This window comes from Astatotilapia calliptera, chromosome 18 (genome assembly GCF_900246225.1).
Source record: "Astatotilapia calliptera chromosome 18, fAstCal1.2, whole genome shotgun sequence".
Taxonomy (NCBI): domain Eukaryota; kingdom Metazoa; phylum Chordata; class Actinopteri; order Cichliformes; family Cichlidae; genus Astatotilapia; species Astatotilapia calliptera.
This window is the reverse complement of record NC_039319.1, coordinates 901202-971880: the sequence shown is the minus strand read 5'-3', so window position 1 is coordinate 971880 and position 70679 is coordinate 901202. Positions and strand designations below refer to the sequence as shown.

Genomic DNA, 70679 nt, shown 5'->3' with positions numbered 1-70679 from the left:
TTCTTTCTTACACTTCCTGTTAGTGAACCAATAGAAGCACTTTAGCTTTCAGGCTGGAGGCTGGATTCACTAGGATGGATCACAAATGCATGAACAAAGTAAATGAAATGTGATGGGTCTGTGTAGCACAGCCCTTCGCTGGAATGAGACAATTTTACTACAACAGCAAAAAGCAAGACGCAAGTCACCAAAGTTCTTTGTGTTACTCATGCATGAGGGAGACCCAACTGGAGCCACCTGACCTCCGTCAGACTCTCAGCCAGGTTCCCTGTAGCACTCCTTTCATTGTGGTTACATGAATATGCATAAGTTCATTAATATATAACGTCATACACAGGCACACATGTATACAAAGCAGAAACGGCCCTAACCAATCTGGCGCCCTAGGCAAGATTTATGTCAGTTTTCTTCTGATCTCCTTTTGTCCCTGCAGTCCAGGAGGAACTCTGCAGCAGTCACAAGAGAGAGCAGCTTTCTCTAAAGGACGATACTGATTTTGCATCAGGAAGAGCATCAAATGTAAAAATTGGACTAAGCAAACCTACTGTGACAAAACTCCTGTGGTTAAGAGAGCAGCTGAAACTAGCTTTACAAGGATTTGTGAGCACCTTCAAGCCTACATCTATGTAAAATATTATGAAGATAATATTTATTCATTATCTGACAAATCTGAGCTTGTTTCATTACTTATTGTCCCATCGTGTTTTTTAAGTGAGGGTGGGGCAACAATAGACTGGAAAAGTGTGATTCAAAGGAAGAAGAGGCTGAACACGTGACATTAATGAGCTGCTTTATTAACGTGTGGATAAAAAGATCGTCCCAGAGAGGCTGAGAGTGTCAGAGTTAGAGCGATCCACTCTCTGCGAAAGGAATCAAACAATTATGTTTCTCAGATTCATCATCTACAGTTCAACCTGCAGGTTGTTGCTCTCTGCCAGGTGATTGGCTGAAAAGCTGTGAAAGGGTAGTGGGTGTGTGGGGTGAAGTCAGCGCTCTTCTGTGGAAAAAACCCAGAGGCGATTAATTCACTCGGGTGCGAGTGGTTCTACTACCGGTAAGAGACTTTTGCCATTTTGTTTGGATCATATTGTAGGTGCCGATTTTTAATGTGTCGTTGGACTTTTTTAATGGAAGAATTGATCAAGCCCCAGATCGACTGCGCGCAGGGAGACTGATCAATATTGTAGGCATATTGAGTGTTTGTTTTAGCTTTGACTTTGAATGGTTTCATAATATTGATATTTTATTGGGTAATATTTTAATCGATAATGTTGTTTGTGTTTTTCAGCTGTGCTGTCTCTGCTGTCCTTCGTTCTTTTGATTGTTTTGGTTAGTCCGTCCAGCTGTAAAGACGGTTATTGATTGGCAGTGAGTTGTGTAAGGGCGGACTAACCTCCTTAGTTTTTTTATTTGTTTGTGTCACTTCCCTTTATATTACAGGCCATGCATAGCGCTGCTTCCCAGCTGTGCTGAGACCCGAATTGTTTGCAGTGCGTGCCGCAGGTGAATCGGTTGCAGTGTTGCTAAACGGGGTGTAACGGTTTGCAGCGTTGTGTAATTTGCACACCATTTGTGTGGTAAGTCTCATGTGCAGCTGGGATATCAGCAGGATGTTGTAAGTGTCTGGAAATAACTGGGACTTTGTATGTTTAACTAATGTAATAAATAAATTATCATTTTATTTCTGTGCCCCGTTTACTCTTCCCTTGTCCTCGGTTACAATTACAACATTAAAAGATTCAGAGAATCCGAAGAACAATATTAATGTTGGTGATCCACAGGGTGGAGTTTTAAATGTCTGCAGCTATATGATTGGCTGTTTAATGTATTTAAGCTGATGGACATTTACAGCTGTAACTCTGATGAGCTGCATCACAAATATCTGATTATTTGACTTTTATTTGGACGTGAACTTTATTTACAGATGAATCTGTTCATACGGGAGCAGAAATAATATCCAAACTAAAACTGTACGATAGATCTTATGTGCTGTTCTGGCGGAACTTTACTGTGCGACACTAGACGGAAGTGAACAAGGAAAAAGCGGAAGTAGTGTTAGCTGTCTGTGTGACTGAGCTGGAGGTCGGTTATGTTGGTGTGTGAGCTGAGTGTGTGAGCTGCGGCAGCAACGATGCCTTCAGTTCAGTATCTGAGAGAGTTCATCAACGAGCGACTAACTGCTGCTGCTGAACAAATATTCTTGGAGTTTGAAAAAACGATCGTCCAGTACGAGGAAGAGATCGACCGTCAGCGCAGACTGCTGGATATCACCTGGAAACCCCAAATCAAGCTGCACAGGACAGGTGAGTGTCCCTCTGTAGTGGCAATTCCTTTTGTTTGACCAACGAGAAATGATTGTCCTGGCAGCAGAATTTGCATTTAGTATCCAGTATTTTTGTCTCAGTTTTGACAGCATGTCGCTCTTCCTGCGAGTCCCAACCTTTGATCGATATGGCGTAAAATCAGTGACTCATGCGTATGCTTTGTCAAAATTGCAGGATGCTTTACTTCCATAGTCGTGGCTGCTTTAGTCATTCGGCCACCCCCTCAGAGGATTCCTGCATCCAACACTGGATCAAGTTTGTAGAGACTACTTCCCTTGGAGACTCCTTTCAGGCCATTGCTGATTAAAGCCATTTCAGTTTTAAATTTCTGTTGTTGTGCATATTGAATAATAGCTCGTTCTGTCTTTGCTACATATTCTGGAGTCATATTTCCTTTCTTCAAAGTGGTCTTAAACCTTTCCATTCTTATCTCCACTTCTTTCTGACTTTCCAGATCATTCTTATTCAAACCTGCAGCAAGCAACTCTGTCCTCTTCTGCACCAGCAGCACCAAGGCCTCTTTCAGCTTTAAAAGCCAGGCTACAGAGATTTTAAGTCTTGCCCAAGACGAGAAGTAATGGATAAGATAGTTGGTAGGATTTTGTAATTCCTTCACAACGACATTCATTGTCAGGTCCTTTTTGACCTCTGGGTCATCTGCAGAAATTACACTGTACTCCACATCCAGTTTAGGCCATTCCTTTTCTGACTTATAGAGAAATTCTGTCCCTTTAATTCATCTCCTACATTTGAGGAAATCCCCAGCTCTCATGCCTCTGGATGCATCATCTGCAGGATTCTCCTTAGAAGAAACGTATCTCCACTGATTCACATCTGTTGCTTCTCGATTGACAGCAATTCTGTTTGCAACAAAAGTATTAAATCCTCAGGTTTCATTGGAGATGTATTTCAGTACTGTTGTACTATCAGTCCGAAAAACTGATTCTTCCAACCTTACCTGCAGCTCCTTTTGCAGAAGCATATTCACTCGAACTGCAAGAACTGCAGCCGTCACTTCCAGCCTGGGAATTGTAGTTTGCTTGAGAGGAGCAACTCTAGCTTCTCCCAGGATAAAAGCAACATGTGAGGTTTTTCTTTTCCAACTTTAAATATGACACCGTTCCATAACCATCTTGACTTGCATCAGAAAATGATGAAGTTGTGCCTTATCTGGTCTTCCAAAGCAACTTGGTTTAATGCAACGTTCCACTTTGAACTTTGAAATCAGCTGGAGATCCTCCAGCCAATCACGCCACCGCTGGGAAAGAGAGTGGGGAATAACTTCATCCCACTTAAATTTTGTCAGCAAAGCTCTTGTAGCAACAGTTTAGCTGGCAAACTGAAGGGAGACAAGATTCCCAAAGGATCATACAGTGAGCTGACCACAGACAAAATGCCCCTTCTGGTTGTTGGACGGTCCTGCAGGGAGGTTCTGAACTGGAACTTGTCTGTTGCTATGCACCACTGTAAACCCAGTGCTCTCTCAACTGGAAGCTGATCTGTGTCCAAATCCAGAGCCTTAATTTCCTTTGCTCTTCTTTCCTCTGGGATGGACATGAGCACTGTGCGACTGTTGCTGATCCATTTTGAAAGCTTAAATCCTCCTTTAGCGCAGATATCTGTCAGCCTCTTCACCATGTGCACTGCCTCCTCTTCTGAAGCAACAGATTTCAAACAATCATCCACGCAAAAGTTTATTTTGACTGTATCAACCACTTCAGCTGGAAACTGTTGTGCATTATCATCTGCAGTTCTCTGTAGAGCATAATTTGCACAGCTTGGCGAAGATACTGCTCCAAACAAATGCACCTTCATCCTGTTTTCCTGCGCCAACCTTGTAGTGTCGCCATGTTGCCACCACAGGAAACGGAGAAAGTTGACGTGTTTTTCTGAGACGTGCACTTGGTGAAACATGGAATCAATGTCCGCCATTAATGCAACAGGCTCTTGTCTAAATCTGATCAGAACCCCAACCAGCGAGTTTGTGAGATCAGGTCCCTGTAGAAGCTGACTGTTCAATGATGCTCCTTTATAAGTTGTTCCACAGTCCAATACAACTCTTAACTTGCCCTTTGTGGGATGATACACTCCGTGATGAGGGATGTACCACACCTTTCCATCATCTTTGTGCAACTCCTCTGCAGGCACAAGCTCGGCATATCCTTGTTCAAGCATGTTGTTTACACATTCAGTGCATTCATCTTTATAACGAGCATCCTTTTCAAATCTCCGTCTGAGACTCTGGAGACGCTGCTCCGCGACACAGAGGTTATTTGGCAAGCTGGGACCTTCTCTCCTGAAAGGCAAATCCATGTGATAATGATTTCCAATACGTTTTATTGAGCTACTAACAATATCCATGAAACACAGATCCTCTCTGGACTTCAGTCTGCTCCTCTGAGGAGCTTTCATTAAAATCATGATTGTACTGTTTAATCAACATTTCTTCAAGACGCTCAACAGAAATCCTATTGGCTGTTACAGCAGTGCAGTTTTTATTTCCGCTGTTACTTCCAGTGCACAGGGGACCATTTATGACCCAGCCAACTTTGGTTTTTACAGCATAAGGTCCACCCTCCACACTGTTTATCACCTTCCATGGCTCTCAAACGTTGGAAGCATCAGTGCCTATCAGTAGCTCCACGTCTGCATCAATGTTGTGAAGTTTAACAGGTTTAAGATGAGGCCACTGATCGATGTCGCCTTACTGGGGAATATTTACCGTAGAAACTGGCATAGTCTTTTGAGTCAAAACATCTGGCAACGCCATGAAATCATTTGCTTCCATACCAGACACTTCCAGACCAGACAGAACTTGTGCACCAACAATCCTATTTTGACTCATTGTTCTCAAAAGGATATTGGTCTTTTTACCTTTTAGATTCAGTCTTTTTGCCAGAGTTTCTGTACAGAATGTACCTGAACTTCCAGGATCCAAAAATGCAAAGGTTTGCACAGTTTTATTGCTCTTTTGGCTCTTAACTTGAACTGGAAAAATAGAAAAGAAAATGCATCAACTTCATGACCTGAGGATGCACATGGAACTCTCCGCTCTATATGAAGAACCCCTGGTGACACACGTTGCAATCCAAACGACTCCTACAGTCTTTGCTTGTGTGACCAACTTTCAAACAACAAAAACAAATTCCCCTTTCCTTGATAAAAGTCAACTCATCCCGATGCATTTTAGCTTTGAACTGCTTGCAATTCTCTAGTAAATGATTGCTGTGTGAACAAAACAAACGGTGGGATTTGTTCTGCTTCCAGTGGATTGAGTTTTGACTCCTGGAACTGAACTGACATTAGTGGCAAAATTACTTCCCTTTTTTCTTTGCTTGGTGGAACTTGAAACTTTAAAGCTGCGGCTGACAACATACCCTTCGTAAATACTAATGTATAGAAACCCTTACCAGCAATCATTCATTTTTGTGTGGCTTTTTTCATGGACTTTTTTTCATGCTGTGTAGGTGTGTACTTGACTAGCTGATATCGACATAACGGGGAAACATCTGGTTTGACTGTCTGTGAAGGTTCTCAGTCATCCAGGTCATCGTAGTCAAAGGAGCTTGCAAAGAAAAGCGTCTGGACTTCTTTAAGTTGCTTGAAGACGTTTCACCTCTCATCCGAGAAGCTTCTTCAGTTCTAAGGTCAAATGGTGGAGAGATATATATCTGGGACTCTCCACCATTTATTTTATAAATATTAACCTACAAATAAACTTGTAAATAAACCCCAAAATATAAGTAAACTAACAACAAACTTTAACAAATTTCAAAATATAATAAAAATAAAGAACAAATGGCTCCAACACACTCTGATCGATGGATGAACACATGATGTAGTCTACGTGTAAGTAATTTTACATGGTTATGTGCTGTTCAATATGCGGCTGCATTTGATGCATTTACATGCAGCTCGAAAGTTCACAATCTGTATTCCAAAAGGTTGTTTCCTCTTCCTGTTGGGATGATCTGTTAGTACGTCGCCGTTCCTTTTGTTGCAGTGTGTAATATAATTCAGTGGCAATTTTTGATCATCAAATTCCACAAGATTTTACACGTGATAACGTTTTTGTTTTACCAAAACTAAAAGGGAAATACAAAATACACACCGGCACAATTATGCATTTCTAAGAATATAACAACCAACCTGTTATCAATGATAACCCTACATTCTTGTTCAAGTCGTCCTCGGGTGAATCAAGGATCATTTTCAAGTTTAATATCTGTCGAAATCTGAAATTATTACATCATAGAAATCACAAGATTTTCCCTGTTCTCTGCTGCAATCAGCACGTATTCAACCATTTATAAAAAATGAAAATCAGCATGTTTTCTGATTAAACGTGTTCTCGGGTTCATCTATGATCATTTTCAAGTCTTATTATGAGAGAATAATAAAAGCACCATGAATGACTATATTTCAGTGTCTTTAACTAGCAGCAATAAAACTCTTTAGAATAGAGGAAAATACTGTATTATTATTATTATTATTATTATTATTGTAAGTATAAGAAAGATAAAGATGTCGATGAATTTCAAATGCATGTCAATGTCACTATCGTCTCCTTGGCAACACACTGTGCTGATTATAAAAATCATAAATACTGCCTTGTTGACTCTGTTAGCTCGTAAGGGGGCTGCAGGTGTGGTGGAGTAAGCACAGGTGGAGGCAGGCATTCTCTTCACCTGACGTGCAATTTCCTTACAAAAACCCACAGTGATGGCCGCACAGGCCGGTGGCATGAACGACCAAAAACAAACTTGTACAAACAAATTAAGAACTGTAAAAAAACAAAAACAAAGGAAACTTAAATGAATGAATAAATCAACTAAACAAAATCCCACAGGCTAGCCCTGTGGCTGTTGGGCTACTGTCCAGCCTTTACTCTTGCGCTCCACCTTGAGCTCCTCTTCAGGAGCAAAACTCAGGCTTACAAAGCTTAAGCTCCTTCCCCAGAACAAACCACGCAAGTGGTGATGATATGTCTGGCACTGAGGCCTGTGTTGATTAAAAGGGGCGTGTCCAAATGAAACCAGTGTCGAGGTCTGTTAATATCACATGACCAAAGATAAACGAGGCCCCGTTTCTCTGAAATGTGCGACTGCCTCGTTATGTGATTCGAGCTGATGAAAAGACCTGGGAATTAGTTTTATGCATGAACGGGATCTAAGTGATTCTGAGGATCATCACGAGCGTGCACGGAGACTGTTAGCACATTATGGAGCCACCAAAACGAATAAATATCAGCAGTTAGGAAGCATTTTGACATGCTATCGACCAATAATGACATCATCTTCAATCAGTCTCAGAGAGGAGGTTATTTAGGTAGGTGTGTGAGAATGGGTGAATGACTGAATGTGTAAAGCGCTATACAAATACAGGCCATTTACATTCCAGACAACTCAACAGAGCTACAATTTAGTCAGTCTACAAAGAGCTGAAGCTAAGACTTTATGTTCTAGAGCTCAAACTTTAACTAAGGACCTGCCTCAGACACAATCATTCCACAATTTTAAATGCAGTAAGAGTCCAGAGTTTATCGTCATCACTTTCTTTTGGCATGTGTCCCTGTCTTTCTCCAGAACTCCCACAGCATTATGTCTGTAAGAAGAGGAGCTCCAGTGTGGACCAGGAGGAACCAGAAGCTCCACAGATTAAAGAGGAACAGGAGGAACTGTGCAGCAGTCAGGAGGGAGAGCAGCTGGGACTGAAGGAGGAGACGGATACCTTCATGGTGACTGCTGCTGAGGAAGGAGAGCACAGTGAACCAGAACCACACAGGAAGCAGCTCCTCTCTCAGGATCCTGATACATTTATTCCGTCCAAATCTAAAGAAATATTAGCAGATATGAATGAATCTGTCCAGTACGAGGAAGAGATCGACCGTCAGCGCAGACTGCTGGATATCACCTGGAAACCCCAAATCAAGCTGCACAGGACAGGTGAGTGTCCCTCTGAGGGAGGATCCTGATCACAGCTCTGCGGGACGTTTCTGATTGTGAGGACTTTTTGGAGATGTGAGCTAACAAAGAGCAAACAGAGGACAGGACTGCGCTGCGCTGCATTTATTCTCCAACTGCTCCCTAAGTGAAAGCCAGGCATTCATGTATCTGAGCAGCTGAGACACTGTTCAGATACAGGAGGGGGCCTGAGAGTGTGATCCAAAATTTCCATCTCTGCTCCTTGCTCATCCAAATACGATTTTCTGTTGTAATCATTTCTTCAGGATGGTACATCAGTTCTTTCTGAATCACAGCCCCTCACTGGTCTACAAATGTCTCACCCCTCCCTCCCTCTCCATACTGTAAATGATCTTTTCTTAATGCTATGTGAGTCAGGTTCATACTTGTGTATTTCTTAGTTCATTCTTTACAAGTTCACCAATTAGTCCAGACTTTCAAGTACTCGAGGACTCACTGTGGTTATTTTATGATTGAAACAGTGTTGTACTCGATGACATCACAGCTCAGCTCCACTCTACCTTTCTCTTTTCCCCTGAATATTTACAATGGAAATTGCCCAAAATACATCTAATTGATAGTTCTTTAAAAATTATTATCACTTCTTTTCCTATTTTAAAAAAAAAAAAAAAAAAAAAAAGAGAGAGAAAAAAAAATTTGGGAAGGTTGGAATAAAGACTAGACTGACATCAGTGATCATTGACCAGAAATGGAAGCTTTTTGTGTATTTCTGAACAACATGTTCATGTTGTAGAAAATTATTTTGCTAGTATATTTACTGAGATGATTTTCTACCACACCACTTTCCTTTTTGTTTTCTCCTTTCGTCCCTCCAGATGTCCCACAGCAGCCTGTCTTTAAAGAGGAGGAGGAGGAGGTTCTCCCTGAGCAGCAGCTCTGGAACCAGGAGAGGAGCTCCAGTGTGGAGCAGGAGGAACCGGAACCTCCACAGATTAAAGAGGAACAGGAGGAACTGTGCAGCAGTCAGGAGGAGACTGATACCTCTATGGTGACTGCTGTTTATGAGGAAAGTGAGCAAAATGAACCAGAATCAAACGGCAATCATCTCCTCTCTCATAGCTCTGCTGTTGCTGAGAGCCAAAATCAGGAAGGAAGCATGGATGTAGATTCAGGGTCAAATACAAATAGAACCAAAAGTCACAACCATGCAGTAGATTCCCCTACGTCGAAGAATCAGTGTAACTCTGACAAATGTAAAAAGTCTTTAGAATGTGAGATTTGTGGAAAAGTTTTTAAGCAGAATTATGAAATGAAAAGACATTACACAGTTCACACAGGTGAGAAACCGTATTTTTGCAAAACTTGTGGGAAAGGTTTTACTCAGAGGGGTGCTTTGACTTACCACATGAGAATTCACACAGGTGAGAAACCATATTCTTGTAAAACATGTGGAAAAATGTTTGCATACAGTAGCGATTCACTGAAGCACAGGCGAATTCACACAGGTGAGAAACCATATCCTTGTAAAACTTGTTTGAAAATGTTTGCCTGTAGCAGTTCTTTATCTATCCACATGAGGACTCACACAGGCGAGAAACCTTATCATTGTAAAACATGTGGTAAAATGTTTGCATCTAGAAATTATTTGTTAAAGCACACGAGAACTCATACAGGTGAGAAACCTTATCTGTGTAACAGCTGTGGGAAAATGTTTGCATGTAATAGTTCATTATTGAAGCACATGAGAACTCACACAGGTGAGAAACCTTATACTTGTAAAACATGTGGGAAAATGTTCAGATGTAGTAGTCATTTATTGGTGCATATAAGAACTCACACAGGCGAGAGGCCGTATCATTGTAAAACTTGTGGGAAGATGTTCATATCTAGTAGTCATTTGTTGCGCCACATGAAAACTCACACGGGCCAGAAATTGTAGTCTTTGTACAGAAAAAATATTATCATGGAAGCCAAGCTTGGAAAAAAAAAAAAAACCACTTGAAAATGTGTTGGTTTGTTACATGTGAGATAGGTTTAACCTTTTCCTGAACTTTCAGACGTAACATTGTTGAAGTTCAGATTTTTGCTTTTTGGATTATTTTGTTTTTCTTTTACTTGCCGCATATTTGATAGCTGACAATTTCTGTTTTGTGGAATTAAAAGTTTATATTGTGTGAAAATTATATAAAATAATATATAGGAGCTATTTTTTTTGTGTGCGCATCAATTAATTTTCTTCTGCTCTCCAACCCCACCAGAAGCTTGGCTTACCTGACTTATCTTGCAGGTGAAACATGTTCTCGACTCTGTTCAGTTTGCTTACCAGCCTGTTGTGGTTGTGGTCAAAAATTCTTGAAAGAGTAGTTATAAAAAAGCTAACAGCTCATCTGCAGAGGTTTATTTGAAGAGTTTCAGTCAGGTTTCAGAGCTCATCACAGCACAGAAACGGCTTTAGTGAAGGTTACAAATGATCTTCTTATGGCCTCTGACAGTGGACTCATCTCTGTGCTTGTCCTGCTAGACCTCAGTGCAGCGTTCGATACTGTCGACCATAATATCCTATCCGGTTGTTCAGTCTGACGTCACTAGCCGTGTCTGGGCCTAAACTCCGCTACAGGTCCATATATCAAACGATCACTATGGCATTACTGAGAGTTGAAAAACTGTCAAAAGTCTTTCATCTTTTTTTTTTTTTTTTTTTTTTTTTTTAAATGACATCAGAAACAGCAGTATGCGACATTACGTGATGGCAGAGCTTCAGTTCATCCTTTGTCTTTTTTTTTTTTTTTTTTTTTTTAATAAATAGGGGGAATGAATGAGAGAAAGAGGGGGAGAGAAAGAAAGAAAACCAAAGGGGAGAAGAGACGGTGAGAAGGGGGGGGAAGAGAGAGAAAAAAAAAAAAGAACTCCTGGGTCACCTGTATGGAGAGGAAAAAAAAAAACAAACAAACAAAAAAAACAAACAGAGGAGACAGCAAACAACAAAGAGTAACATAATAATAGAGAAAACAAAGCACCATCACAATAAACTAGCTAGTCATAGATATCAATATTTACTAAATAATAAACGATATTGTGCAGCACGCAAGATAGACAGCGCACAGTGTGCTTTGAGGCAGCAGCCAAGAAAGCTTTAGTCCGCGTCTGTGAATACCCATGTGTGCATACCTGTGTGGATCAGCATGCTTGCATTCCAAAGGTTTCTCCATGTAATGATCTGCTAGGGAGTGTGGGGGGGCCACAGCCCCGTCCTCCAGGGTATGAAGCAGGTATGGAGGAGATCAAAACTCCAGACATCCAGAGGCCCCCAGAACACAAGAGACCATGGAAGACCAACAGAGGGGCAGCCGCGCCACTGTTCCAGTAAGAGCTGAGGAGAGTCCCAGATGAGGGCTCACTCAGCAGCCGCGGAGCAGAAGTCAGGGGGAGTTGCAGTGACGCGCCCGTGAGCTCCGCCGGCTCCCAGCTGTGCCTGAGTGACCGAGCCCCAAGTCTTTCATCTTTAATAAAATGATCAGCGTTCTGCTCTACCAGGTGTAACAATTGAGTTTAACATCCAGGCATCCATGAAAACAGAATTTATGACATTTAACGGAGTTAGAAGTTAGCAGGGAGTTAGCTCGCTAGCTTCTATCTAAATACAATAAAGCATGTCCTGACTGCGCGGTTTTGGAAACAAATTCAAACGTACAGCTCTGTTATCACTTCCAACATAAATGAAGACAGAAAACTAAACAGCAGTGACGTTTGTAGGCTTACTGAAGTTGGGCTAGCTGTATATAATGATGTGCTACGTGACCGCTAGCGACACAGCTATGTTAGCATAATATAAACAAGCGAACTTTTTTTCCACTCGATAAAAGTTAACGTGAGTGTTCTCGGTGGTCAGGAACAAATGTAATCGCATGGCAGGATGCTGTAAAAGGACCAAACTTCAGCCAGGAGAACAACTGAGATAATCCATCCACAATACGAGGTTAGTCATTCATATACTGCTGCATGGGCTGGGCTGTAGTTACATCCTAAGGTTTTAAAAACTGAGCTTAAATAAATGATTAGCGGTAATAAAAGCCGAGGGAGGTCAACAGTGATCACTGACTGTTTTAGGAGCTTTTTGAGATCAAATAGAAGAAAATACAAAACATTAAACATGTTAACAACACAAAAGCCATATTAAACGCAGACTACTTTAGACCCGGAAGTAGGATTCATCACGTCATCACTTAACAATCGGATTAGAGCGATTAGAACATGCTGTAGGTATTACAGGTACTGTGCTGCAGTGGTTTGTATCATATCTATCTAATAGACTCCAGTTTGTGCATGTAAATGGAGAGTCCTCTTCACACACTGAGGTTAATTATGGAGTTCCACAGGGTTCAGTGCTACGACCAATTCTATTTACACCATACATGCTTCCCTTAGGCAGCATCATTAGAAGACATAATATACATGTTCATTGCTATATAGACAAAACCCAACTTTATATATCCATAAAGCCAGATAACACACACCAATCAATTTGAAGGAATGTCTTAAAAACATAAGATACCTGGATGATATCTAATTTTATGCTTCTTAATTCAGATCAAACTGAGATTATTGTACTCAGCCCTGAAAATCTAAGAAATATGGTATCTAGCCAGTTTCTTACTCTGGATGGCATTACCTTGGCCTCCAGTAACACTGTGAAGAACCTTGGAGTAATGTTTTACCAGTATATGCTCTTCAATGCACACACAATCATGATCAAAAGTTCAAGACCTCTTAAAAAATGGCAAAAAAAAAATCATATTTTGCATGGTTGGATCTTTGTATTAAACAAACATGTAGGACTGCTTCTTTTCATTTGTGCAACATCTCTAAAATTAGAAATATCCCGTCTCAGATGTCTGTGAAGGTTCTCAGTCATCCAGGTCATCGTAGTCTAAGGAGCTTGGAAAGAAAAGTGTCTGGACTTCTTTAAGTTGCTTGAGAAGCTTCTTCAGTTAGTTTAACTGAAGAAGCTTCTCGGATGAGAGGTGAAACGTCTTCAAGCAGACTCTTTTCTTTCCAAGCTCGTTAGACATCCTGTCTCAGAGTGACGCTGAAAAACTAGTTCATGCATTTATTACTTCCAGGCTGGACGACTGTAATTCATTATTATCAGGAAGTCCTAAAAACTCCCTAAAAAGCCTTCAGTTAATCCAAAAATGCTGCAGCAAGAGTCCTGACAGGGACTAGAAAGAGAGAGCAGATTTATCTTGTACTGGTGTCTCTTCTAGATAAATGGACTGGTATAGCTTGCCTCAATCACACAAGCACTTCTATGATCTTTCTATCTAACATTCACACACAGATGGATGCATTGGAGAGCACCATGGGGTTAGTATCTTGACTAAAGATATTTAGACTTGCAGACGGGGAAAAAGTCCTGCTCCTTACATACAAGGTCTTAAATAATCAGGCCCCATCTTATCTTAATGACCTTGTAGTACCATATCACCCTATTAGAGCACTTCGCTCTCGCTCTGCAGGCCTACTTGTTGTTCCTAGAGTATTTAAAAGTAGAATGGGAGGCAGAGCCTTCAGTTTTCAGGCCCCTCTTCTGTGGACCAGCTTCCAGTTTGGATTCATGCGACACTCAACTGTTGTTATGATTTGGCATTGTATAAATAAAATTGAATTGAGTCATGGTGTTTTCTGCCTATTGCAGCATGCTGACTCTCACCTGGATGGTACTGGTGGAACTGTGAGAATCCTTTTGTTTTTGAGTGGCTTTGATTCAATAAAACAACTTCTGCTGAGTGAGAAGCTGCTCAGGATAGGCGTCACCACGTCTACTGTCTCCTGGATTGCTGACTCTCTCTCAGAGAGGCCTCAGTTTGTATGGCTGAGCGGCTCTTTGTCTGGGGTGATCAGTAATACTGGGGCACCATAAGGCATGGTCCTATCTCCATTCCTGTTTACCGTGTACACCTCAGATTTCCAGTACAACAGTGAAACGTGCCACTTGCAGAAGTCTTAGTGACTCTGCAGTTGGATGTGTTTAGTATGGGCAGGAGTCGGAGTACAGGGAGCTGGTGGAGAACTTTGTGGACCTGTCCGGAATAAATCATGTCAGCTCTGTTTCACTGTCACTTTCCCCATAAGTAAGAGTCACCATTAAGGTATCATCATCCTTCACTATAAGATGCTCTGCCTTGTCAACAAGACAAAAGAGATGGTGGTTGATTTTTGGAGGATAAAAACTGCAAATAGACCCATCAGCATCATGTGTGAAGAAGCAGAAACAGTGGATAGCTGCAGGTACCTGGGTTTTCACCTGAATGACAGACTGGGCTGAAGGACCAACAGTGATGCTGTACAAGAGGAAGCTCAGGGCAGCAGCAGTGCCAGCGATACATCAGGATCAACAACCTTCACAAGGCTGGAAACATGATTGGTCAGAATTTGGATGTATTTAAGTCAGTGAGGGTCAGCGGTTACTGAACTGCTCTCCATCATGGACAACCCATCACACCTGATCCACTCAACCTTAGAGGCAGCAGAACTCCTTCTCCCTCAGGCTGATTCAACCTCACTGACATAAAGAAGAAAATCAGGAAATGATTCCTACTCTCCTCTGTACAGAAACTCTTCTTTCTGTGACGGGAGAGCACACCTGTCAGGACATAAGACTCCACTCATATATTTGTGTATTATACCTTGCTGCACCTGTTTCTCAAGATTCAAGAAAGCCTTTATTTGTCACATGCAAGTCGCCCTGCAGCAAAATACTAATGTTTTAGAGTGAAAGAACATCCAAGCCCTCCTGGGTTTTAATTGCACCTTAGAACACACATGCATCAACACTACAATGAGCGGGTGGAGGGAGGTTTGGAGTCTTCTCCCACCCCCATTCTCTGCGGCCTGCTGGAGCGGGAGGGCTAGGAGGAGTTGGCCGTCCGACTGCGGTCTGGAGTGTGGGGCCTCCCTGCTGCTACGGAGTCGGGGCGGTCTGCCTCTCCCCACCGCAGGGAAAAGGGTAACACCACCTGGGTCTGGGTGCAGTTCCCCCCTCCAGGGGCAAGGGTACCTAGACCCGGTTTGTAGAGTACGCTTGGGGAGTGTGATCGTGTGTACAGCGTCTCTTTATGTCTGTCTCCACGTTGGTTGAGTGTGGAGTGAGTGCATATGAGAGCATGAGGGTGGGAATAGATGTTTGTGTCTGTGTGTGCCTGTATGTCTGTGTCTATATGTCAGGTTGGGTATCAGACACCACCTCTCTGGGGACACCTCAGGCCCTCCAAGGTTTGGAGGCCTATCTCCACCCCTCCACCACTTCCCCTGCCGGTGGCGGACTCCCTCAGGTGTCGGTGCGTTGGTGGTTCTTTGTGTCTGGGGGTGGGCGTCCAGGTACACACCGGCTCACTCCTTGGCGGCCGCTTATCGGGGCCTGGAACCTGGGGCTCGCTCGGACCACTTCGGAGGTGGGGTGCCCCCGGCCTCTCGGCCTGGGGCTCGGTCACTCAGGCACAGCTGGCTGCCGGCGGAGCTCACGGGCGCGTCACTGCAACCCCCCCTGGCTTCTGCTCCGCGGCAGCTGAGTGAGCCCTCATCTGGGACTGCCCCTCTGTTGGTCTTCCATGGTCTCTTGTGTTCTGGGGGCCTCTGGATGTCTGGAGTTTTGATCTCCTCCATACCTGCTTCATACCCTGGAGGACGGGGCTGTGGCCCCCCCACACTCCCTAGCAGATCATTACATGGAGAAACCTTTGGAATACAAGCACGCTGATCCACACAGGTGTGCACACGGGTGTTCACTGCTCGTAGACTTAAATTACACCTTTCTTGGCTGCTACTTCGAAGCACATCTGTCCTGCGTACTGCACAACAACATTGAATATTTAGTATTTACTGCTGTTTACACTTAGCTAGATTAATGCGATGGTGTTGTGTTTAGTATGTTGCTTTGTTTTTTTTTGTTTTTTTGCTTGTTTTCTATTCTTCTCTCAACAGGTGATCCAGGAGATTTTTTTTTCTCCCCCCCTTTCTCACTGTCCCTCTCCCCTTCTGTTTTTCCTTTCCTTCCTCTTTCTTTCTCCCTTTCCTATCCCTCACTCATGTCTGTCCCGTCTGTAACATCTGAAAATAAAATATAATAAATAATAAAAACAAAGATCGACCAAATGGACCAATAAAGGAATGCCACGATGATCCATTTGGCAAAGTAAATCCATTGGGTATCCTTGTTGGTCTTCAGACAACAATTCTGACGGCTAAAGAACCAAATGGGACAGGCAAAAAAAAAAAAAAAAAAATAGAGTGAAAGAACATCCAGATAATTCAGTTTTAGTTCAATCAGTGAGAAACTGAAGCTTATTTTAAAGAAACAGAAAACTTCATGTCTGAACATTCCTGCAGTTGGTTTGTGGTTGATGTGGATTTGCTGCTCATGTGAATCCTCCCACAGTGTTTCATTAGCAGCTGTAACCACAGTGACTCTGATAAAACAGGAATTAGCAGAATCCATCTGATATGAAGCTGTGCTTTGAATACCACTTCCCTCCTCTTTGAAGAGTAGTCAGATATCTGTGTTCAGGTTTTTGTACAGCCTCTTCTACACTTTGTATCACTGTGTTTGTAGAGCACAGTAGTAGAGAGCTGTGTCTGCCAGGGTTAGGGCTGCTATGGTCAGATTAGTTGATCGATCTGATGTTTCTGAGTTATAACGTTTATCAGGAATATATTGAGAACCACTGTAGTCTTTGGCTCCTTTCCAGAGTATAAACTGAGGAGGTTGAAGGTCAGAATGATGTTTGTACCAATAAAGCTCTGGATGTGTATAACTTGTCTCATAGCTACATGTGAGTTTGACAGATTCTCCTTCTGTTTTAGTGACTTCAGGTTGTTGAGGAGTGATTGAGTCTCCAGCTGTTAGTCCTGGAAAAAGAAAGAAGAAAAGTAGTGAAATGCAGTCTGTATATCTGCTTAATGCAGCAGCTTCAACTAAACTTTAATCCCTGTTCTTAAACTCACCTATAATGTGAGATAGAAGCAAAAAGAGGTGCAGCAACATGTCTTTGGAGTTATTAAAGCCAGACAGACAGCACATGAACAATGTTCTTCCACTGCAGCACAATGACCAACAAATAATGTCATTGGATGAGCTCAACTTCAGTGGGCGGGGCCAGTTTAATAGCTCAGCCAATCAAACGGTTTTGTGCTTCCACAGCAGCTCTGTCTCTGTCTCTGATCTTTACTGCTTCATTTCTCTGTTGTCTTTGTCATCAGTCCAATGACACAAGAATCAGAGGTTTAACAGTGTGTGGCTCCCTCTAGTGGATGTTGTGGAGTATTCTGTTGTCTTTGCTCCAAAGGTTTTTGTACAGAGTTTTGCTGTTTCCTGTCACTGTGGGCTGCAGAGCACAGTAGTACACAGCAGAGTCAGACAGCTGAAGCTTCTGGATCTTCAGAGGAACTGATCTGATGCTGGAATCCAGTGTGGATGAAAATCTCTCCTTGAACTCGTCTGCTGTGTTTCCATCATCCCCACTAACACGACTCAGAATGAATTTGGGGCTGTTGTTTCCATCCTGTTTGTACCAGAAGAGATAATTATTTGTTACACTGCTCTCATACTGACATCCAAGTGTAACTGTGTCTCCTTCAGCAGCAATGACATCTCCTTGTTCCTGGATCACTTTGTCTTCTCCTTTACACTCTGAGGAAGAACAGAACATGCAGAGGAAGAGATGGATCAATAAACATGATTAAAAATTCACCATTAATCAGACTCACACATTTATTTAAGCAGAGGAAACATGTTGATGTTTGTATCTCACCAAAGAAAAGAGCAGCAAGAATAATCCACAGCCAATGTTCCATCTGTACAACAAGGTTTAAATCAACAGGAGAAACTAGCTGATGTTCAACATTCAGTCTGAGAATTGTTCTCTTCACAGCAGCACTTATTATTGACACAATGGTTGAACACAGTGCAGAAGGAGAGCCCCGCCTACTGGATGATGTCGCCCTCCAGTGGAGCATCTCTGTGGGTTTGCTCTGTTGGTGTTCCAGGATATTGTTAATATCAGAAGATCATTTATACTCATTGAAGCTTTTTTTCTGAGGTATTCATAAACTTTTTCACGTTGCCCCTTCATGTGGCAGCCCTGATATCACACCATCATCTTCACACAGGAAATATTCATATTAATTTCTCTCCACTACGATAAATACAGTGGTTCCCAAACTGTTTTTACTGGGCCCCCCTCTGTTTTACAAGAAAAATGTTCGCGCCCCCCCCCCACCCCTTCTCGCGCGCACACGTACAAACACTTCCTCCAACCACACACGCCCATATTTTGCTCCATTGCGGTTTCTTTCACACCTCAAACATTTAGTAAACAATTAAGCAAATACAAGTACTCTGCAATAAATTACAGGCAGTAATAAAATAAACTACTAACTCTGTTACGCTACGTCCGCACCTACTGCGTCCTATTTTTGAAAACGCATCTGTTTCGTCCACGTAAACGGCGTTTCGAATCACCGAAAACTGAGATTTTTTTTTAAAGGTATGAGCCTTTTTCCACGTCACGCTGTGGCCACGTTATTGTTTACATGAGATGAATTGCAGAATGATAGAGACACAATGCTGTTAATCTGACTGTCTGCAGGTTTTACAGCAGTTACTGTCCCTCTGTTTACAAAGGCAGAGGCGTCACGGTGTCATTATTTTACATGTAGTTGGTTTTTCCTGTGTAATAATGTTCAACATTGCATCAATACACTTTTCAAAAAATGCAAAATGGGTTTAAAAACATAAACAGCTGTGGGATCCTGTCTGTGATTTGGAGAGCCCAGCGCTGCTCTCGATGCAGGGAAACTAATCCTGCAGGGAGACCTACCTCAGCACCTGTGCAGGTGAAACCAAAGGGAAGATTTGCTTCACCATATTTTCTAGTCTTTGAATGAAGTTGGTTTAGAAACATATTCAGCGATGCTTCATCTCCTGCTTTGCGTTTCTGTGGGCGCCCCCTGCTAGCAGTGTCCAAGCGTTTTGTTCCCCCCCCCCCCTTTTTCATACCGCCCCCCCCCTGCAATGGCTATGTGCGCCCCCCCCCCCCCCCCCCCCCCCCAGGGGGCGGGCCTCACACTTTGGGAGGGTCTGGATTAATACATGATTTAAATCCCTGGAGCAACCTCTCAGTGTCATGATTACAGGAATGCATCGACTCTAACGCAGCCCACATGAGGCTAAAGCTTTACATGCTTTTATTTTGAGAAGGTTCAAAGACAGGGGGGCAGGTAAGTAGGTTTCCTGCAGAGGGACAGAGCAGGGAGACACCAGAGAACTGCCCGAGAGAACAACTGCTGAGTATCAGTGCAGTCAGAATTGCTTATATAGTATTTATTAGAGTCCTTTCTTGTGTTTCACTTTTAGAGTTTCTGTGTCAGGGAGGTAAGTGAAGGCTTCAGAAGGCTGAGTGGGTGGAGAGTGGATGGGCAGGTGAGTTTTCCAGCTCTGTTACAAGTCAGTCCTTTCCAAACAGCAGACAATGAGAGAATCCTTCAGGTTTCAGGTAACTCAAGTCCACAGAGCTATGAGCAGACACAAGAGAACATGGTGAGGTAACAGAAGCTACAAGCACAAACTCATAAGTCATAAATTAAAGCTGAATTACCACCAGAATGAAGACAACAATCTGACAAAGAGTGGATGTTTCAGCTGGACCTTTCATTCCCCAAAACACGAGGAGTTAATGAGATCTGGTTAGGAGGTTAGCAACACTACAAGCACCAACCAGCTTGCAGCCAAAGCTCTGCACAGCCCCATCAGCAATGAGTCCCCAGCCTCACTCAGACTGCTGCCAAAGCTCTGCTGGAGGTGGGAGTTGAAGATCACCTGAACCACTTTGATACGCCAGGCCTGTCCAGCATTCTCCCCCACCACCTGACTCAACTCACCCCCAGATGGTGATCAGATGACAGCTCAGCTCCTCTCTTCACCAGAGTGTCCAGAACACACTGCTGCAGACCTGATGATGCAATTACAGAGTCAAGCATCAACCTATACTGTGGTTAGCACACAAGTCCAGTAAAACAGAAACCACCATTGTGTCACTCGGACACATAAAGTCCTCAGAAGCACAATAGAGTTACCAGATGATGCAGCGTCCAGGATCCTGCTCAGAGATCTCAAGAAGGCCAGGCACTCTGAAATGTTGTTCAGAGCAGAAGCACAGAGGAGAGTCTGGACCTGCCAGAGGGGGAACATCACAAAGTACCAGAGCAGGACAATGATGAAGGAGAGCATCATCATCTGATGTGATGAGTTCAAAGAGAATAAATGGAACAAGCATGAGATGGTCTTCCTGGTTGGACTTTTAGCTTCATGTGAGAGATTTTACCTTAAAGAGATAAACCTCTGTTACTCTGTTTATTTTGCTTCTGCTGCATTTCTGCATGTCCTCATCCACTAAATATAAAATAGTGTAAATGAGCAGCTTTTGATGTTTGACAGTTTTTATTGTGTCTGAACGTTCCTGCAGTTGGTTTGTGGTTGATGTGGATTTGCTGCTCATGTGAATCCTCCCACAGTGTTTCATTAGCAGCTGTAACCACAGTGACTCTGATAAAACAGGAATTAGCAGAATCCATCTGATATGAAGCTGTGCTTTGAATACCACTTCCCTCCTCTTTGAAGAGTAGTCAGATATCTGTGTTCAGGTTTTTGTACAGCCTCTTCTACACTTTGTATCACTGTGTTTGTAGAGCACAGTAGTAGAGAGCTGTGTCTGCCAGGGTTAGGGCTGCTATGCTCAGATTAGTTGATGTAGAAGATGTTTCTGAGTCATAACGTTTATCAGGAATATATTCATTGCCACTCCATGATCTTGCTCCTTTCCAGAGTATAAACTGAGGAGCCTGAAGGTCAGAATGATGTTTGTACCAGTGAAGCTCAACACCATCTGCATCTGTCTCATAGCTACATGTGAGTTTGACAGATTCTCCTTCTGTTTCAGTGACTTCAGGTTGTTGAGGAGTGATTGAGTCTCCAGCTGTTAGTCCTGGAAAAAGAAAGAAGAAAAGTAGTGAAATGCAGTCTGTATATCTGCTTAATGCAGCAGCTTCAACTAAACTTTAATCCCTGTTCTTAAACTCACCTATAATGTGAGATAGAAGCAAAAAGAGGTGCAGCAACATGTCTTTGGAGTTATTAAAGCCAGACAGACAGCACATGAACAATGTTCTTCCACTGCAGCACAATGACCAACAAATAATGTCATTGGATGAGCTCAGCTTCAGTGGGTTGGGCCAGTTTAATCGCTGAGCCAATCAAATAGTTTTGTGCTTCCACAGCAGCTCTGTCTCTGTCTCTGATCTTTACTGCTTCATTTCTCTGTTGTCTTTGTCATCAGTCCAATGACACAAGAATCAGAGGTTTAACAGTGTGTGGCTCCCTCTAGTGGATGTTGTGGAGTATTCTGTTGTCTTTGCTCCAAAGGTTTTTGTACAGAGTTTTGCTGTTTCCTGTCACTGTGGGCTGCAGAGCACAGTAGTACACAGCAGAGTCAGACAGCTGAAGCTTCTGGATCTTCAGAGGAACTGATCTGATGCTGGAATCCAGTGTGGATGAAAATCTGTCTCCAGCCTCGTTTTTCTCCTCACCAACTTTAAAGCGACTCAGGATGAATTTGGGGCTGTTGTTTCCATCCTGTTTGTACCAGTAGAGATAATAATTTGATAAACTGCTGGTGTTATAGAGACAGTGAAGTGTCACTGTGCCTCCTGCAGCAGCAGTCTCTTCTCCTTTTGCTTGCAGCACGTTGTCTTGTTGTGCTCTGCATTCTGTAAAACACCAACAAACAGTATCAGTGTGCTGTTAAAGAATCACGTCAATGTTGATATCAAAGAAACAGAGTTGTGTTCATACCGAGGCACATAGCAGCCAGCAGCACTGAGATGAACAGAGGCGTCATATCTGCAGTGTAGAGTAACTGTGAGCTACAGCAAGTATAAAGAAGCTGTGATCTCTCTGTTTAGTCTTCATCAACACTAAGTTGGTGGATTAGAAGGAGGAGCCTGATCACAGTGACAGGACTCATTCACAGCGCTGTGTTATTCCCCCTGCTGACAGCTTCACACTCAGCACGTCTTTCTGCTGCTTTCAGTGGAGATCTTGTCTTGGATGAAATCACCTTCAGAAGATCTGGTAGAGGAGTTTTCTTCTTTTAGAAGTTGTGAAGATTTTCCCCTCACAAGACCCCAAATAGTAAAACTTCTCTATTTCTGGCAGCCACTTGTCTGCGACCTGCAGAGGTGACATCAACATTTTATCTGAGAACGTCAGCTCAGGCGGGGAGGTGATTCACTTGTTTGTGGAAGGTTGGTGGTTCAGTTCCTGGCTGCTCCAGTTTGAATGCCAAATATTCCTGAGTATGATACTAACCCCAGGTTGCTCCCTGATGCCTCCGTTGTAGTATGAATGCTTGGTAGAAAACACTATATTCAGTATAATTTATATGGCACCATGTGGGAGGACTTGACTCAAGCGACCAAAGAAGTGCAGGAGACTGATGCTGTCCAGTGTAGCAACTGATTTATTCACCATTTTGTGACCCAAACAATATTTACATAAACAAATAAGAAACTCAACTTCATAATTAACTCAGTTCAAATAAACTTAACTCAACAGAATATTAAGGTCAAAGTGCACACAGCTACACTGACCTGGTCCTTTCTCCTCAAACGCCCGAGTTTTCTGCTTAAATCGTCCACTTAACCAAACTATTTCTTCTCTGGACTATTTCACTCAGTAGATGAACATCATATTCAAACCTGTACTGCTACTCTTTACTGGTGTAATCAATGCATATTACAACAATAAATCTATTTCTCCATAAACCCTCTAAAATCAACTTGATTAAATTACACAAATTCTTCCCCTTCTGCACTTGGTCTCATCCTGTGACCTCAGATGAACCCAGAAGCTATAAAGCAGGAAGTAAAACTACGTTTCCTCCTTTTGTTTCTGGAAGAGAGGTAGGTAAGGTAAGTTTAAACAATACAAATAGTTTTTTTTGATTTTGGCAGTTTCATGGCCAAAGTGAGTCTGAATGTCTACAGAAAGGCAGTTAATCAGTTAATCTATTCAACAGTTTTGTTGGACCATAACACTATCAAAGGTTTCTTACTGATCCTCATTGTTACATTTTCAAACAGTATTGATCAACATGTGTTCATATAACAAATGGCACAAATTCTTATGAAGACTCTAGAGCGGCTCTTCCTCAACCTCCTCCGACCACAGGTACAACATGCCCAGGACCCACTACAGTTTGCATACAAGGCGGGTGTCGGAGTGGAGGATGCCATCCTGTACCTCCTGCACAGAGCCCACTCACACCTGGATGGGGGAAAAGGCACGGTCAGGATACTGTTTCTTGACTTTTCCAGTGCCTTTAATACCATCCGGCCCTGTATGCTTCAAGAAAAACTGAACAGGATGGAGGTGGACCCCTGCCTGGTGGCTTGGATCTCCGACTACCTCACCGACAGACCACAGTACGTCAGGCTGAAGGACATCACGTCTGACACAGTGGTCAGCAGCACAGGAGCACCACAGGGAACTGTGCTGTCCCCTCTTCTCTTCACCCTGTACACCTCTGACTTCTGCTACAACTCTGAATTATGCCATATTCAGAAGTTTGCAGATGACACGGCCATCATGGGGTGTATCTGGGATGATCAGGAAGAGGTGTACAGAAGTCTGGTGAGGAACTTTGTCGCATGGAGTCACACAAACCACCTGCAACTCAACACCTCAAAGACTAAGGAACTGGTTGTGGACTTCGGGAGGTCCAGAGAAGGTCCACTGCCGGTTCAGATAGAGGGGGAGGAGGTGGAGGTGGTCAACAAGTACAAGTACCTCGGGCTGTGGGTGGACAATAAACTGGACTGGTCATGCAACACAGAGCACCTGTATAAAAAAGCCCAAAGCCGACTGTACTTCCTCAGGAGGCTGAGGTCTTTTAACATCTGCAGGAAGCTCCTGAGGATGTTTTGCCAGTCAGTGGTTGCTGGAGTACTTTTCTATGCTGTGGTGTGCTGGGGGAGCAGCACAGCAAAGAAGGACTCATCCAGGCTGGAGAAACTGATCAGGAGGGCTAGCTCTGTGGTCGGCATGAAGCTGGACACTCTGGTGACAGTGGCAGAGAAAAGGACATTAAAGAAACTGATGGACATTATGGACAATGCCAGGCATCCTCTGCACACGGCCATTAACAACCAGAAGAGTCTGTTCAGTGACAGGTTGCTTCTCCCAAAGACAAGAACTAACAGACTTAAAAACTCCTTTGTCCCACACGCCATCAGACTGTTTAACTCCTCTCTGGAGGGGAGAGGGAGGGGAAACAGGAGGACAAAGGAGGGGGGAACAACTAAGCTGTAGTGCCTCTTCACCTCACTGTGCAATACCTTTGTTAATAGTCAACAGTGCAATAGACTCCATACTCGAAATTTGCAATTCACTTGTATTTTTATTTTTATTTTTTATTTTTATTCCTATTTATTCTATTTATCCCCTTTGTATATTTTATTTATATTTGTCTCTGTATTTATATATGTGTATATATATATAATATTCTGTAACTCTGTAACTTCTGTCGGTGCTGTGCTTTTGGAAACCAAATTTCCCAGAGGAACCCACCCGAGGGATTAATAAAGTTCTATCTTATCTTAGTTCTTCACTAATAAATGGTAGATATATTTACCCTTAATATATGGGTCATGTGATTTGAACATGCAGGTTAAATGCTTCATGCAGTCACTCCCCCATATAAACACTTCATTGGGAGCAAGCATATATATATGAGTATATATCATTACACACAATTTATCCAAGTAACTACGATTACGTCTCTAGTGTATACAGGTGTATATGTCAGGATGAAATCCACATCAGTTTACTGCGAGTTTGCTGTGATTGGTCTGATGTTCACAGCTGGAGTCAGACAGGTTTCTGCAGTCAGGAGGAGGAGGCTCACATCTCATTCACTTCCCCTGAAGCTCTTCATCACAGCTGTGTTATGATTCTGTATCCTAACAAAGGTGTGTGGCTCCCTCTAGTGGATGTTGTGGAGTATTCTGTTGTCTTTGCTCCAAAGGTTTTTGTACAGAGTTTTGCTGTTTCCTGTCACTGTGGGCTGCAGAGCACAGTAGTACACAGCAGAGTCAGACACTGCAGCAGAGGAGATGTTCATCTTGATTTCTTCTCCCTCCACTTGAATCTTCAGTCCAGGAGTTTTTTCTTCTCCTACTGATCCTGAAGGTGAGTGTGAGATCAGGAGCTCAGGTGCTTTTCCTGGATGTTGTCGATACCAGAAGAAATAATTAGCAGCACCTTTAGAGTAAGTGTAGGTCAGAGTAACTGTGCTGCCTTCTACACTGGACTCTTCATCTTTGGATGGAGTGAGGTCTTCACAGCCCACACCTGAAAGATGAGATGACAGTATTATATGTGGGGACGTTAATGAATCATTTGAGTTGAACATAGTTTCCTGTGTAGGTGAGCAGACCTGTGAGAGTGAGAAGAATCAGAGGAAACACACAGTGATGTAATGACAGCATGTTGAGGAACATAAAGTTTGTTTTGTGTTGAACTCTGTTGAATGTGGAGGTTTTTCTCTCTTCTATAGTTCAGTAACAGCTCAGCTCCTCCCTGAATCTCTGCTCCTCCTCTCTGCTCTCAGTCACTCCTCCTCCTGTGGTTTGCAAACTTGAAACCCTGTGAGGTGGGAGGGTCACTGGAATTAAAAATACAGGGATCTCTCCCCCCCCCCATTTGTCTTCCACTTTGGGCCAAAAAGTATTCCCAGATTATGTCACCTTCGAGCTGAGCTTCTTCAGAAATATTTAATATATTAAAAAAAACAGCTGCGGTAGAATATAAAGTATGATGTTGTCAGGTAAACAATGGAAATAGATCCCAATAAATTTCAGCATCAGACAATATGTCAATAAAAAATATCTATTTATGCCATGAAGTTGTTGTGCAGATGCTAATCATGGACGAGGTTTGGACCTAGCAGAGCTGTGACGTCATTTCATCCAGCATCCCTCTCTGCAGTTATGAGCTGCTTAAAACTGTTCAGCTTTTAAGCAGGTCTGGGCTGCTTCACTCACTATGAGTTTAGATAACTGTCTCCATTTTAATCATTAGTTATTATTATTCTCCAGCTCTATTCAACAGCATTTCTTTATTGTGTCTTCCTCCCCTCACCAACTTGTTGCATTGGTTGTCTCAGGTGGACTCAGACGATAACTTTTCACTCAGTATGTAAGGATGCGTCTCAAAGTGTGTTTAAAAGAGAAGAACGGGTTTATAAGAGGGGAAGGTTTTTATGGCTGAAAATATATAAAAATATCAGAATAAACATGTCGATTCTTCTTTTTGGATTTTAACCTATTGTTGGGGTTCCCAGAACTTAACCTCCACAATAATGGAGGGAATACTGCATAGATTTAGACAAAGATATATAGATATATATAATATAGATATAGATAACAATGAATTAAACTGACAAACACAAGCTTAAACATCTCACCCCAACAAGTTGATGAAGGCCAGATATTGACTGTGGTATCATTTTAACATCTCAGACACGGAATAACAATTATGAAAGGACGGCAGCAAAATGATTTGCTGCTTCTGAAGGAGTTTCCACAAAAGCTTCAACTTTTGCAGCCACTGCTTATCTGACTCTGATTTTACTCCAATAACTTTCTTTCTGATTAAGATTTGCACACCATTAAGCACAAAATTAGGCACATTTTAAATATGCTAAATCTGATACATTTGTTTATCAAATATAGCTTTTGCTGTTTGACTGTATTCCTTAATGTCTTTGTCCTTGAACGTTCCTGCAGTTGATTTGTGGTTGATGTGGATTTGCTGCTCATGTGAATCCTCCCACAGTGTTTCATTAGCAGCTGTAACCACAGTGACTCTGATAAAACAGGAATTAGCAGAATCCATCTGATATGAAGCTGTGCTTTGAATACCACTTCCCTCCTCTTTGAAGAGTAGTCAGATATCTGTGTTCAGGTTTTTGTACAGCCTCTTCTACACTTTGTATCACTGTGTTTGTAGAGCACAGTAGTAGAGAGCTGTGTCTGCCAGGGTTAGGGCTGCTATGGTCAGATTAGTTGTTGTAGGTGATGTTTCTGATTTATAACGTTTATCAGGAATATATTCAGCACTGCCTCCTTTTCCTTGTTTCCAGAGTATAAACTGAGGAGCTTGAAGGTCAGAATGATGTCTGTACCAGTGAAGTAGAGGATAACTTGAAGTTGTCTCATAGCTACATGTGAGTGTGACAGATTCTCCTTCTGTTTCAGTGACTTCAGGTTGTTGAGGAGTGATTGAGTCTCCAGCTGTTAGTCCTGGAAAAAGAAAGAAGAAAATGAAGCCATCAGACTAACATTGTCCATGAGGCTGAGAGGAGAAGACAGTGGAAATGAGGAAAAGTAGGACAGAAGTAAAAATCTACAATCCTCCAGACCAATGATTCATTTCTAGCAGAGTTCAGAGCAGAGAAAGAAATGTTGCGTTCTGAGAAAGAGACAAAAGTTCACCTATGAAGTGAGATGAAAACAAAAAGAGGTGCAGCAACATGTCTTTGGAGCTGCTGAAGACAGACAGACAGCACATGAACAATGTTCTTCCACTGCAGCAGATTCACCAGGTTGTGCTTTTATTTCCTCAAACTTTTTGCTCTCCAGACAGAAATCATCTCATTGGTTGAGCTGGACGTATGTGGGCGGGGCCTGTGGATGATTTTGAACCTCCAACATCGAAGTGAGTGAAACAGTAAAATATACAGTGATGTTAAGTATTAAACATTACTGACAGGCTGGATTCAGTAGGATTGATCACTCTTTCTGTTAGCAAATACATGAATAAACCCTTTTTCTATTTTACGCTGCTCGTGTACGCCGACACTAACACAAAAACTGATTTCCATCCACGATTAGATGAGACATGAGTTGAATATCATGAGACAGTTTGCAAGATGAAATTCACAGTGTTTTATTCATGAACGATCTTTTTCGTCACTGTTTCATGTTTAGAATCTGTTCGGATGTATTTTTGTTATTAAGAAATCCAGAAAAAATATCCCAACTAAAACCTCAACGATAAGAACTTTTTTAAAGGCGGAACAACGAGTAAAATGTCCTGTTTTGGCGGAACTTCCCTTGTGCAACAGTAGACGGAAGTGAACTGCACAAATGCGGAAGTAGCATTAGCTTTGTTCCTATGTGACCGAGCCGAGTGTTGTTGTGTTGTTGTGTGAGCTGAGTGTGTGAGCCGCGGCAGCAACGATGCCTTCAGTTCAGTATCTGAGAGAGTTCATCAACGAGCGACTAACTGCTGCTGCTGAACAAATATTCTTGGAGTTTGAAAAAACGATCGTCCAGTACGAGGAAGAGATCGACCGTCAGCGCAGACTGCTGGATATCACCTGGAAACCCCAAATCAAGCTGCACAGGACAGGTGAGTGTCCCTCTGAGGGAGGATCCTGATCACAGCTCTGCGGGACGTTTCTGATTGTGAGGACTTTTTGGAGATGTGAGCTAACAAAGAGCAAACAGAGGACAGGCGAGTTTCGCTCTGATGGGGTGAACTCACTTCAACTCAAATTCAAATTGCAATGTGCAGAGGGTGGACTATAAAATACATCTTTATTCACCACAGACAGTTATAACCCTGTTGTTTCACACAGCTCATATAAACAACAACAAAATATGAAAACTATTCATTACAAAGGTCTGTGAAGGTTCTCAGTCCTCCAGGTCATCGTAGTCTAAGGAGCTTGGAAAGAAAAGTGTCTGGATTTCTTTAAGTGGCCAGGATGTGAGTGGGCGTTAAGGCATCTGGGAAGGATCTCAGAACTGGAGGCGGTGGCTTACAACACCAACTGTCTGCCACCTATAATCCAGTTTTTCAGATCCCAACTCTTCATCAGTTCTCACATTGAGTGTTTAGAGTCGAGCCCTCGCGTTGCTCCTCAGTGATGCTTTAATGGTTTTACTGAAGCAGAGAACAAGTTTAACTCCATTTTCTCAGCCGTGTGTAAACGGCAAGCAAATTCTCTCAGCTGAACCTGTAACTAATAAAAGTGAAATGTCTGTGAAAATGCAGGAAATAATGAACCTGTGTGAATGTGTTAAATCCGGGGCGTCAAACTTATAGCCCGCAGGCCACATTCGGCCTAGAATACAGCTATATCCAGTAGGGCTGCTCAATTAATCGAATTTTAATCACGATTACGATCTGGGCTTTCAACGATCATTAAAAATGACTGAGCCGATTATTAGCCCCTCCCTCATTTATCCGCGACACCTTAAAGGCCGGTCCGTGAAAATATTGCCGGGCATAAACCGGTCCGTGGCGCAAAAAAGGTTTGAGACCGCTGATTAAGAGGACCCGAGGGAAGCTCGGAAAGCTAAGCAGAAGTTATTTGGAAAAGAGAGGTAAAAAAAACTTCAGTGGTGTTGCACACTATTTTATATTATTTTTTAAAGTCATTGTTAACCCTTTAAAGCCGGTCAGAGCAGCACGCTCCGTTTTGTGTAACTATTTTTAAATCCCTGTAGAACCTGAACCGTGTAAGCTAGCGCAATAATTTGTTTTGCATATGAAACCGGAGGAGTTGTACTTGCATCTTATGCCATCAGCTTGTCCTCGGTCACGGTTTCCTTCCACATAAAGCTTTGCAAAAACTGCATAAAAAGCGCTTGCAGGAACAAAAACATAATATTCCAGAAACACGCTTTGCCGATCCGATCAGCTGTTCGTAACACTTCCCACAGTTAAACAGACGTCAGCGCGAACTGTCACATGTCCGCCATTTCCTGCCCGAAAGTGACGTCATTTTCGCGGAAATTTATTTTGATTCACCTGCTGTTTTCTTTGCAAATTTGCATCATAGGATTGTTTTTTCGTTTTTCCTGCAGTATATAAAAATTAATGTATCTCCAAAATAAAACTATGAAGACACTCAAAATAAATTTCCTGTTGTTGTAAACTATTTTTTGCAACTTTTTTGTATTTAAAGTTTTGAGGGATAAACCTCTTAAATTTCTCAAAGTAGAAATATATGTAAAAAAAACCCAAAAACGATTTTCAATTTTTTTTGTAGTTTATTGCACTTTTTTGCAATTAATGTAGTTACTATGGACTTAATGCATACATATTATTAAAATATGAGCTATAACAGTTGTATAGCAACTTGAAATGCTCCCACCAATGGCACTACAACATGTAAAAAATATAATATAAGCTCTGGCAGACTTGGTTCTATAGTAGGTCTTAAGGGTTAAATAAATATCGTCAAATAATCGTGATCTCAATTTCAGTGAAAATAATCGTGATTATCATTTTTGCCATAATCGAGCAGCCCTAATATCCAGCCCCCGTGATAATTTCTTATGTGAGTTATTACGGTTTTTCTGAATTGCTAAAACACATTTCCTTAAATCTCATCTCTTTGTCTCAAAACACTAAACACAAACTCCAAAATTCAAGCTACACACACAAAATCTTCGACTTGTCTTGCAAAACCAAACATTTGACCCAAAACTATTTTAACTTTTGTCAAAATCAAGCACTACTGTCAAAAACCACACAAAACCAGCCAGTGTGCAAACACGACTTAGCAACGATTACACACTACAGAAATAAATACAAAACACTGTGAGAGAGCTGGAAAATAATATTTATCTGTTCATTCATTTATTCTCACATTTTGACAAAAAGAAAACTGCCGTAAAAAAAATATATATATATATATATTTATACATTAAAAAATTATATATTTTTACAGCATATTCAGGTAACTTAATCTGCCTCAGCATCACACCTCTGTGCTGGGTCAGGCCACAGGACTTCATCCACATCATATGTTATGGTCTGCCTTGCAAGGCAACGAGATTCCAGATCCAGCCCTGAGAAGATTCCAGTCCCATCTCACCACATGCTCCATTCTTTGCTTGAAGTAGATTTTCCTGTGTGTAAGGGTTTCGGTCGTATACTTTCCATCTCCGTGCTGAGAAAAACACCTCAATAGGGTTCAAAAGGGAGAGTATGGTGGAAGACACACATTGATAAAATGCTGCTCATTGTGAAACCAGTTGCATAATTTTGAACCACAGTGAAAGCTCACATTGTCCCAAATGATATGGGATGCTCTGCCTGCTCGCGGTCTCTCTACTCAAGCAAAGCATCCTGTAGACCATCCAGGAATGTTGCTATAAGTTCGTTGTTGTACAGCCCAACAGTAACATGACTGTGGAGAAACCCACAGCTGCTGATGGCAGCACAGTTACATTTCCACCACGCTGGCCATGCAGTTCAATAGTGGCACATTGACCTATGACATTGCAACCTTTTCTTCTCCTTTTTGCTAGATTCAACATGTATGTTGTCTTCTATATTCCCTTGCTGCATTTCATGCAGTCAAATTGCATTATTTTGACGGACCATATCCACAATAAGTATCTCCTGGTGTTTAGGGCTGGGACGATGTGTCGACGTAATCGATTACGTCGACGTTAAAAAAAACAAACAAAAAAAAACGTGCGTCGATGCGTCGTCACTTTCAAAACAGACATGGCGGCAGCGAGTAGCAGCAACATGATTGAGGCAGCCGCAGTCGACTTAAATCAATCCACCCGAATTCGCAATTCTACAGTATGGGGATATTTTAACAGAAAAGGAAGTGTTTCAGTCATTTGCCGACTTTGTAAGGTGAAAATGGCCTATCATAAAAGCACGACGGCTATGCACCAGCACCTCAAACGACAGCATCCAGGAGCAGCTTCTGCAAAGGACAAACCACCGTATGTTTTCAACTTTTTTACCAACACTGCTTTTTACTCTTTAATTCATCCAGACACCCCCCTCGTAGGCATACACTCACTCATAGAAACAGAGAAAAACACTCAACCTCCGTAAATGCAAAACTCATTTAAGCTGCTGTTTAGTTGGTTTTTATTTGTGGCCCATGCTGGCAAAATGAGTCGGAATGCGCGCAGGCTGATTATGGGAATCTGCGAAAGACGAAAATGTGAGACAGCGAATTGGCCGCAGGAAAAATGTTAACGAGGATAATGCACCACCTGCTAAGCATAGTGGACACTATTACAACATTGTTAAAGTGCTTATAATCGAATAAAATTAAAATAGAATCGGATTGTAAAATTAATCGCTAGATTCATCGATTAGGGAAAATAATCATTTCGCCCAGCCCTACTGGTGTTGTGAGCACATGCGTGTTCTTCCACCCTCATTTGGCCATCTTTCAATTCTAAGCAAAATACCATTTAGTTATAAGTATTGTTAAATCTCCCAATTCTTTGGGCTGAAGGAAGAACAACACCTGGTGTATAAATGCTCAATCAACAATCTCTTTATTCCATACAACACTTTGAGCATTAAAAAACGTCTAGATGGGAGATGTGGACTGGAAGGCGTGTGCCAGATCTCAAAGGCTACGTTCACACTGCAGGTCTTGATGCTCAATTCCGATTTTTTGATCAAATCCAATTTTTTTTCCGTCTGCTTGTTCACACTACAAATAAAATGCAACTGCAAACGCGCTCTAGTGTGAACGCTCAAAGCGACCACATGCGCAAAAGAAGACGTCACACACAACGCGCTCTGTTTAGACCCAGACCAAACAATATGTTTGACTGATGGCTCTTAATATAAAGACTTCGGACTTTATGTTTCCCAATTTTTGCTTTAAGTTATTTTGTTATTTACATAATAATGTAAATAGCACATACGAAAGTGACCCAGATCGGATTTGAAAATATCGGATTTGTGCCGTTCACACTGTCACACCATGATCGGATATGAGTCGCATAGGGTCAAAAAAGTTGGATTTGATGCGCTTTCGCCTGTAGTGTGAACGTAGCCAAAGTGTCTGACCGTTTCTCGCATTCTTAGAGCTTTGGCCCCCCCTTCCACAGTCATAAAACCTAAACATCCACATTCTTACTCTCTCAGTGAGCCTAAGTTATGACCTTGGCTTCCTGTGCAGTGTGTTCTGTTCTTCCTAATCAGACAAATAACGCCATGATTCTCTGAAAACAGTTTTACTTATGAATCAGCAGTATAATGCATCATAAACAATGTAATTCATCCACAATAAAGCAGCAGTCTCATGTAATACAAATCAGTTTAATAAATGTAATAGTTATCACCTTCTTCTAAGTCAGGAGAATAATGCAGCCTAAAACTACATAATGATTTCACAATCTTTACTTAGAGGTATAACGTGGCATAAGATAGTATGATGTAAACATGTGCTATGCAAGTATATCAGACTATTTCATTTACAGAACTAAAATGAGTTTGTTGTGTACAGAGAATCTTTGAGCTTGACTCAACGGTTAGGCCTTGTGAATACATCTTTGTGGATGAAGCTGTTGGTTGCAACATGTGTTTTAAATTATGAGTGGTAGTGTGTTAATGATGAAAACTGTGTGTTAGTTGTGTTTCGCTTCTGTTGCCTGTGTCCATCATTCTGGGTACAAGTGCGCCACACTGCTAAATGTGTTTTGAGTTTGAAAGTTTAGAGTTTGGTAAATGGGAGATTCAGATTTGCAAATGGTGTCCTGACCAGATGAACAGTGTTTCAGATTTTGGCATCTGTGGGATTGATTTAATGAAAGAGTTTTCATAGTTGGCAGTATAATTTTTACAATGGGATTTAGTGTTTTAGCAATTCAGCAAAACTGTAATCGCCCGTCTATATGTCGGAGCTGAATCTTTAGCCTGCTTAGAATCCATGCAGACAGGGGTGGGACTTTATTTTGATGGGCACACCATGTGGCCAATCACATGGAAAGACACACTGGGACCATACCATTACGTGGAAGAATAAAGGGGGGCAGACGTTTTGAAGACAGCATATGTAGTGCTACAGGCAGGCACACAGAGAGACGGGAGCCGGATTTAAATTCAAGCATGTCGGGAAAAAGTGAAGAAACATAAAACAAACATCTGGCTGCATTTCAGTGATACTGGAGACTGCAAAGCTGCAGAATTGATCAAACTAGCAGCTGCTTTTATTTTCAGCCATTTTTCACTGTGGAGGACAAAAGGTTTCAAACGTGTCTGGTCTTAAAATGTGCGTTCTCTCTATTAGTAATAAATGCACTAAATAAGACTTATGGAAACACAAAATGAAAAGTGCTTGAGAAAGACAACATTTGAATATTACGTAAAATAAACTATATATGACGTGTGTTTATATGATAGGCTCGCGACCCTGAAAAGGATAGCGGATGACGTGTGTTTGAATGGCAGAGATGCAGAAATGTGTGCATATAGCACAGAGCCATGGCTCAGTGTGTCTAAATGAGTCTCACAGGCCTGAATGTGCGCTTGAAGCCACTGGGACAGCTTGTGATCTGACGGCACTTTCTTTTGTCTTTCAGTTCTTTATAGGTCGTATAGGTCAAAAAATCAAAATTGTATTTAGAGAAAAAAATCAATGTGAAGATTAGTTGTTTCAAGACAAACTGTTCTCTGAGTTAGTGAGGCCGTACTTGAATGATTTGGCTTTCAGTTTATAAAGTCAGGGCTGAAGAGATGGTACAGAAAGCTGTGCATGAAACATGAAGGAGATTTACACAAAATGAAACAGCTAGTCGTGGACAAATGTGAGGTCATCGATGGTTACAACCTCGTAGAGTAAAGAGGATCGATGTTGTCTCACAGGACTCATCTGCACAAGGCATTTTATAGAGTACAGCAGCAACGGCAGTTTCTTAAAACATCTCCACATTTTGACTTTTTCTCAAAATGATCAATGACATATATATTTTTTGATATGTCCCTAATACTCCATTGCATCGTTTTGCTTTCTCCACCCTTAAAATTAGTGACTTGAGTTTAGAGAATCTCAAGTGTATTTGTTTTCTCCTTTCGTCCCTCTAGACGTCCCACAGCAACACGTCTCCTCGGAGGAGGAGGTTCTCCCTGAGCAGCAGCTTTGTAACCAGGAGAGGAGCTCCAGTGTGGAGCAGGAGGAACCAGAACCTCCAAAGATTAAAGAGGAAGAGGAGGAACTGTGCAGCAGTCAGGAGGGAGAGCAGCTGGGACTGAAGGAGGAGACGGATACCTTTATGGTGACTTTTATTCATAAGGAAAGTGACCACAGCAAACCAGACCCAGTCAGCTGGGATCAACTTCTCTCTCACAGCTCTGATGTAACTGAAAGACAGTCTCAGGAAAGAAGCAAGACTGTAGATTCAGGATCAACTAGAAATAGAAAAAAAAGTCACAAGAATGCAGATGATTCACCTACATCAGAGAATCACTCTGACACAAGCAAAAGGGCTTTCAAATGTGATGTTTGTGGAAAAGCCTTTAAGCAGAATTATGAAATCAAAAGACATTATAGAATCCATACTGGTGAGAAACCATATCCTTGTAAAACATGCAACAAAATGTTTGCATGGAGTGGTGATTTACTGAAGCACATGAGAGTTCACACTGGTGAGAAACCATTTCCTTGTAAAACCTGTTTGAAAATGTTTGCAAGTACAAGTTCTTTATCGAGCCACATGAGAACGCACACGGGAGAGAAGCCATATGCTTGTAAAGCATGTGGGAAAATGTTTGCATACAGTAGTGATGTAAGGAAGCACATGAGAGTTCACACTGGTGAGAAGCCATATCATTGTAAAGCATGCGGGAAAATGTTTGGTTTTAGTTGTTCATTGTTGCGCCACATGAAAACTCACACAAGTCAGAAGTCGTACTCTTTCTAGAGAGAAAATGATATCATGGAAGCCAAGGTCTTCCAGTTTATTAGATGTGAGATTGGTCTAACCTGTTCCAAAACTTTAAGTTTTGTTTGTTTTTGGAAATGTTTTCCTTTACTTGCTGTATATTGGATAACTGTCAATCTCTGTGTTGTGTAATTAAAGTTAGTATGTTGTGATAATGATATGAAATAATAATACAGTGGTCCCTCGCTATGTGGTTCACCTTTCACAGATTTCTTTTGTGCAATTTTACATGCTTTTTTTTTTTTTAAAGCACATTGTGTCCTGCATCCTGATTGGCTGTAGACCATTATCAATCAATCTCCTGCAGTGTCTCCTGTACAGTACAGAATGCATTCAGCTTGTCAAATTTACCTAAATCTTCAGTCGCTAGCAGTGTGACTAAAGTGCTGTACTGTATGTTTGTAAGCTTTTTCCAACAAACACAAAAATGTCAATGAAACGTTTAATACTAATACTGCGCTTATTTTTCTACGAAGGTTTGAACTTTGAGAGTGTTTAAACGAGAGAAGTGTGAAAATGTTCATGCCTGTCTGAGAAAAGTGTATAAAGTGTGTAGTGAGGGGTTTTACAGCCTTAAAACATCTCTAATAATTGTAAAAAATAAAGTTGGCTACTTTGTGGATTTCACCTATCGTGGGTTATTTTTAGACGTAACTAAACGTCTCTGGTTAATAAGATGGATGAGCTGTACTATCCAGGTAAGTATCATCTCACCTGAATCTCATGGAGCATCACTTTGAAACACTGCCTAGCATGACTCTGAATTCACAGACCTACAGGTTACCTGAGCACAAGAGACAAATTGCATAAAAGGAATTGACTGAAATGTTTAGCTGGGAGTAACAGAAGAGTCGCACAGTGCTTGGTGTATCCCCATAGTTCTTGTAGTGAAGGAAGATGGTTCTCTGTGTGGACTACTGAAAGGTGAATGAAGTGTCTCGCTTTGATGCTTATCCCATGCGCTCGGTCGACGAGCTCCTGAACCAGTTATGCGCTGCTGGGTTTTTTCACAATGCTGCATTTAACCAAGGGCAACTGGCAGATTCCCTTGTTTGCAAAGTCTAAGAAAAAACTGCCTTTTCCACGCCGTATGGGTTGTATTAATTCATCACACTTCTGTTCAGCTTATTTGGACTATTACTTTCCAGCACCTCATGGACCGGGTGCTGTGGCTGCACGCTACATATGCTGCTGCATACCTGGATGATGTTATCATCCAAAGCAACATTGGGCCGGTCTGCCTCCCACTCTGGACCCCCACCAATTTGCCTACAGGACAAATCGATCCACTGAGGACGCTATCACCATAGCGCTCCACACTGCGCTGAGTCACCTGGAGCACCGAGGAAGCTATGTGAGAATGCTCTTTCTTGACTTTAGTTCAGTATTCAATCATATCATCCCGGAGATCCTGGTCCAGAAACTGTCTCACCTGGGACTCTCCACCCCATCTGCCTCTGGATCAAGGACTTCCTGACAAATAGACCACAGTCTGTCAGACTCGGCCCCCACCGGTCCAGCACCATCACAATCAGCACCGGGTCTCCATACGGATGTGTTTTGAGTGTGTCATCTAAGTGTTCAGAGAGTGCACTGAAAAAACCGTGAAAGAATGAGGGATCATCAACATTTGGACCATATACACTTGCAATACATAGCTTTTTATCAAGTATAGATAGTTTAATGATTAAGAATCTGCCCTCTGGATCTATAACTGTATCGAGTACTGTGAAATAAATATTTTTATGTATTAAAATTGCTGCTCCCCTTTGTCTAGAATTATAACAAGCTGAGAACACATTAGGAAACTCAGGTGTTTTAAGTTCATTGGAACGTCTAAGAGGTCTGTGGGTCTCTTGTAAAAGGACAACATCTGCCTGTAGTTTTTTGAGTTGGTTAAATATTTTTAACCTCTTTTCTCTGGAGCCAGCTCCATTTATATTCCATGTAATGAACCTCAGTGCACCCATAGATGTTTGTGTATAACTAGGGATGTATGCTGTGTGCGTCGCTTAGACAGGTGGAGAGAATACGTCACTTGTTCATAAATAAAGAGAAGGAGAGAGAGAAAAAATGTGTGGCGAGATGCTCCCTGAGTCTGACTTTGTGTTTGCATATTTACTAATATGAGTAGGCTTGGCTTAAGTGTGTGTATCCTAAACGACTGTGTGCGCTGTCTGACTGAAGTAAATGTGCTGCCGTTGAGCGCATGGTGCGTATGTGTCGAAATAAAGGATGTTTGTGGATGAGTGTCGAAGCAGGTGATCGAGGCAGTGAAAGGAATAAAGAAAGAAACCAAGGACAGGGGTGAGCAGCATAAAACCAAGAGGGGGAAAAGAGAGGGGAAAAAAAAAAACGAGAAGAAAAAAACAGAAACAAAACGTAAACATTCCAATTAAATCACTGACGGAGAGTGATGGTGTTAATTCTGCTATGAAATCACACTTTAAGATGCGATTTGATGCTGGTAAGTTAAACAGATGTTAATGCAAGTTAGTGTGAGTGGATAGGGAAATGGTGCAGTTGATTCTTATCTGGTGTGAGGTTAGTACAGCCACGGAGTGATGTTGGGGTCGCAGTGGAGCTGTCCGTCCACGTACAGCCGGTCCACAGCGATGACAGCGCGGGAGCCCTTCTGGATGAAGCCGCGTCGGATTGGGAAGAGGACCCTGCGTCGTTCCAAGATCTCTTTGGGGAACTGGTCGTTCACGCTGAAGTCCGTTCCTTTTAATTCCCTGCCGCGGCTTTTCACATGTTGCTTTTGTTTGAAGTGGCCGAATTTGGCCACGATAGGACGTGGTCTCCCGGCCGTATCCCGAATGGGGCCGATGCGATGTACCCGATTGAAGACGATGTTCTTCACCGTGTCCTCCGGCAGCTTCAGGTGGGTTTTGATGAAGCTTTTTACCGTGGTCTCCGCGTCCTCTCCAGTGGCTTCTGGAATACCAGAAAATACCAGATTATCACGCATGCTACGAGCTTGTAGATCAATAACTGTTTCTTTTATTTTTTTATTTTCTCTATTGAGCTGGGTAACATTTTCTGTGAGACAATTCACCGACTCCCTTAGCGTGGCATTTTCAGCAGCAAGCGTTTCCACCTGCTGCTGGCTGAACTCCAGGGATTCTCGCAAGCATTTAAATTCTCGGTGAAGAATCTCCACCAAGGACAGCCTTGCATTGAAACTGGACAATCGCTTGTCGATTGACTCCAGTATGTCGGCAATATCTTTGCCGGCTGGCGATGTTGAGCCGGGGGAATCTGCCGGGCGTTGTCTTTCCTTTTTTTTTTTTTTTTTTTTTTTTTTTTTAATGTAGGCCAGTTTAGTGATACTTTCACGGATCCACTGCACAAAGCACATCAGCAATAGGTGTCTAGGTTATGGACTTATGATTATTCACATAGTGTGGAATTACTTTGGACTGTTCCAACATGTTAATGTTGGTTCTGATAGAAAGGTGTCAGGATAGACAGTGCATCACAGTTTATTGCGTATGGGGCTGCATAGGTGCAGACCAGTGAGGGTGCCCATACTGATACCTGTCTGCCAACAAAAGTGCCAACAACAGGGACATATGCGTATCAGAATATATCAGATCTGGACCACATAGAAATAGAAGAGGGTGCCCTTGTCTGATGAGTCAAATTTTCTTTTACATCAGATAGCTGTGTGTGTGTGCATCGCTTATCATGCACTGTGCGAAGAAACAGTATAATTCTTTGGGCAATGTTCTGCTGGGAAACCTTGGGTCCTGCCATCTATGTGGATGTTTTTTTTTTGTTTTTTTTTGTGTGTCCCGTTTGGATATTTAGCCACCAGAATTGTTGTCTTAAGGCCAAGAAAGATGCCAAGCAGATTTATTTTACCAAGTGGATCATCATGGCCTTGCCATATTGGTCCATTTGATTGACCTTTATTATAATTATGAATTTATTTTATTTTCAGTTGCTACAAACGGGACAGACATGACTGGGGGATAGGACAGGGAGAAAGAATGAAAGAAAGAGAGGGAGAGAAAGAAAACCAAAGGGGAGAAGAGACGGCCGCCAAGGAGTGAGCCGGTGTGTACCCGGACGCCCACCCCCAGACACAAAGAACCACCAACGCACCGACACCTGAGGGAGTCCGCCACTGGCAGGGGAAGTGGTGGTGGGGGGAGATAGGCCTCCAAACCTTGGAGCGTTGTCTTTTCGATGACGGCGTCTCAGGTTTGGCCGGGGAAGCTGCACTCTGAGCCTTCTTCATCACGAGATCCTGAAAGCACTGATCAATATAATCTTGGAGAGCCTCTAAACTCTCCCCGTTGTTCTCCAGGGTGTTGGAGATTATTTAGACAAATATTGTTAGTTATAAGACAATTGATAAGTGTATTTGGTAATACTGAAGCTTAAATGAATTTGTTCAAATCTAAACTACCATTTGCTTTAATTTTCCGCCAAAATCTCCGGCGTCTGACGTCAGTTACAACATGAGTCGCTTACCTTGTCCGTCACTTCCGTCACTTACCTCCGCCACCTCTCACCTTATCTTGCTAATGGTTTCTCACATCTTGCAGGAGCTTTCCTCTCCTCAGGAACTCTCTGCAGGAGGGGGAGATACAGGAGAGGTGGAGGAAGATCTCAGCCTGGGTGTTTATTGTCTTATGTAGTCTGGAAGATGAGTGGATGGTGGGGTGGGTGCAGTTTTCTCTGTGGTGGGGTTGGGTGGACTGTCCCGGGCTCTGTGGGGCCGGGCGGCGCTGCTGCACTGGGCCCCGGTCTGGATGGGCCTGGGCCCCCTTTCCCTGGCGGGTCACGGAGTATGGGGGTGCCTACTGGGGTCAGCGGGGGAGCTGGCCCCAGGGAGGGGTCACTTGCCCCTCCCTTCCTTCCCTCCCCATCTCCAGCTGCCTCCCTCTTCCCGCTCCACCACAACCACCCACACATGCAGGGCCTTGGAGTAGGGGTATGTCACCAGGGTGCAGAGGAGGCATCCCCCCCCCCCCCCCCCCCCCGTCCCCTTCTGGATGCCTCTGCCTCAATTTTATCCCACAACTTAGACATTCACATTACTCACACTCTCATTACACATACATATAGGATCTTGGGGGTGGGCACGATACACGGAATCCAAAGTACCATCAGGGTGTACACCTCACCCCTGGCGTCGTTGCCCACCTCTCAATTTTAAATACACGTAGACATTGAGGGCTAGCAGGAGGGACCATGCGCTTACCTGCTGCTCTCTGGCAGGTAGCTCCAAGCCCTCCTGGGTTTTAAATGCACCTTAGAACACACATGCATCAACACTACAATGAGCGGGTGGAGGGAGGTTCGGAGTCTTTTCTCACCCCCGTTCTCTGCGACCTGCTGGAGCGGGGGGGCTAGGAGGAGGAGTTGGCCGTCCGGCTGCGGTCTGGGGTGTGGGGCCTCCCTGCTGCTGCGGAGTCGGGGCGGTCTGCCTCCCCCCACCGCAGGGAAAAGGGTAACACCACCTGGGTCTGGGTGCAGTTCCCCCCTCCAGGGGCAAGGGCACCTAGACCCGGTTCGTAGAGTACGCTTGGGGAGTGTGATCGTGTGTACAACGTCTCTTTATGTCTGTCTCCACGTTGGTTGAGTGTGGAGTAAGTGCATATGAGAACATGAGGGTGGAAATGGATGTTTGTGTCTGTGTGTGCCTGTATGTCTGTGTCTATATGTCAGGTTGGGTGTCAGGTGCCACCTCTCTGGGGACATCTTAGGCCCTCCAAGGTATGGAGGCCTATCTCCCCCTACCACCACTTCCCCTGCCAGTGGCGGACTCCCTCAGACATCGGTGCGTTGGTGGTTCTTTGTGTCTGGGGATGGGCGTCCAGGTACACACCGGCTCACCCCTTGGCGACCGCTTATCGGGGCCTGGAGCCTGGGGCTCGCTCGGGCCACTTCGGAGGTGGGGTGCCCCCGGCCTCTCGGCCTGGGGCTCGGTCACTCAGGCACAGCTGGCTGCCGGCGGAGCTCACGGGCGCGTCACTGCAACTCCCCCTGGCTTCTGCTCCGCGGCTGATGAGTGAGCCCTCATCTGGGACTCTCCTCAGCTCTTTCTGGGACAGTGGCGCGGCTGCCCCTCTGTTGGTCTTCCTTGGTCTCTTGTGTTCTGGGGGCCTCTGGATGTCTGGAGTTTTGATCTCCTCCATACCTGCTTCATGCCCTGGAGGACGGGGCTGTGGCCCCCCCACACCCTCTAGCAGATCATTACATGAAGGAACCTTTTAAAAAAACAAGCGCGTCCATACTCACAGGTGTACACACGGGTGATCACACCCACAAACTACACCCTTTTTGGCTCCTACCTCAAAGCACACTGTGTTCTGTTGATCTTATGTGCTGCACAATAATGTTTAATATTTAGTATTTACTGTCATATTCCCATATATCATTGTGATGTTGTTTATTCTATTACTCTTGTTCTCTTCTGCTTTTTTTCTTTTTTCTTTCTCAACAGGTGATCCAGGTGATCGATTTATGCATTGTTTCTCTTTCCCTCTTTCTTTCTCCCCTTCTTTCCTCCAGTCAAGTCTGTCCCGTATTCAGCAAGTGAAAATCAAATAAACAATAAAAGGTGAATCAAATGGACCATTACGGCAAGGCTGGGATGGTCAATTTGGTAAAGTAAATCCGTTGGGCATCTTTCTTTGCCTTTAGACAACAATTCTGATGGCAAACGGGACAGGCAAAAAAAAAAAAAAAAAAAAAAAGGATGTGTTTTGAGTCCCCTCCTGTTTACGCTCTACACATCCGACTGCTCCCCTACCCATCTCTCAAACACCATCATAAAGTTCGCGGATGACATCACAGTGGTTGGACTCATCTCAAGGGGGGATGAGTCGGACTACAGAGTCGGACTATGAAGCGCCTTGAGGCGACTTATGTTGTGATTTGGCGCTATATAAATAAAATTGAATTGAATTGAATTGAATTACAGAGATGAGGTCAACAGACTGACTGAGTGGTGTTCAGTTAACAACCTCCAACTGAACACCACGAAAACTAAAGAACTTATCTTGGACTTCAGGAAGGGCAGAGCAGACCCGGCCCCACTTTACATTCACGGGAACTATGTGGAGAGGGTACACTCCATGAGGTTTCTGGGCGTGCAGATATCTGATGACCTCTCCTGGACTGCAAATACTACAGCGGTGGTTAAAAAGGCCCAGCAGCGTCTCCACTTTCTGAGAGTGCTCAGGAGGAACAACCTGGAGAAGAGGCTGCTGGTGACATTTTACAGAGCCACCATAGAGAGCATCCTAACGTACGGCATAACAACATGGTATGCAGGGTGCTCAGCTGCGGACAGGAAAGTACTGCAGAGGGTCATCAACACAGCCCAGAAGATCACTGGCTGCTCTCTGCCCAGCCTGGAGGTCACTGCAAACTCTCGGTACCTCAGCAGAGCTGGCAATATCATCAAGGACCACTCTCACCCCAGCAATCAACTGTTTGAACTATTACCGTCAGGCCGACGGTACAGGTCACATAAAACCAGGACAAACAGATTCAGGGATAGCTTCTTTCCCAGAGCTATCACTGTAGTAAATAAGCACAAAAACAATTGAACCTGCTTAGCTATACCATACCGTCACTGCCATTATATTATGCTGCTATTCATACTGTCATTATATTAATGCTGCTATTCTGTATATATCGTACTTACTATTGTTTGAGTACTTGCGATTGTTTTATTGTACTTTTTATATTTTACATTTATATTTATTATTGAATCTTGCACCAAGGGAGTGGCACTCCAATTTCATTATACTCTGTACAATGACAATAAAGGCTATTCTATTCTATTCTATTCTATTCTATGTGCAAGGGTCGCTGGGGTCCTGGAGTCTTCGAGGCAGGCGGGGCTCAAGGCCAACCCGGAGAAGTGTGCAGTTACACAGAGGGACGTATACTATTGGAGGTGGGCAGGTGCGTCCGCATCCCAAGACAAAAAGGAGGTGAGTCGGTTCTTGGGGGTGGACGGTTACTACTATTGGTTCATGCCCGGCTTTGTGGACCTGACCACCTGAAAGGGTGCCCCACATCTGGTGTGGTGGATGGAGCTGTGCCAGGTGGCGTTTGTGCAGGTGGAGAAAGCTCTTTGAGGGGAACCCCTGCTACACACACCTAACTTCTCCCTCCCTTTTATTCTGCTGACTGACGCTTTGAACAGAGGGCTGGGGCCCGTTTTGTACCAGCAGGTAAGGTGGGTTGACTCGGAGCAGGAGGCCAGGTTTTTGATATGTTTATGATGTGTTTTGATAAATTATGCATTTTCATGTTGTGAGGCATACTGATATACTAACGTTGTTATTGAAATTTTGTGTGAAAATAATGTTTAGTAGTTTTGTGCAGGATACACAGGTTAGTTTGCAGTATTGTGTTAAAATCACAATAAGGGATCGGAAATCAGAGAGGACAGCTGTGAAACATCTGCTGACATCTAAAATCTGTTGTTTAAATCGACAAAGAGCAGCAGGTCAGCTGATCATAGCCTGTACATTGACAGGTTCATGAGTATGTTCCAGGTATGTGGAGGGTGCTCAGGAGATGCTTTTGTCCCATTGTAATGAAAAAGAGGAGAACCTCTTCCACTATGTAGAAGAAACATATTTGGCAGGGGGGAGGTTTGCCTGTGACACCATCCATCATTGCATGCAGTTAGTTTATATTCATATTTATTGATTGACTGTGTATGGAAATATTACTGCTCTTCATCATGCAGTAAATGTTCTTCTCCGTATGAGTGTAAAAGATCCTTGAAGTTTGAACTTTGAGATCCTTCAGTTTGGTGGGCATAAATCTCCATGTTGTGGGTCGTTAATTTATTATTGTTTTCATGACACTATGGATTATCCTTCATATTTATATGTGCAAAGATTTCAACACTGCTTTATGAACTTGTATCTTGCTTTACAACAGATCTATGATTTCTGCGATTTCCTTTGGATTTAACCATAAGCATTGTTGGCTGTAAAATGCCAGCCAACTCTAATGTTCTTTACTGAGAACCATTCAAAAATGTGAAATACATAAAACTGACAAAAACAAACAGTAATATCGTATTCCCCTGTGGTTATGGTAAAGTTCTAGCAACCACAGCTGCCAGTATTTTACAGTAAATCTAACTACATTTTGTAACACATGACACCAGAGAAGACACTAAAATCAAAGGAAGATTATTCTTCTTTTATTTATCAAAATTTATTTTTGATTTCCTGCAAGAGCAACTTCTGTAATTCTGTCACCAACACATATTTTCAAGAAGTCAAGCAGAGCCCTGGCTTCATGCCATCCCTTAAACCAAAAGAGAAAAAACAAAGAAATACTGAAATTTTATGAAGGGGTTGGGATCTCATTTGTCAGACTGTCCTGTGACCAGAGACACTAAAACTTTCACAACATTTAAATATCAGATTCTTTCCATTTCAGGACCACAGACAGCGACGATGTTTCCTCCTGACTGTTGGTGCTGATATGAAGTGTTGGTTTGTGGTTGATGTGGATTTGCTGCTCATGTGAATCCTCCCACAGTGTTTCATTAGCAGCTGTAACCACAGTGACTCTGATAAAACAGGAATTAGCAGAATCCATCTGATATGAAGCTGTGCTTTGAATACCACTTCCCTCCTCTTCGAAGAGTAGTCAGATATCTGTGTTCAGGTTTTTGTACAGCCTCTTCTACACTTTGTATCACTGTGTTTCTAGAGCACAGTAGTAGAGAGCTGTGTCTGCCAGGGTTAGGGCTGCTATGGTCAGATTAGTTGATGTAGAAGATGTTTGGGTTTTATAACGTTTATCAGGAATATATTGACGATCACTCCGAGATCTTGCTCCTTTCCAGAGTATAAACTGAGGAGCTTGAAGGTCAGAATCATGTCTGTACCAGTGAAGGTAAACTATGTCATCACTCGTCTCATAGCTACATGTGAGTTTGACAGATTCTCCTTCTGTCTCAGTGACTTCAGGTTGTTGAGGAGTGATTGAGTCTCCAGCTGTTAGTCCTGGAAAAAGAAAGAAGAAAAGTAGTGAAATGCAGTCTGTATATCTGCTTAATGCAGCAGCTTCAACTAAACTTTAATCCCTGTTCTTAAACTCACCTATAATGTGAGATAGAAGCAAAAAGAGGTGCAGCAACATGTCTTTGGAGTTATTAAAGCCAGACAGACAGCACATGAACAATGTTCTTCCACTGCAGCACAATGACCAACAAATAATGTCATTGGATGAGCTCAACTTTAGTGGGCGGGGCCAGTTTAATTCCTGAGCCAATCAAATAGTTTTGTGCTTCCACAGCAGCTCTGTCTCTGTCTCTGTCTCTGATCTTTACTGCTTCATTTCTCTGTTGTCTTTGTCATCAGTCCAATGACACAAGAATCAGAGGTTTAACAGTGTGTGGCTCCCTCTAGTGGATGTTGTGGAGTATTCTGTTGTCTTTGCTCCAAAGGTTTTTGTACAGAGTTTTGCTGTTTCCTGTCACTGTGGGCCGCAGAGCACAGTAGTACACAGCAGAGTCAGACACTGCAGCAGAGGAGATCTCCAGATTGACTCGATTTCTCTCCTTGTCCAGTGCAGCAGTCAGTCGAGGGTTTGGGGGGGTTGCTCTCAGCACACTCGGCTCACTCGTATCAGTGATGAGGAGAAGGAACTGAGGAGCTGATCCAGGATCCTGTCGATACCACTGGAGATTCTGGGCTTGAACTGAATATTTACAGGACACAGTAACTGTACGGCCCTCTGATGAAAACACTTCAGCACTGCTGGCAGTAATATCATCTTCCAAGCTGTTACCTGCTGATGAAACAACATGTTATATTTACAGCTCTGTTCCACAGTCACATGTCCATCATTGGAAAAACACAGTGAGCTCAAAGAAAATCCAAACTGGATCTGTAACGCTGTAAACATGTCTTTGAATTTCAGGTGTTCCTGTCAGAAACATACGTACCTACGAGAGCTGCAAAGATCCAGATCACAGCCAGTTTTTCCATGTTTCCAGAGGAGAAATGTTGGAAGTGATGTTCACTGGGAGTTAGCTGTGAGTGGTCTGATGTTCACAGCTGGAGTCAGACAGGTTTCTGCAGTCAGGAGGAGGAGCTGCTTTTGTTCTCATGTGATGTGATGCTGCTTTTAAAGTTTTCCTGCTTCAATCTGTTCACACAGAGCATCTGGTTCTTCTCTGTGTGGTGTCTGAGCCAAAGAACATCCACTAAACACTCACGTCTGGGCTCCACTTTGAAAGTAAAATGTTAAATGTAATTAAATCTATAACCAATGAACATTTACAGCTTGTGTAATAATAAATATAACACCGAGAAAACTGTTGGAGTCAGATTTGAAAGACCTGAAAACTAACGCAGTGACACAGATGAAGGAGATTTTGCTCCTTTTATTTGATACAGCAGCCGAAAAAGAAGCTGCTGCAGTTTCTGCTCTTTTGTCTTTGATATTTTTGTATGAGTATGATGGATTTGTTTAGTTGTGTATTAAAAATTAAATGAAAGTCAGCACTGAAAGCTAAACAGTCAAAATAATTTCCTTTGTTTTTATTCCACATCCTGCATGGAGCTTCAGTCATTCATGGATCTGTTTTCTCTTCTCACTGCAGCCTTGCTGCTCACAATCATTTATTCATTTACTGCAACAAACTGAGATATCCTTCCACTGCCACGCAGATGACTGCCTAATTTACCTTCCTTTAACACCTAATAATCCAGGCTCCATACAACTCCTTTTAAACTACCTTGAAGAGGTCAAAGCTTGGATGGCTCTGAACTTTTTGAGCTTCAATGACAGCAAAACAGAAGTAATTACATCCAGCACTAATAATAACTCGTGCAATCCGCTTATTAATTGTGGTTGACTTGGGTCATACATCGAACAGCATGTCACAAATCTGGGAGTCATTGTGGACTCGGATTTTAAATATAATGAACAAATCAGTTCTGTGTCGTCTCTTAACTGGTACACACAGGCATCAACATATCTCACCTGTCCTCTCTTCACTGGCTTCCTGTTTATCTCAGAATTAATTTCAAAGTCCTAACGTTGGCTCGTAAATGCCTAAATGGTCTTGCTCCTACATACCTTTCTGATACCTTTGCCAGGTCTCTCTTGGAAACGAGAATTTTAATCTCAGTGAGATTTTTAACTGGAAAAATAAAGGACTAATAATATACTTCAGCCTCATATTCCCTTAGATCAGCCATCCGGCTGCTTTTGGTTGTCCCCAAAAACTAGACTGGAACTTGGAGGAGAACGAGCTTTTTCAGTTGAGGCTCCCAAACCTGGAAAACGTTGCCTTCAAATATCAGACGGCCATCTTTGCTTCCAGCTTTTAATTCTCTTTTGAAACAGGATCAAGGATGCCAATGTTCACATTTTGGACAGAGAGGACAGATGGTTTGAAAGAGGAGTGAAAGAAGCATCTATGTCCACTGTGAGCAACCATCTTTGAACAGAGGCGGGGTTTACGACACCAACTGTCTGCCATCTATAATCCAGTTTTGAGATCCCTTCCCAGACGCCTTAACGCCCACTCACATCCTGGGCCATCTGACCTCAGGAATTCGCATGATAAGGTGGGGCCAGGTTTCACAATGAACACACCCGAAACTCTGGCTGATTGGGACCCACACCCAGTTTCCCACCTTGGCTCAGGCGATTAGAGGATCATCAGGGGTCCTTTTGTCCCTCTGTGGGGGGTCACTCCCACTAGGTTTATATCTGGGACTCTCCACCATTTGACCTTAGAACTGAAGAAGCTTCTCGGATGAGAGGTGAAACGTCTTCAAGCAACTTAAAGAAGTCCAGACGCTTTTCTTTGCAAGCTCCTTTGGTCTCTTTTGAAACACATCTTTTCTTTCAATAGCGTTTTGGACCGGTGTGAGCTGATGTAATCTTTTTATTCTCTTTGTTTTATTTTATGTGAGTGTTTATCTTTTATCTTTGTGAAGCACTTTGGGCAAACTTTCTGTTTTTTAAATGTGCTTTAAAAATAAATTGGATTTGGACTGCCACAAAATTAGACTTTAACCAGGAACAAAAGGTAGCTATTGTCTACTGCCGGAAGCTCACCATGTGACACAGGCGGAAGTAAACAAACAAAGGCGTCATTACCGTCCCACGTGTGTGTGCCTGAGCACAGAGACTGTTGTGTTGTTGTTGTGTGTGAGCTGAGTGTGTGAGCTGCGGCAGCAACGATGCCTTCAGTTCAGTATCTGAGAGAGTTCATCAACGAGCGACTAACTGCTGCTGCTGAACAAATATTCTTGGAGTTTGAAAAAACGATCGTCCAGTACGAGGAAGAGATCGACCGTCAGCGCAGACTGCTGGATATCACCTGGAAACCCCAAATCAAGCTGCACAGGACAGGTGAGTGTCCCTCTGAGGGAGGATCCTGATCACAGCTCTGCGGGACGTTTCTGATTGTGAGGACTTTTTGGAGATGTGAGCTAACAAAGAGCAAACAGAGGACAGGACTGCGCTGCGCTGCATTCAAACAGCAGGCGCTGAAATCAGCCTGGATTTCTCTCTTGATTATTTAGTGAAACAAAGTTAGGATCAGGAGATTTGTGAGTCTGGTTCAGAGAGGGACCGATGTGCCGAAAAGCTCCCGGAAGTGTCGTGTCCACCCTGGGTCGTTTCCTCCCCGCTCTGTCCCGCTTTTCCTTTCTATTGAATAATTCTTGTAAAGCTTTGAAATCAGGCCGGATTTGAGCATTTTATTCAACCTGAATTCATCACTGAATGAGTTTGTTTAGGCGGAATCATTTTAAACAGCTTCATGTGTCCTGTGAAACTTGTGAAAGTTGCAAACATCATAAATAAAAAAAAAGGATCCAGTTGAAGTCTTTCACGTGGCAGCAACACTTCATTTGGTTCTTGCTGCTTCAGTTTTCTAATATGAGAATATTAATGATGAGAGAGATGAGGATGATGAGGATGAAGTACAATTTTGTAAATGTCTAGTCGAGCAAAATCTAGTGTGGACAAATGTCGGAAACATAATATTGATCTGGAATAATAAATCATTTTAATTTGTTTTCTCTTCATATATATATATATATATATATATATATATATATATATATATATATATACATACATACATACATACATACAGTGGGGCAAAAAAGTATTTAGTCAGCCACCGATTGTGCAAGTTCCCCCACCTAAATTGATGACAATCGAAATAAAGGATGTTGTTTGTGGATGAGTCTGGAAGCAGGTGATCGAAGCAGTGAAAGAAAGTAAAAAAGAAAGAAATCAAGGACAAGGGTTAGCAGCATAAAAACAAGAGGGGGAAAAGGAGGGTGGGGGACGAGAAGAAAAAAAAACGGAAACACTAAACCATTAAATCACTGACGGAGAGTGACGGTGTTAATTCTGCTATGAAATCACACTTTAAGATGCGATTTGATGCTGGTAAGTTAAACAGATGTTAATGCAAGTTAGTGTGAGTGGATAGGGAAATGGTGCAGCTGATTCTTATCTGGTGTGAGGTTAATACAGCCACGGAGTGATGTTGGGGTCGCGGTGGAGCTGTCCGTCCACGTACAGCTGGTCCACAGCGATGACAGCACGGGAGCCCTTCTGGATGAAGCCGCGTCGGATTGGGAAGAGGACCCTGCGTCGTTCCAAGATCTCTTTGGGGAACTGGTCGTTCACGCTGAAGTCCGTTCCTTTTAATTCCCTGCCGCGGCTTTTCACATGTTGCTTTTGTTTGAAGTGGCCGAATTTGGCCACAATAGGACGTGGTCTCCCGGTCACAGCCCGCATGGGGCCGATGCAATCCACTCTATCAAAGGTGATGTTCTTCACCGTGTCCTCCGGCAGCTTCAGGTGGGTTTTGATGAAGCTTTTTACCGTAGTCTCCACGTCTAGCGGCTTCTGGAATACCAGAACATACAAGATTATTACGCATGCCACAAGCTTGTAGATCAATAACTGTCTCTTTTATTTTTTTATTTTCTCTATTTAGCTGAGTAACATTGTCTGTGAGACATTTCACCGACTCCCTTAGCGTGGCACTTTCAGCAGCGAGCGTTTCCACCTGCTGCTGGCTGTACTCCAGGGATTCTCGACATCTTTTCGACAACGGCGTCTCAGATTTGGCCGGGGAAGATGCACTTTGAGCCTTCTTCATAACGAGATCCTGGAAGCACTGATCAATGTAATTTTGGAGAGCCTCTAAACTCTCCCCGTTGTTCTCCAGGGTGTTGGAGATGATTTGGACAAGTATTGTTAGTTATAAGACAATTGATAGGTGCATTTGGTAATACTGAAACTTAAATGAATTTATTCAAATCTAAACTACCATTTGCTTTAATTTTCTTCCAAAATCTCCGGCGTCTGACGTCAGTTACAACATGAGTCGCTTACCTTGTCCGTCACTTCCGTCACTTACCTCCTCTTTTCACTCCCACATTGGGTTGGCAGCTGCGGGGGTTTGGCCATTCCTCTGCAGATGATCTGTTAGCTGTTTGACAACTACTCTTTCAAGGATCTTTGAAACGAAAGGAAGGTTGGAGATTGGCCTATAATTAGCTAAGACTGCTGGGTCTAGAGATGCTTTTTGAGTAAAGGTTTAACTACAGCCAGCTTGAAGGCCTGTGCCCTGTACCAACACAGAGCGGAGCAGCTATCTGAACGCTACCCCAACAGAGGTCGATTATCTTGGTAATAATTTCACCTCCTCACTACGTACAACTCTGGATACTGTAGCTCCTGTGAAAACTAAGGTCTCTAATCAGAAGTACCTGACTCCGTGGTATAATTCTAAAACACGTAGCCTGAAGCAGATGACTCATAATCTGGAGAGGAAATGGCGTGTCACAAATTTAGAGGATCATCATTTAGCCTGGAGAAATAGTTTGCTGCTTTATAAGAAAGCCCTCCGCAAAGCCAGAACATCTTACTATTCATCACTGATTGAAGAAAATAAGAACAACCCCAGGTTTCTCTTCAGCTCTGTAGCCAGGCTGACAAAAAGTCAGAGCTCTGTTGAGCCAACCATCCCTTTAACGTTAACTAGTAATGACTTCATGAACTTCTTCACAAATAATTTTTTTATCATTAGAGAAAAAATTACCAGTAATCATCCCACAGATGTAATATTATCTACAGTTACTCTTAGTACCATTGATGTTAAGTTAGACTCTTTTTCTCTAATTGATCTTTCTGAGTTAACTTCAATAATTACTTCCTCCAAACCATCAACGTGTCTTTTAGACCCATTCCTACAAAACTGCTCAAAGAAGTCCTGCCATTAATTAATGCTTCGATCTTAAATATGATCAGCCTATCTCTAATGATCGGCTATGTACCACAGGCCTTCAAGCTGGCTGTAGTTAAACCTTTACTCAAAAAGCATCTCTAGACCCAGCAGTCTTAGCTAATTATAGGCCAATCTCCAACCTTCCTTTATATCAAACATCCTTGAAAGAGTAGTTGTCAAACAGCTAACAGATCATCTGCAGAGGTTTATTGAAGAGTTTCAGTCAGGTTTCAGAGCTCATCACAGCACAGAAACAGCTTTAGTGAAGGTTACAAATGATCTTCTTATGGCCTCTGACAGTGGACTCATCTCTGTGCTTGTCCCTTAGACCTCAGTGCAGCATTCGATACTGTCGACCATAATATCCTATTAGAGCGATTAGAACATGCTGTAGGTATTACAGGTACTGCACTGCAGTGGTTTGTATCATATCTATCTAATAGACTCCAGTTTGTGCATGTAAATGGAGAGTCCTCTTCACACACTGAGGTTAATTATGGAGTTCCACAGGGTTCAGTGCTAGGACCAATTCTGTTTACATTATACATGCTTCCCTTAGGCAGCATCATTAGAAGACATAGCATACATTTACACTGCTATGCTGATGACACCCAGCTCTATCTGTCCATGAAGCCAGATAACACACACCAATGAGTTAAACTGCAGGAATGTCTTAAAGACATAAAGACCTGGATGGCCGCTAACTTTCTGCTTCTTAATTCAGATAAAACTGAGGTTATTGTACTCGGCCCTGAAAAGCTTAGAAATATGGTATCTAACCAGATTCTTACTCTGGATGGCATTACCTTGGCCTCCAGTAACGCTGTGAGGAACCTTGGAGTCATGTTTGACCAGGACATGTCCTTCAATGCACATATTAAACAAATATGTAAGACTGCTTTCTTCCATTTGTGCAACATCTCTAAAGTTAGAAATATCCTGTCTCAGAGTGACGCTGAAAAACTAGTTCATGCATTTATTACTTCCAGGCTGGACGACTGTAATTCATTATTATCAGGATGTCCTAAAAACTCCCTGAAAAGCCTTCAGCTGATCCAAAATGCTGCAGCAAGAGTCCTGACAGGGACTAGAAAGAGAGAGCAGATTTCTCCTGTTTTGGCTTCCTGTTAAATCCAGAATTCAAAATCCTGCTCCTCACATACAAGGTCTTAAATAATCAGGCCCCATCTTATCTTAATGACCTTGTAGTACCATATCACCCTATTAGAGCACTTCGCTCTCGCTCTGCAGGCCTACTTGTTGTTCCTAGAGTATTTAAAAGTAGAATGGGAGGCAGAGCCTTCAGTTTTCAGGCCCCTCTTCTGTGGAACCAGCTTCCAGTTTGGATTCAGGAGACAGACACTATCTCTACTTTCAAGATCAGGCTTCAAACTTTCCTTTTTTCTAAAGCATATAGTTAGGGCTGGACCAGGTGACCCTGAATCCTCCCTTAGTTATGCTGCAATAGACGTAGGCTGCCGGGGATTCCCATGATGCATTGAGTTTTTCCTTTCCAGTCACCTTTCTCACTCACTATGTATTAACAGACCTCTCTGCATTGAATCATATCTGTTATTAACCTCTGGCTCTCTTCCACAGCATGTCTTTATCCTGTCTTCCTTCTCTCACCCCAACCGGTCGCAGCAGATGGCCCCGCCCCTCCCTGAGCCTGGTTCTGCCGGAGGTTTCTTCCTGTTAAAAGGGAGTTTTTCCTTCCCACTGTTGCCAAAGTGCTTGCTCATATGGGGTCATATGATTGTTGGGTTTTTCTCTGTACCTATGAAGCGCCTTGAGGTGACTTTTGTTGTGATTTGGCGCTATATAAATAAAATTGAATTGGTACATAGCTGATTATTAGAGATCGAACCACTAATTAATGGCAGGACTTCTTTGAGCAGTTTTGTAGGAATGGGGTCTAAAAGACATGTTGATGGTTTGGAGGAAGTAATTATTGAAGTTAACTCGGAAAGATCAATTAGAGAAAAAGAGTCTAAATGAATATCAATGGTACTGAAAGTAGCTGTAGATAATATTACATCTGTGGGATGGTTGAGTAATTTTTTCTCTAATGGTTTAAATTTTATGTGTGAAGAAGTTCATGAAGTCATTACTAGTTAACGTTAAAGGGATTGTTGGCTCAACAGAGCTCTGACTGTTTGTCAGCCTGGCTACAGTGCTGAAGAGAAACCTGGGGTTGTTCTTATTTTCTGCAATCAGTGATGAATAGTAAGATGTTCTGGTTTTGCGGAGGGCTTTCTTATAAAGCAACAAACTATCTTCAACATCAGCTCGTAGTTTAATGTGTGTCTATCCTTACTGCTGCACTTTTGCTGGTTTTCACAGTATATTTCCTCCCATGTGTTTTTCTTGTATAATTTCTTTGTCTTGTCTCCTTTTGTCTCTCCAGACGTCCCACAGCAGCATGTCTGTAAGGAGGAGCTTCTCACTGACCAGCAGCTCTGTAACTGGGAGAGTCTCAACCAGAAGGAATCAGAGCTTCCTCATATTAACGAGGAACAGGAGCAACTTTACAGCAATCAGGAGAGAAGACAGGTTATACTGAAGGAGGAGACTGATACCTTCATGGTGACTGCTGATTATGAGGAAAGTGACCACAGTGAACCAGAACAAAAGAGTAACCAGCTTCTCTCTCACAGCTCTGCTGTAGGTGAGAGCCAATATCAGGAAATAAGGAAGAAGTTTGATTCAGGATCAGCTGGAAATGGAAACAAAAGTCACAACAATGCAGAATATCCACCTACCTCAGGAAGTCAATGTAACTCTGATAAAAGTAAAAAGTCCTCAAACTGTGATGTTTGTGGAAAAGCCTTTAAGTATGATTATATAATGAGAAGGCATTATCGAGTCCACACAGGTGAGAGGCCGTTCTCTTGTAAAATGTGTGGGAAAACGTTTATATCTGCTAGTTCTTTGTTGAAGCACACAAAAACTCACTCAGGTGTTAAGCCATTTTGTTGCACAACTTGTGGGAAAAGGTTTTCATATAACAGTGATTTACTGAAACACACAAGATCACACACTGGGGAGAAACCATATCATTGTGCAACATGTGGCAAAGTGTTTGGATATAGTAGTTCTTTATTGACGCATATGAGAATGCACACAGGTGTGAAGCCATATAATTGTAAAACATGTGGGAAGACGTTCAAACGTAACTGTCATTTAACGGAGCACATAAGAACTCACACAGGTGAGGAACTCAGGACTTAGAACTCTTATTGTCAATGTACAGTTGCTTGCACACTGAAATTTTGAAGCAATACCACATAGTGTGAAAATAAAGAAAACAATATACAAGGAAGAAGAAGAACAGACAATATAAGAACACTATGTACACTATAAACATGATGTAGACGTCATAATAAAACATTGTAAATAATAAATAAGGGTGGAAGGGCTATGGTCATTAAGGGATGGAGATTGCACATATAGCTGAAATATTGCACAGCAGGAGCAGAATATTGTACGGAAACAAAAAGAAACTCACACACAAAGCAGCAGAAAGCTGTCCTTCTCAACTACATAAACCGGGGCCATGCCTTTACAAATGTAATGTGAGACGGCTCCTGTGATTTGTTTATGGCGCTGGGACGTTTTCTCATGAGGGCCTTGTGTGAAAGACTGCTGTATCTTCCGCTGGTATAGTTTTTATTTTCCCAACTTGCTCCCGTCGTTCCACAACTTGGTTTAGCTTGGATTTTCTGGATTCTTGAGTATTCTTTTTTGTGGACCTTCTATAAGTGATAGAAGAGATTTGTTGTGTTGCCATCGGGTGCAGGAATAGTTTTATAGCATAGCTAAATAGGCGTCTTCTGCTCCGTGTTGGTGCTGTTGAACCCAGTGGCTTTGTTGTCAAAGATGTGAAAAAAGGTTCAAAACCAGAACACAGTTGTGGCGCCATATGAGAACTCACACTGAGAGGTGTATTTTGATACAAGGTTAATTGCTCAGCTGTGTTGAGCTAAAAGTCAGAGGTTTGTGTCACAAAAGTAGCTGTTTTTATCTAATTTGCTGTGGTAACTTACACTGAATAACCTGGTCAGGAGCAGGTAATGTGTTCAGAGTTTCACTTTAAAAGTGACTGTGCTGTTATACCTCATTCTAATCTGCTGCTAAATCTCTTTAACACTGATTAAATTGTAGCAATTAGAACACACAACACAAGAAAGTAATACAATTAATTTAGATTTGCCACAAGCTAAAGCAAATCTTTTCTTAGTTTTTGCTGCTGTAAGTTTCAGGTCTCTAATGTGCAGTTGTTCCCTTAATATCATCTTCGCCTCTGTCAGTGTGTCCCAGGGTGGCTGTGGCTACAATGTAGCTGCCATCACCAGTGTGTGAATGTGTGTGTGAATGGGTGGATGACTGGATATGTAAAGCGCTTTGGGGTCCTTAGGGACTAGTAAAAGTGCTATATAAATATAGGCCATTTACCATTCATAATCTATCCCTCAGGTTAGAAGTCTTTTTAGAGAAAACAGTGTCTAAGTAGAGAGTTTCTAAAGGTTCAGAGTTAAACCACCTTAACGCAGTAGTATACCTGCTGTAACGGTCATTTTTCTCACCACCACGACCGTTTTTTACAGAAACTTGTTGTACACCCACTGTTACGGCGCAGGAAGCCTCTGCATTATTGTCCTGAACAGTCAGATCAGCCTGATGTCTTCAGCTGTCAGACTGCGATGTGATCAATTTTTAATGTTTTTATTTGTTGTTGTTTTGTCTTTTCAGTTTTTTGATACACATGGAAATCTACTGTGTTGTTGAATTAAAGTTAGAATTTTACAATTATGTTATAAACCAAAAATGCACAACAGCTGTTTGTTTTCATTCTTTGTTTTTTATCCACCCAAAACTCAAACATGACGGCCAACCTAACCACTGTGGTGATCACTGAGTAAGGGAGCAGGTTGGCCGTCTATCACAGGTCTAACAGAGACAGAACACACGTTTGCATGTGTGATTTTAAGTTTGACTTTTTTGATCTCACAGGTAAAACTGTGTTACAGCAGCAGGATGAGAATGAGTAAAAAATGTGCAGTATACAATAAACAACAAATAACAGAGTTAAAATAGAAGTTCCAGGTAAGGGTCTAATACTATGAGATGCAACAGGAATGTAAGACTGGCATTGTGTAAGATACTCATGAGCTAAATAACAACTAAAAAAGTACAACTACATTTGTACAGTCAAAGGGAAACTAGTCCAATGTTCTTCTCACAGTTTCAGTCTCGTAGAGTAGTGATGTGTCGGTTGCGAACGAAACAGCTCTTAGAGCCGGATCTTTGACGTGAAGGACGCGAGCCATGTTTTTTTTTTTTTTTTTAGAGACAAAGCACATACAAGCTCCAAAACACGTACAAAACACAACAGACGTGCTCCAGGATGCTAGGCACAGTGTTGAGCTTTTGTTACGTAGTGGCTACACAAGCCAGAAAGTACCAATGACCGGATTTGGTGTGTGGTAGTAACAGGTAAATGAACATTTTTTCTTTAATTATTTGAATATAACTATACACACATGCTTTCATGCTTTCAATTGTGTAATTTAAGTGATCTAGGTAGCTCTGTTTTGGAAGTTCAGTTAACGCTAGAAATGTGTTTTGGAGTTTGTACCTGCTCTGTCTCTAAATAAAACCACTTTTTTTACATTAGTAATTCCTTTAGTGCATAATTTTATATTGTTGTTAATAATAAATTATTTAAAGCAACAAAACAACCTGAAGAGCCGGTTGGGAGCTGAAAGAGCCGGCTCTCTAAAAAGAGCCGGAAATCCCATCACCACGGTAGAGAAGTAATAATAATAATAATACATTTTATTTGTGGGCGCCTTTCAAAAACCCAAGGTCACCTTACAAAAGAACAAAATTAATAAAGGGAGCAATAGTCATAAAATACATAAAATAAGTTAAAATTGCAAAACAGAACTTGACAACAGAAAATCAGCACTAAAGTGAATAAACCAGTTTGAACAGATGTGTTTTGAGCTGTGACTTAAACACAGGAAGAGAGTTTTTATTTCTTATGGCTTGAGGAAGAGAGCAACTGAAGGCTCTGTTCCCCATGTTCCGAGGGACCACTGTACTATATTTCACTGGCAAATATTGGAAGGACCCACAGAATTTGGTCCTGATGAAAAGTGGAGGAGTGCATCGATCAGACACTGAAATGAAAAATGTAGAAAGAAGAGAGAAAATAATAGGCCTTAACGCTTTCCATCAATGTGATCAAACAAGTAAAGACTGTAATTCTGACTGGAGAGAAGTTTAACAGTGTGTGGCTCCCTCTAGTGGATGTTGTGGAGTATTCTGTTGTCTTTGCTCCAAAGGTTTTTGTACAGAGTTTTGCTGTTTCCTGTCACTGTGGGCTGCAGAGCACAGTAGTACACAGCAGAGTCAGACAGCTGAAGCTTCTGGATCTTCAGAGGAACTGATCTGATGCTGGAATCCAGTGTGGATGAAAATCTCTCCTTGAACTCCTCTGCTGTGTTTCCATCATCCCCACTATAGCGCATCAGGATGAATTTGGGGCTGTTGTTTCCATCCTGTTTGTACCAGTAGAGATAATGATTTGATGAGCTGCTGTTATACTGACAGCCAAGTGTCACTGTGCCTCCTGCAGCAGCAGTCTCTTCTCCTTTTGCTTGCAGCACGTTGTCTTTTTGTGCTCTGCATTCTGTAAAACACCAACAAACAGTATCAGTGTGCTGTTAAAGAATCACGTCAATGTTGATATCAAAGAAACAGAGTTGTGTTCATACCGAGGCACATAGCAGCCAGCAGCACTGAGATGAACAGAGGCGTCATATCTGCAGTGTAGAGTAACTGTGAGCTACAGCAAGTATAAAGAAGCTGTGATCTCTCTGTTTAGTCTTCATCAACACTAAGTTGGTGGATTAGAAGGAGGAGCCTGATCACAGTGACAGGACTCATTCACAGCCCTGTGTTATTCCCCCTGCTGACAGCTTCACACTCAGCACGTCTTTCTGCTGCTCTGCTTTGCTTGGAGATCTTGCAGCAGGAAGTCTATAAAGTGAAATCTATCCGTTGGTAGTTTGATCTACCTCTCCTTCAATGCACATGTTGAAGAGTCCCTGGATAAGACTGATGTTCACAGCTGTTCTTTCTGTCAGCTCCAACCTGTCTGATTGTTCTCCTCTGAGCTCTCTCATCACCAAACTAATGCTCACCGGTTTTAGTTTCACACAATGCAACAATGCTTATGGCAAAAGGATAATTTGTTTTTGATGGATCTGTTTTCTCTTCGCACTGTAGCCTTGCTGCTTAGAATCTGTTCATTTACTGCAACGGTGAGTTTTAAAATGTACACATAGGAACTAAAGGCAACACGTGTGCTCTGCCGGAAGCTCACCACGTGACACCAGGCGGAAGAAAACAAAGGAAAGGCGCTAATACCGTTAGCTTTCCACGTGTGTGTGCCTGAGCACAGGGACTGTTGTGTTGTTGTGTGAGCTGAGTGTGTGAGCTGCGGCAGCAACGATGCCTTCAGTTCAGTATCTGAGAGAGTTCATCAACGAGCGACTAACTGCTGCTGCTGAACAAATATTCTTGGAGTTTGAAAAAACGATCGTCCAGTACGAGGAAGAGATCGACCGTCAGCGCAGACTGCTGGATATCACCTGGAAACCCCAAATCAAGCTGCACAGGACAGGTGAGTGTCCCTCTGAGGGAGGATCCTGATCACAGCTCTGCGGGACGTTTCTGATTGTGAGGACTTTTTGGAGATGTGAGCTAACAAAGAGCAAACAGAGGACAGGACTGCGCTGCGCTGCATTCAAACAGCAGGCGCTGAAATCAGCCTGGATTTCTCTCTTGATTATTTAGTGAAACAAAGTTAGGATTAGAAGATTTGTGAGTCTGGTTCAGAGGGGGGCCCATGTGCCGAAAAGCCCCCGGACGTGTCGTGGTTGCATTCCGACCTGGTCCGTTTCCTCCCCGCTCTGTCCCGCTTTTCCTTTCTATAGAATAGTTAATGTAATGCTTTGTAATCAGGCCGGATTTGAGCATTTATTCAACCTGAATTCATCAATGAATGGGTTTGTTTAGGCGGAATCATTTTAAACAGCTTCATGTTTCCTGTTAAGCTTTTTTTTTAAGTGAATTTTATTCATCAACAACAATATAAACAAATACGGCAACATTAGTTGTGCAATACATCTGTATATACACAAGGCTGAGCACAGTAGCGGTTTTAGATACGGGCGACACGGGCGGTTGCCCGGGGCGGTATCACGGGTATTGGCACAAAAAAAAAAATTGCTGGTACTCATGCTGCCCGACGTCAGCCAGCGCATAGTGGGAATGTCACAGGCACCGATCGGTTTTCTATCGCCCATTTGCTGGGAGTAAGGGCGCCCCCCCCCGTTTGCGAGGTGCGCCCGCTGCTGGCGGCACAGGGAAGAGAGGGCGGGGCGGCGGGGGAGTCTCTGGCTGGAGCAGCATCTAATAACCAACTCGCAAAATCAAACAAAATAAAAACAAAGCAACAAACACGAAAACACCAGACATCTCCGCTACAGACAGTCCAGCATATAGAGACGAGACGACGAGGCTCCAGTTACAGCAGTGCAAGTAAACAAACAATATATATAAGAAAATAAATATACACTTTAGGACTCGGGGTAAAGGATCAATAACAATTTAAAATTTACAGTTTGATGATTTAAAGTCTCCACACAACCCGTCGAAAGGGGAGGGGCCTGCTGCTTCCAAATAGAGCGTATTTCATTCATAATGATGTAAATCCAAGCTCATTATGGATTCATGATCTGAATCCTGGGTTGTGACAAAGTGAATCTGTGAACTAAGGTGTAGGTCTGTTAGATCATGTTGTGGTGATCCTCGAGTTGAGGGATTTGTGTTCATACTGGAGTGCAAAATTAAAACCAATGGAAGATGGACAAGAAAAGTTCAAAGCCATCAGGTGCTCAGTTTAGAAAAAAGAGAAAAGAAGAGGAGGAGAAACGAGCAAAGATGCAGGTAAGCAGATGTGTGATTGGATAATGGCAGGTCATCCTGAAACTATCAGAATACTTTATTAATCCCTAAGGAAATTATGTGGGTTACAGTTGCTCCAAGAAGAAATGGTAAAAATATTAACAGTAACAGACTAAACTCCAAACAATACATTATGTTACAGATTTTAATATTAATCAGTCATTGTTAATTGTTGATTTGTCCTGTTCTCATTGTATGACGAATTATGATGGCCGTTTGGTAGCTGTTTGCATACAATGCATACTCTCTCTCTTCGTGTGTGTGAGTGTGTGTGTGAGTGTGTGTGTGTGTGTGTGTGTGAGTGTGTGTGTGAGTGTGTGTGTGAGTGTGTGTGTGAGTGTGTGTGTGTGTGTGTGTGTGTGTGTGTGACGGCACAGATGTGGACACGCTGTCGGGGCTGAAAGCCGACGGCTCACTGATGCTGATGCGTCCTATGTGTTTACGTCTTTTTTTTTTTTTTTTTGGGGGGGGGGGTATTCTGAAGCTGCAGGTTTCATCTCTCTCCAACCAAATCTGACTGAACCAACAGCAAAGCAAGATCCAAACAACGCTTCACATTTCACTTCACATAACCATCGTCATGGATTCATTCATTCCAAAATGCTGCAGCAAGAGTCCTGACAGGGACTAGAAAGAGAGAGCAGATTTCTCCTGTATTGGCTTCCCTTCATTGGCTTCCTGTTAAATCCAGAATTCAAAATCCTGCTCCTCACATACAAGGTCTTAAATAATCAGGCCCCATCTTATCTTAATGACCTTGTAGTACCATATCACCCTATTAGAGCACTTCGCTCTCACACTGCAGGCCTACTTGTTGTGCCTAGAGTATTTAAAAGTAGAATGGGAGGGAGAGCCTTCAGTTCTCAGGCCCCTCTTCTGTGGAACCAGCCTCCAGTTTGGATTCAGGAGACAGACACTATCTCTACTTTTAAGATTAGGCTTCAAACTTTCCTTTTTGCTAAAGCATATGGGGCAGGGATAGCTCAGTAGGTAAAGTGGTCGCCCCATGATCGGAAGGTCGGCGGTTCGAATCCACTTAACGGCTACCCTGAGGTACCCCTGAGCAAGGTACCGTCCCTACACACTGCTCCCCGGGCGCCTGCTTAGTGGGCTGCCCACTGCTTCACTGAGTGAATGGGTCAAATGCAGAGAAAAACAAGTAATTTCCCCATGGGGATCAATAAAGTATCCATTATTATTATTATTATTATTATTATATAGTTAGGGCTGGACCAGGTGACCCTGAATCCGCCCTTAGTTATGCTGCAATAGACTTAGGCTGCCGGGGGATTCCCATGATGCATTGAGTTTTTCCTTTCCAGTCATCTTTCTCACTCACTATGTGTTAACAGACCTCTGTGCATTGAATCATATCTGTTATTAATCTCTGTCTCTCTTCCACAGCATGTCTTTATCCTGTCTTCCTTCTCTCACCCCAACCAATCACAGCAGATGGCCGCCCCTCCCTGAGCCTGGTTCTGCCGGAGGTTTCTTCCTGTTAAAAGGGAGTTTTTCCTTCCCACTGTTGCCAAAGTGCTTGCTCATAGGGGGTCATATGATTGTTGGGTTTTTCTCTGTATGTATTATTGTACGATCTACTGTACATCTTTAAGAAGGGGGACCGGAGGGTGTGTTCCAACTGTAGGGAAATCGCACTCCTCGGCCTCCATGGGAAGGTCTATGCCAGGTTGCTGGAAAGGAGAGTCCATCCGTTAGTCAAACCTTGAGTACAGGAGGAACAATGCTGTTTTCATCCTAGTCGTGGAACACTGTATAGATCCTTCTCAATGATACTTGAGGGTGCATGGGAGTTTGCCCAACCAGTCTACGTGTGTTTTGGTGATTTGGAGAGAGATTCCCAGGGTCTTCTGTGGGGGTGCTCCGGGAATATGGGGTGACTGGCTGGCAATAAGTCGGACTCGTTCCTGGTGGGTGATGGGCTCCGGCAGGGCTGCCCTTTGTTCGTTATTATATCCCCCCCAAAAAAATCAAAATGTATTTCTATAGCACATAAAAATACAACAAAGTTGACCAAAGTGTTTCACAGTCGGTCAGAGCAATACCATAAGACAGAATTAAAAAAAAGAAACAGTTTAAAGGAGGGCAGGAAACAATATGACAATTGTTTGAAACAAAAACTGGCCACGAAATAACATACTAGTTTAAATCAAAAGCGACACTAAAATAATAAGTTTTAAGACACAATTTAAAAGACTGGATGGACTCGGAGGAACGAATATAAGGAGGGAGGTTATTCTAGAGTCTGGGAGCTACGACAGCAAAGGCCCGATCACCTCTGGACTTCAGACAAGACCTTGGTTGCATCAGGAGCATTTGATTGGAAGATCTAAGTGCCTTATTAGGGATATACAAATGAACGAGTTCACATAGATAGCTGGGATCCAAATTATTTAAAATTTTAAAGGTAAGCAAAAGAATTTTGAAATTGATACAATAATCAACAAGGAGCCCATGTAGGTTGGCTAAAACTGGTGTGATGTGGACATAATTTCTAGTACCAGTTAAGAGACACGCAGCTGCGTTTTGAACTAACTGGAGCCGGTGAATAGAGAAAAATAGAAGGCCCAAGTAGAGAGAGTTACAGTAGTCTAATTTGGAAGTGATAAAAGCGTGAATGAGCTTTTCAAGGACCTTCAAAGTGAGGTATAGTTTAGCTTTAGATGTCTGACGCAGGTGGTAGAAACTTTTTTTTTTCCCACAGGAGAGATCTGTTTCTTGAGTTTAAAAGAGCTGCCCAGGAAAACACCAAGGTTTCTAACAGTGGGTGAGAGATGGCTAGCAAGGAGCCCTAAGGCATCAGTTAGTTGTTCCAGCGGGGTGTGACTATCAAAAACTATAACTTCTGTCTTATCCTCGTTCAGTGTGAGCGAGCTACATGATAACCAAGTTTTGGCCTCATTTAGACAGTCAAATAGGGGTTGCAAGGAAGTAGAGACATCCGATGTCAAAGGGAAATAAAATTGTATGTCGTCGGCGTAGCAGTGAAAGGAAGTGTAATCCCAACGGCAGCATGTGTTCTTTTTCTTTATAATGGGTTGCACGACAGCGTGCTTAAATACTGACGGTACACAACCTGATGACAGTGATATATTCAGTAACAGTTGGATACAGGGACCAACAGTGGGCAAAGCTTCCTTAAGAAAACGAGAGGGAAGGATATCATGGGGGGAATTCGAGATTTTGAGATGATCAATTATAGCTGTTAAATCAGAATCAGACAGTGGCTGGAACTGTTGAAAGACAGTCAAGCATTCAGGGACTGGAACAGGGTCAGAAACTAACAATGATGGAGATGAGAGAGATGCCCTCAGAACTGAAATTTTGCCAGTGAAATATTTAAAAATTTATTACAAAGTACAGGGGAGGCATCCCTATAAGTAAAGGGGCAAGGGTTTATCAAGAAATTAAAAATACTAAAAAGGGCTTGGGGATTATGGCAGTTAGACCTAATAATACCAGAGAAGAAGGTAGATTTGGCAGCATGTCCAGCGAGACATGGAGTTTATCTTTTTTCCATTTTTGCTCAGTGTGCCGGCATTCACACCTAAGGGCGCGGGTAGTGTCATTAAGCCAGGGTTGGCGTAACAATTCGGCACTTTATGTCCTCAGAGGTGCCACCGAATTAAGAATGTCGGCACATCTAGTATTAAAAAGGTTGGTAAGTTCCTCCGCTGATAAATCCGCAATACCATTAACATCAAAAAGAGGGGAATCAAAAAAAGCAGCAGTGAAATGAGCAATTGACTGAGAGCTCATCTAGCGTGTTTGCCGTAGAGAACCATCACTATACAAATCAACATTGTTAATAACAGTATTAAACAAAATGGTCCGAAATCCTGAGGTTCTCCCAATTTAAAGCGATCACCAATCGGAGAAAAGAAAAGGATAATGTTTAATCGTTTCCCATACAACTTTATCCGTGATGTCTGTGATGCAGATATCCAAACCATTTGACAGTACCAAGTTGAGTGTGTGACCTTTTGTGTGAGTTGGATCACTTACCCACTGGGTGAGATTAAACGAATTAATAAGAGTAAGGAAGTCTTTGACTAGTGAGTCGTCTTTGCAACAAACATGAATGTTAAAATCCCCAACAATTAAAATACGATCATAGCGTAAGACAACACTCCTCAGTAAGTCAGCAAATTCAGAAATAAAATCCTTAACAAATTTCGGGGGGCAATACACCAAAGCACAAAGAAATGAAGGGATGCGGTTCAGTTCCAATAACTGCACCTCGAAGCTGGGGTACAGAACAGATGACAGCTGCCGACATCGAAATTTGTTTTTAAAAACTGAAGCTAGCCCTCCACCTCTGCCAATGGTTCGGGGTGAGCTCAGAACAGTGAAATTGGGTGGAAGCAGTTCTGAGAATGAAACTTGGCTTCACCAGGGCGAAGCCAAGTATCAGTCAAGAATAACAAGTCAAGTCCGGATGAGCGAATAAAATCATTTAAGACAAAAGTCTTATTAGCCAGTGACCTCATGTTTAACAAGGCCATCTGAAGAGTGGTCACACTGTTGCTGGTGCTCCCCCACCCCAGGGGTGGACAGGATTTCTAGGCTTAGCCAAGTGGCAGAAGGCTTTCACTTGGGTGGGCTCAGAACCTCATCTATGCTTTTTGCGGATGATGTGGTTCTGTTGGCTTCATTGGGTGATGGCCTTCAGCTCACTTTGGAACGCTTCACAGCTGAGTGTGAAGCGGTGGGAATGAGAATCAGCACCTCCAAATCTGAGGCCATGGTCCTCAGCTGGAAAAGGGTAGAGTGCCCAATCTGGGTAGAAGATTAGTTCTTGCCTCAAGTGGAGGAGTTTAACTATCTCGTGGTCTTGTTCACGATTGAAGGGAAAAGGGTGCAGGAGATCAACAGATGGGATTGGTGCTGTGGCCACAGTAATGTGGACGCTGTACCGCTCTGTTGTGGTGAAGAAAGAGCTGACTGTAAATGCGAAGCTCTAAATTTACTGATCAATCTATATCCCTACCCTCACCTATGGTCACGAGCTGTGGGTAGTGACTGAAAGAAAATGATTGTGGATACAAGCGGCGGAAATGAGCTTCCTCCAATGGGTTGCTAGCCTTTCCCTTAGAGAGAGGATGAGATGGTAAAATGTTCTAAAAGAAAGAAAACAAGGATTGACCAAATAATGTTTTGTATTTTGGTAGTTAGCAGTGTCCATATTCTGCTCTTCTACTGCGACTCCTGCGCTGCTGACTTTTGAAATCATTCTGCTCACTAACTGGCTCAACATTGGCTCAACAGTGCATGGACTGGACAGCCTAACAGGCTAGCTACAGTGCTAAAGAGAAACCTGGAATTGTTGTCATTTTATTCTAAGGTAAATAAAAAGATGTACTAGCTTCATGGAGTGCTTTTTTTTTTTAAAGACATCAGCTTGTAGTTTAATGATGGTTTACCCTTATTGCTGTTCTTTAGTTTATTTAAAAGTAAATTTGCTTCTGTTTTTCTGGTATAACATCATATCACTTTCTTTGCGATGTCTCCTTTTGTCCCTCCAGATGTCTTACAGCAACATGTTCCTAAGAAGGAGGTGGTACCGACGGAGCAGCAGCTCTGTAATCAGGATAACAACTCCAGTCTGAAACACGGGAAACCAGAATCTCCACAGATTAAGGAGGAACCGGAGGAACTCTGCAGCAGTCAGGAGGGAGAGCAGCTTATACTGAAGGAGGAGACGGATACCTTTATGGTGACCGCTACTTGCGACAAAAGTGACCAAACCGAAACAGGTGGGCAGCAGCTCCTGTTTCTAAGCTCTGCTGTAGCTGAGAACCAAGATCAGGGACAAAGCGAGAAACTTGATTTACAATCAATTCGATTTACGAACAAAAGTCACAAGAATAAAGAAGACCCGACAACATCAGGGAGTAGGTGTAACTCTGATAAAAGTACAAAGTATCTAAAATGTGATGTTTGTGGAAAAGTATTCCGATATAATTATGAAATGACAAGACATTATAGAATCCACACAGGCGAGAAACCGTATTCATGCACTATTTGTGGCAAAGGTTTCGTATGTACTGGCTCTTTAGCAAAGCACAGAAGAGCTCACACAGGTGAGAAGCCTTATTCTTGTATAACATGTGGGAAAAAGTTTGCTTATAACAGTGATTTACTGAGACACCTGAAGACGCACACTGGTGAGAAACCATATCATTGTAAAAGATGTGGGAAAATGTTTCTATATAATAGTAATTTACTGAAACACATGCGGACTCACACAGGTGAGAAACCATATGGATGTAAAACATGTGGGAAAATGTTTGCTTATAATGGTGATTTACTGAAGCACACAAGAGCTCATACAGGTGAAAAGCCATATCATTGTAAAACATGTGGGAAAATGTTCGGATACAGTAGTTCTCTGTTAAAACACATGGGAATTCACACAGGTGTGAAACCACATCATTGTAAAACATGTGGGAAAATGTTTGCTTCTAATAGTGATTTAGTGAAACACACGAGGATGCACACTGGTGAGAGACCATATCATTGTAAAACTTGTGGGAAAGTATTTGCATATAGTAGTTCCTTATTGAAACACATGAGAATGCATACAGGTGTTAAACCATATCATTGTAAAACTTGTGGGAAATCGTTCACCCGTAACTCTATTTTGACAGAACACACAAGAACACACACAGGTGAGAAACCGTATGAATGCAAAACATGTGGGAAAAGGTTTAACTCTAGAACTCATTTGTTGCGCCACATGAAAACTCACGCTAAGCGGTGCACTATCGATACAAGATTATTGGCTTAGTGAGCTGCTTTGAGCTAAAAGTCAGAGGTTTGTGTCACAAAAGTTACTTTTTTAAAATCTGGTTTTAATTACCCTGTTCAGCTATGAATAATTGAAAGAGGTATGAATATAAATACTGATTTAAAGATTATGGTAACTTACACTGAACACATAAGCTGTTAAAGAGCAGGTAAAGTTGAGAGGTTTAACTGGAATGTGCATATATTCATATATATATATTCAAGTATGCAGAAAACGTGGAAATGTTGTACTTGATTCTCTGCTGAATCTGCTGCTAAATCTGTTACACTAATTTAATTGTAGCTATTAGAAGATGGATCACAAAAAACAAAACAATTACTTTAGTTTGCAACAAAGTAAAGCAAATATTTTCTTGGGCTTTGGAACTATAAGCTTTAACATTTAAATGGGTCCAGTTTAAAGTATCAGAGCTCTAGTGAGAGCCGAGTGCACACTCTTGTCATATTTTCAGCAAGTGTTTTATTGGTATATTTTCTTTATGTTTTCTATAATTTTTTAATCATTTTATCGACATCTGATAATGTCTGTTTATTCTGACTGAGATTTTAGTTTTGTTAATTCTGTTTATATAAAGGAAGCCTGGTGTGTTGATCTTCATTGATAGTATATGCTTCTTTTTTTTTCTAAAGGGGGGTGCTCTGTATCGCAAAACTGAAATCTAGGAGCTGTTTCTATGTTTTTCCATCTAAATCTTAAACATGATGCTGTCCACTGTGGTGATGATGTGGTTGACAGTCTATCAGAGAGTAAACCAGTTACACTCTCACCTGTGGTAAATATAATCACTGTTTAGAACAACATTCATGTCTTTGGACTGTGGGAGGAAGCTGGAGTACCCAGAGAGAACATGCAGACTCCACACAGGGAGGCCTGAGCCAACCAGGACCTTCTTACTGTGATGGGACGGTGCAAGCCACTGCGACAACGTGCTGCTGGTTTCTTTTTGAATAAATAGAAGATCTTTGTTTTGTTTTAATTGGGGTGGTCTTTTGTATTCATATGTTTTGTTTATTTAGCTCATTTAGTGCATTTATATTAATTTACTGTTAATTTTAAGTTGTTTAAGAATCTAGACTTGCTGTGAGAACCTCAGGTTCAAAGATAGATAGGTGTAAGCGTAACATTTTCATTTCTTGTTCTGCACGCATTAAATAAAGCACTAAACCTGTAGTTAAACTCTCCTGTACTCATTGTATATGACCAAAAGGTTTCTTAAATGTCTGCCTTCAGTAAATACAGATTTTTTTCTGTCTAAATCAGGTCTTTATTTGAGGCTTCTAAGCAGTAAATTGCTAATCCTTTTCTTGCTCTCTCTCTCTCTCTTTATGTATGTACCTATGTATGAAAGCCATAATAGAAATGTGGAAATATAGTGTATATACAGTATCATGTATATTTTACAAAGCCTCTTGTTCATGGTTTTGGTTTTCTTTAGTTTGTAATTCTAGTCCTTCCTTACTTAGTATTTATCTTAGCCTGTGTTTAGTCTCTGATCCCATGTCTACTCAGAGTTTTCAGCCTTACACAGTCTTAATGGTCCACAAGGGCCGTGGACCCCATAACCGCTAAGGCCGGAAGTGCGAGGCTTGTGAAATGGGATGGTCTAGCCTCGGTTGCGCTGCCCAGGTTGCCTAGCAACCATGATACTAACAGCTGGAAACGTTTCATACAGCTTTGTTTGACAGAAATGAAGGAGAAAACCTTTTGTTCATTTGTTTCTACATGAGCTTTGTGTGATTTTAATAAGTATCTGAGGCTGAGATCACGGGACTGTGAAAACATGATTATTGGGCTTCATTACTGCACTGAACACCCATTTTAAGATTAGCTAGTAAATAACAATTAGCTAATGTTGTTCATGAGACCAAAGTCCTCTCACTTTGGGTGAATATAATATGGCCAATATTAAAGTTATTACAGCAGTGAACTTGGACTCTGTGTCAAATACTGAGCTTCAGTAAAGATTCAAGTTGCATTTATTCAAATTTCCCATCACCTTAAATCTTCACTCAAAGATAAGTATCTTTGACAGTGTATGTCTAGATGTATTATATATAAGAGACAAATATATTGTTCATTTAATATGTTGGCATTATTACTTTTGGCTCAATGCTTACATATACAGTGGGGCAAAAAAGTATTTAGTTAGCCACCGATTGTGCAAGTTCCCCCACCTAAAATGATGACAGAGGTCAGTAATTTGCACCAGAGGTACACTTCAACTGTGAGAGACAGAATGTGAAAAAATAAATAAATAAATAAAAAAAAAATCCATGAATCCACATGGTAGGATTTGTAAAGAATTTATTCGTAAATTAGGGTGGAAAATAAGTATTTGGTCAATAACAAAAATACAACTCAATACTTTGTAACATAACCTTTGTTGGCAATAACAGAGGTCAAACGTTTACTATAGGTCTTTACCAGGTTTGCACACACAGTAG

The 70679-nt window shown here is 42.3% G+C and overlaps 4 protein-coding genes and 3 gene segments (V, D, J or C); 4 read left to right on the top strand and 3 right to left on the bottom strand.

Moving 5' to 3' along the window:
- Positions 1-1712: 1712 nt before the first annotated feature.
- LOC113010260 (zinc finger protein 260-like) lies at positions 1713-10450 on the top strand. Its single transcript, XM_026149255.1, has 3 exons — positions 1713-2303; positions 7910-8269; positions 9124-10450. Exons 1-3 carry the CDS (start codon positions 2132-2134, stop codon positions 10185-10187), a joined length of 1596 nt encoding a protein of 531 aa, XP_026005040.1. The 5' UTR covers positions 1713-2131; the 3' UTR covers positions 10188-10450.
- A 7163-nt stretch (positions 10451-17613) lies between these two features.
- On the bottom strand, positions 17614-18241 carry LOC113010362 (T cell receptor alpha variable 38-1-like; the record flags this gene model as incomplete). The annotated part of the segment is given in 2 exon segments: positions 17614-17933; positions 18055-18241. Coding segments are annotated over 2 exon segments (363 nt in total), but the record flags the coding sequence as incomplete, so codon positions are not given.
- Positions 18242-21746: 3505 nt separating this feature from the next.
- LOC113010361 (T cell receptor alpha variable 38-2/delta variable 8-like) lies at positions 21747-22351 on the bottom strand (the record flags this gene model as incomplete). The annotated part of the segment is given in 2 exon segments: positions 21747-22066; positions 22152-22351. Coding segments are annotated over 2 exon segments (366 nt in total), but the record flags the coding sequence as incomplete, so codon positions are not given.
- Positions 22352-28478: 6127 nt separating this feature from the next.
- LOC113010302 (zinc finger protein 664-like) lies at positions 28479-36336 on the top strand. The gene is made up of 2 exons (XM_026149329.1): positions 28479-28772; positions 35229-36336. Exons 1-2 carry the CDS (start codon positions 28601-28603, stop codon positions 36062-36064), a joined length of 1008 nt encoding a protein of 335 aa, XP_026005114.1. The 5' UTR covers positions 28479-28600; the 3' UTR covers positions 36065-36336.
- Positions 36337-49203: 12867 nt separating this feature from the next.
- Positions 49204-56704, top strand: LOC113010305 (zinc finger protein 773-like). 2 transcript variants are annotated; one of them, XM_026149332.1, is made up of 3 exons: positions 49222-49462; positions 54775-54953; positions 55025-55054. In XM_026149332.1, the coding sequence occupies exons 1-3, from the start codon at positions 49291-49293 to the stop codon at positions 55037-55039; spliced, it is 366 nt and encodes a 121-aa protein (XP_026005117.1). In that variant the 5' UTR covers positions 49222-49290; the 3' UTR covers positions 55040-55054. The 2 variants fall into 2 exon arrangements, with proteins under 2 accessions (XP_026005116.1, XP_026005117.1); XM_026149331.1 differs by having other exon boundaries at positions 49204-49462; positions 54775-56704.
- A 2037-nt stretch (positions 56705-58741) lies between these two features.
- LOC113010355 (T cell receptor alpha variable 38-2/delta variable 8-like) lies at positions 58742-59726 on the bottom strand (the record flags this gene model as incomplete). The annotated part of the segment is given in 2 exon segments: positions 58742-59064; positions 59150-59726. Coding segments are annotated over 2 exon segments (369 nt in total), but the record flags the coding sequence as incomplete, so codon positions are not given.
- A 98-nt stretch (positions 59727-59824) lies between these two features.
- LOC113010373 (zinc finger protein OZF-like) lies at positions 59825-69405 on the top strand. 2 transcript variants are annotated; one of them, XM_026149403.1, is made up of 2 exons: positions 59825-60060; positions 66950-69405. In XM_026149403.1, the coding sequence occupies exons 1-2, from the start codon at positions 59889-59891 to the stop codon at positions 68212-68214; spliced, it is 1437 nt and encodes a 478-aa protein (XP_026005188.1). In that variant the 5' UTR covers positions 59825-59888; the 3' UTR covers positions 68215-69405. The 2 variants fall into 2 exon arrangements, 1 of the variants encoding a protein (XP_026005188.1); XR_003270317.1 differs by lacking the exon at positions 59825-60060 and adding an exon at positions 66450-66768 and having other exon boundaries at positions 66950-67015.
- The last annotated feature ends 1274 nt before the right edge of the window (positions 69406-70679 follow it).

Coding starts and splice junctions, on each gene's coding strand:
- LOC113010260 (XM_026149255.1), top strand. CDS start 2,132: ATGCCTTCAGTTCAGTATCTGAGAGAGTTCATCAACGAGCGACTAACT. Junction 2,304..7,909: donor AATCAAGCTGCACAGGACAG/GTGAGTGTCCCT, acceptor GTCTTTCTCCAG/AACTCCCACAGCATTATGTC. Junction 8,270..9,123: donor AATCAAGCTGCACAGGACAG/GTGAGTGTCCCT, acceptor TCGTCCCTCCAG/ATGTCCCACAGCAGCCTGTC.
- LOC113010302 (XM_026149329.1), top strand. CDS start 28,601: ATGCCTTCAGTTCAGTATCTGAGAGAGTTCATCAACGAGCGACTAACT. Junction 28,773..35,228: donor AATCAAGCTGCACAGGACAG/GTGAGTGTCCCT, acceptor TCGTCCCTCTAG/ACGTCCCACAGCAACACGTC.
- LOC113010305 (XM_026149331.1), top strand. CDS start 49,291: ATGCCTTCAGTTCAGTATCTGAGAGAGTTCATCAACGAGCGACTAACT. Junction 49,463..54,774: donor AATCAAGCTGCACAGGACAG/GTGAGTGTCCCT, acceptor TTGTCTCTCCAG/ACGTCCCACAGCAGCATGTC.
- LOC113010373 (XM_026149403.1), top strand. CDS start 59,889: ATGCCTTCAGTTCAGTATCTGAGAGAGTTCATCAACGAGCGACTAACT. Junction 60,061..66,949: donor AATCAAGCTGCACAGGACAG/GTGAGTGTCCCT, acceptor TTGTCCCTCCAG/ATGTCTTACAGCAACATGTT.